This window comes from Vipera berus, assembly GCF_964194415.1.
Source record: "Vipera berus genome assembly, chromosome: 1".
Lineage (NCBI taxonomy): Eukaryota > Metazoa > Chordata > Lepidosauria > Squamata > Viperidae > Vipera > Vipera berus.
In genome coordinates this window covers 189,123,209-189,195,297 of record NC_138202.1, presented here as the reverse complement: position 1 = coordinate 189,195,297, position 72,089 = coordinate 189,123,209, and the positions used below count along the sequence as shown (strand labels likewise).

Below are 72,089 nucleotides of genomic sequence, written 5' to 3'. Positions count from 1 at the left end.
TTAGAAATCTATTAGTTTAAATATGTTGTATTAAATGTTAAGGGAAATAGAGAAGGATGCTTTGATTATATAACCTGAAATGTACTAAAAATTCTGTTACTGAATTTTTGATTACTCAGTCACCATGATGCTTTCTAAAGATACAGATCTTAAACTGGAAAACCAATAAAACTTGTTTTTGTGTTTTTTTTAAAAAAGAGATGAGATATTGAGAAGAGCAAGAGATGATCCTCTGTGTTATAAAGAAAAGGAAACTGTAGTCTTGAAGCAGATCCCAGGAGATTCACAAAGAGAATACCAATTCCTGACCAGAAAATTAATTGAAAAAAGAGTGAATTTCAGATGGCTGATTCCAAAAGGGATTTTAATTATTTGGGACATGAAAACATACAAATTGGACTCTCTACTCAAGGCAATGGAATTCTGTGAGAGTTACAGAGCTTTTTTAGAAGGGGAAAGTTCAGAATTTCATGCAGAAAGAGAAGCAAAAAAACAGGAAGAGATAGCAATAGAAGGAGCAGCCAAACCAAGGGAAGAAGAAGAAACAGAAAACACAAACATAGAAAAAAGGCAAAAGCAAGAGAACAGAAACAGATAAGAACAACTAGAATAAAACCTAAACATAACTGAAGGAGATAGAGAAGGAAAATGGGATTCTCTCAATGAATATAAATGGATTGAACTCCCCTGCAAAAAGAAAAAAAAAATTTTACACGACTACAAAAATTAAAAATGGATATAATTTGTCTCCAAGAAACACATATTAAGGGACAACACTATAAACTGTTGGAACAACCAAAAATTGGAAACTCCACTTCACAATAGCACAACAAAAGAAAAGAGGAATAGCTTTATATATTAAAGAGATATTGAACCCCAAACAAATCTATGCAGATGAAGAGGGGAGAATATTAATGGTGAAAATAATGATAAATCAAAAACAGATACTGATGGTAGCAATATATGCACCTAATAACAAACAAGAAGAGTTCTATCAAAAATTAGATTAAAAACAGTGGAATTGGAATATCAAAATATTTGCTTAATAGGAGACTTTAATGCAATTGTAGATGGGAAACTGTATTACAGAAGTAGTAAAATAAGGGGGAAAGGAAGGAATATACTAAGACTTTCTTTTAAATGGCAGAAGAAATCTGTATACAGGATATATGGACAAAAAAGAACCACAATATACATTTTACTCAAACAGGCACAAATTGATGTAATATGGATAACCCCTGAATTAAGCATGATTATACAAGAGATCGAGATAGAAACCAATATATGGGCAAATCTGATAAAGATGACTTGGAAAGGAGCTAAGAAAAAACTAAGATGATCTCTGAATCAATCTTTGCTGAAGGAGAAAGAATTTATACAAATAGCAATAAAAGAAATGGATTTTTTCTTTAAAATAAACAAAAAAGAAGAGACATCGCCACAAAATGTGTGGGATACAGTTAAAGCATACTTTAGAGGTTTGGCTATAACTTACATGGTGAAAAAGAATAAAGAAAAAAAGCAACAGCAAACTAAGTTAAAGGAGGAATTTATAAAATTGGAATCAGAACTATAAAGAGATCCGTAAAAGAAATCTCTTAAAAAGCAAATGGAAATAATAAAACATAAATTAAATTTAGCAAAGGCTGAAAAAATGGCCCGACAAATTAAAAGGGCAAAACAAAACTTTTTTGAAAATGCTAATAAACTGGATAAGTAGTTAGCATACAAATTGAAAAAAAGAGAGAGAATAAAATGATAAATAAATTACAAGATTCAAAAGGCAATTTACAATTTCAAAATGACATAATTTAAAAAATAATCAAAGACTCAAGGAATCTCAAGGAAAAATAAAGCAATACATAAAAAGCTGACTTACCAAAAACTTCAGAGAATATCCAAAACATGAAAAAACATCCATGATGGAGGTAACAGAGGCTATAAAAAGTCAAAAAAATGATAAGACCCCGGGTCCAGATGGGCTACCTGCAGAGTTTTATAAATGCCTACAAGATACATTAAGCCCATTAATGAAAGAACTGTGTAATGAGGTACTTCTAGAGGCTAAAATGCCAAATACCTGGATAGAAGCCAACATTACTCTAATACCCAAAGAAGATTCAGGCTTGACACAGATAGAGAATTATAGACCAATATCTCTATTAAACATGGACTATAAAATTTTCACTTCAATAATAGCAAAAAGATTAAAGAGACTTTTGATTGAATTTATACATACAGACCAAAATGGATTTTTACCTAAGAAACAAATAAAAAAATAATTTAAGAATTATTTTAGATACTTTGGAATATTATGAAATGTACCCAGGGAAGCAGATGGCGCTAATATTTCTAGATGCACAGAATGCTTTTGATAACGTAAATTGGCAATTTATGATTCAACAACTAAACGAAATGGACTTTGGAGAAAACTTTATAAATATAATTAAAACAATTTATCATAGACAAATAGCTAAAGTAATTGTAAATGGAGATTTTACAGAAAATTTTAATATTAAGAAGTGAAAATGTCAATGAATAGGAATAATTTGTTCAACTAAGTTAGAAATAAAATGGCAGACTTATTTTCCTATACAATAGCTGTAAACTGACTCTTTAGAGCTAATAATAGAACAGAGAACATATGCAGAGGCATTTATTTATTTATTTATTTATTTATTTATTTTTGGGACTTATATGCTGCCCTATCTCCCGAAGGACTCAGGGCGGCTAACAACAATAAAAACAATACAAAAGTTAAAAGAAATTAAATAAACAGCCCCAATAAATAAGTTAAACTAAACAATTAAAAATTAAAAAACATTTTAAAAAACCCTGTCATCAGTCCAGGTCAGCCTGATGAAAAAGGAATGTTTTAAGGTGAAAGGACCGGAGATCTGGGGCCATCCAGAGCTCAAGGGGGAGTTGGTTCCACAGGGCTGGAGCTCCAACAGAGAAGGCCCTCCCCCTGGGGGTCGCCAGCCGACATTGTCTAGCCGATGGCACCCTGAGGAGGCCCTCTCTGTGTGAGCGCACTGGGCGATGGGAAGTCGTTCCCGGCAGCAGACGGTCCTGCAAATATCCCGGGCCTAGGCCAATACATCAATTTGCTGAATTGATGTATTTGGGGTTCATTATTTCTATTTTTCTACCAAAATTGCTAACCACATTGTTTCTACTGCTACTGCAGCTTTGTAATAGTGCAAAGTATGTGCAGAATTCTTTTTTTATTGATACATTGGATTTTCTGTTTTATGTCACTGCCTATTGCAAACATCAACTGCTAAAAGACTCCTTATATTCCACAGAACATGAATTACCAAAAGTTTTACATATTGTGCACAGATTAATTTCAGACCTTGCATCATAAATCTTCTCTGTGTTTATTTGTTCTAATAACATCTGCAGACACTGGATGGTATCCAAAGTCTTAAATCAGATTTGAATGAGTATAAAAAATTACTTTTTGAGCCATTTTAATACATGGGGCCAAGTCTACTAGTGAGAGAGAACTCAGAGAGAACTTGCTGAGGAAAAAAATTACAAGTATTTTCTATCACTGTTTTCTTTAAAAACAACAAGTTTATCAAGAACCTTATTTATACGCGGTGGCTCAGTGGGTTAAAATGCTGAGCTTGTCGATCAGAAGATAGGCAGTTTGGTTGGTTGAATCCCGAGTGCCACGTAGCAGAGTGAGCGCCTGTTACTCGTCCCAGCTTCTGCCAACCTAGCAGTTCAAAAGCACATAAAAATGCAAGTAGAAAAATAGGGACCACTACGGTGGGAAGGTAACAGCGTTCTGTGCGCCTTTGGCGTCTAGTCATGCCGGCCACATGACCACGGAGACGTCCTTGGACAAGCGCTGGCTCTTCGGCTTTGAAACGGAGATGAGCACCGGCCCCTATAATTGGAAACGCATGTGCGAGGGGAACCTTTACCATTTTACCCACAGAAAACAAATAGGTGAGAGGGGTGAACTCCTGCTTTAGAAGATAGGCTCAAGATCCAGAAAGATTTTGACAGACTTGAACACTGAGCCTTATCCAACAATATAAATTCTCTGGTGAGAAAAGTAAGGTTTTACACTTAGGCAAGAAAAACCAAATACATGGGCATAGAATACTTGGTACCTGGCTCTACAGCAGTAACTGTGAGAGGGATTTAGGAGTCCTAGTGGACAACCAGTTAAGTATGACCCAGCAGTATGCTGCAACCACCAAAAAAGCCAATGCAATGCTAGACTGCATCAACAAAGGAATTGTGTCAAGACCACGTGAAGTGATAGTACTGCTTTATACTGCTTTATACTGCTTTAGTAGGACCACTTGGAATACTGCATCCAATTTTGGTCTCCACAATACAAAAAAATATGTTGAAGCTCTAGAGGAGAGGTGGCGAACCTATGGCATGCGTGCCAGAGGTGGCACTCAGAGCCCTCTTTGTGGGCACACGTGCCATGCCCCGGAGATGGCAGCCATCCCTCTTCAACCAGTCGTGTGAGGTCCCATGTGGCCAGATGCATCCCTGCATGGCTGGTTTCCCTCCCCCCGCCCCATCCCTCCCGGCCTCGCATGCTGTCCTTTTCCCATGCATGACCCACTGCATCACCTCCTCAGCTGTTGGCCAGCTGTCCAGCTCAGAGGTGGCTTGTCATAACTGCTGGTGGTGGGCTACAGAGCCCCAGAGTGTGCCCGTCAAGGAGCCAGCAGGGTGTGGCTGCTGAAGGACACCAGTGGCCCCCATATGCTCGCTGGCCTCTGTGTGTGGGGGCCGATGGTGTCAGGCAACAGCTGCCCCTGCCTCGCCTTGCCCCATGACAATAGCACCCCCACCCTGCCTCGCTTTGCCTCACCCTGCAGGACAAGCCTCCTGCCCACCGTCCCTCCTGCCAGAGACTTCCTGGATCTCCCCCAATCTTGCCCGGCCCCCAACAGGCATCACTCCCCATGAGCAGCATCGAGGTGACCACGCCCACCTTGGCCACACCCACCCAGTCTGCCATGACCACCACAGCCACGCCCACATGGCACCCAGCAATAAATAAGTGGGTTTTGAGTTGCAGTTTGGGCACTCGGTCTCTAAAAGTTTCACCATCACTGCTCTAGAGTGCAGACAAGAGCAACTAAAATGATTAGGGGGTTGGGGGCTAAAACACACAGTGAACTGTTGCAGGAACAGAGTATGTCTAGTCTAAAGAAGAGAAAAGCTAGAGGTGACATGATAGTCTTCCAGCATTTCAGGGGCTTTCACAGAGAAGAGGGGGTCAACCTCATCTCTAAAGCAAGTGAGGGCAGGACAAGAAATAATTGATGGAAACTTATCAAGAAAAGATCCAACCTAGACCTAAGAATAAATTTCCTGACAGTGACAGCAGTTAATCAGTGGGACAACGTACCTCCAGAAATTGTGAGTGCTCCACCAATGGAGGTTTTAAAGAAAAGATTGGACAGCCATTTTTCTGGAATGGTATAGGGTCTCTTCCTTTACCACAGGGTGGACCAGAAGACCTCTAAGGTCACTTCCAACTTTGTTGTTCTGTTATTTTGTCATTTACTCTATTATCTGATCCAACTTTTCTACCTTGTCACTCAACATGAGACCTCATGCATATATAAGGTGACTTTTATTACTTCTCTGCTTTTATTACTGCACTTTCTTGCAGCTGGTAAGTAGATCTTAGCAGTTGGGCCTGCTGCTGGTGTACCTTTCGCCTAGTCGCGCAGCAGCAGCCATGCCTGAGCTTCTCAATATCCTCTCGGGGCTGGTGATTGAGTTCCCCAAACTTATGGTTTTGGGTGACTTCAATCTACCATCCCTGGGAGGAGCATCTGAGTTAGCTCGGGAGTTCATGGCTTCCATGACGGCCATGGACCTGACACAAGTAATTCATGGACCGACTCATGTGGGAGGTCACACCCTGGATTTGGTTTTCCTATCTAGACGGTGGTTAGATGATCTTGGTGGGGGCTCTCCAATTGTTATGCCCCTGTCATGGACCGATCATCATCTCCTGCGGCTGGTCTTCCCTTTTGCCACTCCCCACCATGGGGGTGCTGAGCCAACTATATGGTTCCGCCCCAAGTGCTTAATGGACCCTGAGAGGTTCCAGGCAGCACTGGGGTCCCCACCTGCCTCCTCTGCTCACAGCTCGGCAGATGCCTTAGTGGAAGCCTGGGAAAGGATGGCCACGGAGGCACTTGACCGAGTTGTACCCTTGCGGCCCCTGACCCAGCGCAGATCCCAGTGGGCTCCATGGTTCTCCGCGGAGCTCCGGGAGATGAAGCGTCGGAGACGGGGCCTAGAGAGCGGTTGGAGGTCCAGCCGATCTGAATCCGACCGATTGCGACTAAGAACCCATATTAGGTCTTATCTCGCAGCGATGAGGGTGGCGAGGTCTAATTACTTCGCTACCCTCATCGCGTCCGCAGATAATCGCCCGGCCGCCCTGTTTAGGGTGACCCGCTCCCTCCTTAATCAGGAGGTGAGTGAGGAACCCTTGCAGGGGCGTGCCGAGGAGTTTAGTCAACATCTGTCGGACAAAATCGCTCGGATTCGGACCGGTTTGGACTCCGACTGGGCAGAGTCGGACGATCAGGACACGGGTGGTCTTGTCAATGTTATCTGGGAGGAGTTCGATCCTGTAACTCCGGAGGAAGTGGACAGGATTATGGGGAGGCTGAGCTCCACCACATGTTTATTGGACCCGTGCCCTTCCTGGCTGGTTTATGCAGCCCGGGAGGGGACACGAGGCTGGTTCCAGGCGGTTATATCTGCCTCTTTGAGTGAGGGTAGTTTCCCTACCGCCTTGAAAGAGGCGGTGGTGAGACCTCTCCTCAAGAAGCCTGCCTTGGACCCAGCTGTGTTAAATAACTTTTGTCCGGTCTCCAACCTTCGCTTTCTTGCAAAGGTTGTTGAGAGTGTGGTGGCGCATCAGCTCCCTCTGGTCCTGGATGAAGCGGATTATCTAGACCCGTACCAATCGGGCTTCAGGCCCGGGTACAGCACGGAGATGACATTGGTCACGCTGGTGAATGATCTCTGGAGGGCTCAGGACAGGGGATATTCCTCTGTCCTAGTCCTATTAGACCTCTCAGCGGCTTTCGATACCATCGACCATGGTATCCTGCTGCGGCGCCTCAGGGGATTGGGAGTGGGAGGCACGGTCCTTCAGTGGTTCTCCTCCTATCTCCTGGGACGCTCGCAATCGGTGTTGGCAGGGGGGCAGAGGTCGACTGCGAGGCCGACTGGTGGCCCCCAGGGGGAGGGCGTTCTCTGTGGGCATGCCGGATTTATGGAACCATCTTCCGGTCGAGCTCCGGATAGCGCCTGATCTCCGCTCCTTCCGGCGCGATCTTAAAACCTACCTTTTTGAACAAGCTGGCCTGGCCTGATGGGATGGGGTTGGGTTTTATAAATCGGTCTTAACTTTTAATCTGTACTAATTTATTACGGGCATTGCTGTTTAATTACTTTTTAATAATTTTTAATTTTTGTATCTTGTTTTTATTATGTATTGCCCTGTTCACCGCCCTGAGTCCTTCGGGAGAAGGGCGGTATACAAATTAAATTAATAAATAATAATAAATAATAAAATAAATAATAAAATATTGTTTTCCTTCAATCCTACTGGTACATTTTCTTTCTTGCATTATTTTTCAATGTGATCAACAGACTCAGTGGGAACTAACTTATCTAAGTAAGTTGTACAAGGGCTGTATCTTTTTTTATATTTTGGCAAATGCAAAATGTTCTTCAAATTCCCCATGTCTTCACCAATAACCTTCATCTGTCAAATTTACTTTTGTTAATAGATCCCATAATAACAGTTTAGTAGGTGAGGCTTATAAAGATTCCCTTTAAGTGAGTCATTTGATTGTATATTTGGCAAGAGATTATAGCAATTTCTCCAGCCTGCTGCAATTTCTAATAAATATAACGTAAGCAATATTTCTACTGGGGTAACAGAGTACAAGATGTAAGATCTTCTTTCTCCTGCATTCCCTTATCCCTACACTTTATACAGAGAAAAATATGGAAAAGCTGTGGTGTTTCTAGACATAGTTGAACTGTTTCCATTAATGGCATTCTGACAATTTCTTTGCAATCAAATCAACAGACCAATCAACTTTTTAGCTTTCTAAATTTGTTTTTAGATGGCTTTATTATAACAGAAGAGACAGGAATTATCAAATACTAAGAAAGGGTCCTTCTTAGGCACAATTCTATTGAAGTGCTCAAAGTAAGCAGATTAAAAAAAGAAATCATTACTAGGGAAAATTTAAGCAAAGGCTTCAGAAATTCCTTGGCTGCTTTGGCTGCTGGAGAATAATACAACAGAGAACAACAGTGACATCTACTGAGCATCAGGTGATTTTACGCTTTCTTCACTAAATTGGGCAATTTATCTTACTACTTTCTTTAAGGGAATTAAGAGAATCTAAATTTAAAACTAAAAAAAAATCATCTTGTGCTGTATCCAGCCTAGGGTCATTTTTATCTCACTCTTTCTCACAGTGGCCATCAAGATAAGATACATACAGAGGTGAGAACAGAATATGAGCAAAAAGCCTTAATCTGTAGGGACAGAGTAAGAAAGGCTAAGCTCAGAATGAACTAAGGCTTGCAATAAATGCCAATTTTTTTAAAAAAAAGTTTATTTTGATGTAAGAAACAAGAAGAAAGTCAAGGAAATGATCAGTTGACTAATGACCAGTCAAGATGATGGCAAGAAAGTGACAGGAAACAGGAACAAAGCAGAACTGCTTAATTCCTTCTTTGCATCCGTCCTTCTGCAAAAGGAAAGAATAGCCCAAACTATAAAAAGCAGCAGTATGAGAGATAGAACAGGTATGCAGATCAAAATAGGTAAGAAATTGGTAAGAGAACATTTATCCACTTTGGATGAGTTCAAAGCACCAGAACCAGATGATTTACCTCTCAGGGAAGTGAAGAAACTGTCAGACATGATCAAAATGACTGAATGAAATTTTTCAGAGCTCCTAGAGCACTGGGGAATTGCCATAGGATGATGAAAAGGTAGAGAAAGAGACCTGAAGGAAAGAGAGAGAAGGAGATAGAAGAGAAGAGCCCTCTGTGGGGCAAGTCTGAGGGAGAGAAGGGAATAGAAAAAGAGAGGCTTGTGTGGGGCAAGCCTGAGGGGGAGGGAGGGAGGGGAAGAGAGAGAGAGAGAGAGAGAGAGAGAGAGAGAGAGAGAGAGAGAGAGAGAGAGAGAGAGAGAGAGAGAGAGAGAGAGAGAGAGAGAGAGAGAGAGAGAGAGAGAGGAGGAGGAGGACTGACTAGCCACCTGAATACCTTTCCTGCATGTGACCTGCCTGCTCAGAGAGACTGATCACCACTCCACCATGTGACCCAGGCAAGCATAGTGAGGAACCACTCTGGACTGGCACTACACTGGAAAAGAGTTGATGTGCTTCTAATCTTCAAAAAGGGGGAAAGTGTGGATCCAGGAAATTACAAACATCAACTTGACAACAATACCTGGGAAAATCCTGGAAAAGATCATCAAGCTGCAGATTTGTGATCACCTAGAAATGAACAAGTCAGCATGGGTTTTTAAAAGCAGGTCATGCCAAACAAAATTTCTTGTCTTTTTTAATAAAGTGACTAAATTAGTGGATCAAGAAAATACTGCACATATAGTATACTTAGACTTCAGTAAGATATTTTATAAAGTAGACCATAGTCTACCTCTTGGAAAGATAGAACAATATGGGATAGATAGTACCACCGCCAGATGGATTTGCAGTTGGCTGACCAAGTCTTTGATGGAGCTATATTTATATGAAGGGAAACATGTAGTATGGTACCTGACTTAGGCCCAGTACTCTTCAACATCTTCATAAATAACCTAGATGAGGGGCTTGAAAGAGCATTCATCAAATTTGCAGATGACACCAAGAAGAATTCCTAACAATCTGGAAGATAGACTCAAGATTCAGAAGGATCTTGACAGACTTGACCACTAGCCACTAGCCAACATAAAGCAGCTGAGTAGTGAAAACAGAAGTGCATTTAGACAGGAAAAACTAAATACATAGGTATGCCAAAACTGTGCCTGGCTCAACAGTAGTACCTGTGTACAGTAGGTGACCTGGTGGACCATCACTTCAGCAGTGTGCTATAGCTGCCAAAAAACCTAAGCAGTTCTAAGATGCATCAAGAGAGGGATAGCATCAAGAACACCAGCTGTGATAATACCTCTTTATACTACATCAGTAAGGACACACCTGAAATATTGCATCCACTTTTAACTAGTACAATACAAAAGATATACTGAGGCTTAGAAAGAGTGCAGTGAAGACCAACAAGGATAAGACATCTAGAGGCTAAACCGTACAATGAATGGCTAAGAAAACTAGGTTTGTTTAGCCTACCTAAGAGGTGACATAATACCATCTTTCAATACTTGAAGGACTATCATGAGGAAGAGGGAATAATTTATTCTCCAAGGCACCTGGGGGCAGGACAAGAAGCAATGGGTGGAAGCTTGTCAAAGAGAGATCCATCCTGGAATTAAGGAGAAATTTCCTGACAGTGAGAACAATTAATCAATGGAACAACTTGGCTTCTGGAATTGTGGGTGCTCCATCACTGGAGGTTTTCTAGAAAAGATTAGACAGCCATTTGTTTGGAATGATATAGGTCTCCTGTCTTGGTCTAGGGGTTGGATTAGAAGACCTCCAAGTTCCCTACCAGCCCTATGAATCTATGAATTATATCACTGTATTTCTGAAAATGATAACATTTCACTGCATCATTTCTCTGGAACTCTGGAATTGACTAATTTTAGGGTTGTGCCAAAAAAATATATATATACATTGCACTTTACATTGATTTATGGGGCAGCCAGAGGATTTGTGGTAATACTGTTTATTCATGCTACAATCACATCTACAGTCTCACTTGTAATGGGATGTGTGAGCTGTTGGCAGCTGCAAGCACATCTGGGATATAATGTTTTTTATAGGAAGGTTTCTTCTCTTCGTATTCATTGAGAATCTTTTCCTTTATTTCTTTCTTAATTTTATTTATCATTTTTTATCTCTCAAATTAGCTGTAGGGTACGGAGCCCCGCAATCCCTTGGCTGCTCGCTACTGTGCAAAACTGGAAGCCTGTGGCTTTCTTTAAGGCATCAGCTTTCTTTAAGGCATCTCTGTCTGGAGGAAGAGAAAGGAAGGGTCTTTCTGTTGTTATTCCTTCCTTCTTTTCTGAAGCAACAGAGCAATTAGGAGTGTTACTTCTGTAACAGAATGAATGTACCGCATACAATGTATAACAAGAGAATCTAGTCATGAAAGCTGGGCATGAAATAGAGAATGGGGAGAGGTAAAAAGTAATTAGGGTTCCTACCAGGAGCAAACCACCCTTTTTCTTGGAAAATTACCAGGGAGATTTCAGTATCCCATAGGCTAATTTGTCTAAAGCTGCTTATTCTTTTTCTAAAAGAAATATATTCTAATATGTTTAGATCTCAATTACAAAGCAGCATTCCTTTTTTCCTCACTTTAGGATGTTAGTTGTCTGGTTTAGATTTAAGAAAATCCCTCATTGCATGAAAAAATACAATTGCTTGAGGACCTGTTCCTTCCTGAATACAGTATTTACATCTGCATTTCTGTAGAGCTGGTTTCTGCTTGGGGGAGGGAGACTTGGGCTATTAAGAAAACTGGGCATGCTTTTCTGCCTCTTTAAGATCCTTTGGGGAAATATATTTTTCTGCCCTTTTAATATTTCCTTCTCTGGGGGGGCTGACTTCCCACAAATCCCCCCTTTGTGCCATAAGTGTTTGAATGACACACTTACTGGCACAAGATGAAAACTGATCTGGTCAGGGAGACTTGGTAAACAAGCTTTAAACTGTTAAGCCAAAAAAGGGGAAAGGCACTAATGGAGGCAGCAGAAAAAGATCCCTGCAGTGGCGCCCAAATGGAGAGCTTCCAACCAATAAAGTTCTAAAAGTCAGGCAAAATTTTGTTAGGTGGAAATTTATAGTGTCATTTTCAAATGTTGGTTATCACTTTGAGCTTCCAGTCAGGTTTGCACATTCCTTGCAAAATTCTTCACAGCCATGGTCTTTATCAGTACATAACCACTGGCTGCCCATTTTCAAGGGTTGTTTCCTGCCTTAGCTCTTAGTTCAGTTCATCCAGGTTAGTGATGTCCAATTGAGGTTAGCCAGTATGCAAGCCAGGCTATTAAATTTTCTTAAATTGCACATAGTGAGCCCTAGGACTCCCAATCTCAGTCCACCAGTGCAAGATATTCAGGGCTTAGGTTTGGAGATCTCTTTTCTGCTACTTCCCTAGTCAGGGCATATGAATTGCAAATCACCTGAGGGGGCCTGGTTCCCTCCCCTTTGGAATTTGCTGCAAATTGTTCCTACAAAGTTTTAATGACACAGGGCAAGAATCAGGCTGGAACTTTACCGAAGGTAGGTGAAAGAGATAGACAGTGTGATTATGAATGGTGTGTGTGTGTGTGCAGCTACTAATACAAAAAGGCAATACAACCATCCTGGATAAATTTTCCTCCCACCAGATAGAAATCCAAGGTGTTCAGGACATGCTGTGCCAACTATTCCCCAATGCCATCTCTCCATAAATCCATTCAACTGGCTTATTACAATACAAATGGGGCAAGAAAGAAAACTTTACAATGAGTTTCCACCCTCCCCCCCATAGTCTTCCTAATTTTCTTCTGAGGCTTCATGCGGGGACCAATGGCTCCATGACTCCTTTCTTCCTTTGCAGCTTTCACAGGCATCTGGGGGAATGGTAGGACTTGGGAAGATCTGTTCCACTCATGTTGCATGGTGGCTTTTTAGTGGATGCCTGGATTCAAAACCCAATTCCATGGTTCAAATGAGTGGAGGCAACATCTGGTCAGTGTGCTCTGCTTCCAAAGGTTGGGGGGGTCATCTGTGTAGGAATGAAAGACATGAGAGCAAGATCTCCTCCCCCCTTTCTGGGTGGACTCTCCCAGGAGAAACAGACAAAGGCATAGTGAACAGAGGAAAAGAAAAAGTGAAGTAGATGGGGGAGGGTAGCTTGCAGGCAGAGTTTTAAAAGGCATTAATACTGTAGGAATTTATTCATACTGACCAAAACGGCTTCTTGCCTAAAAGACAAATTAGACATAACGTCAGGATCATACTAGACATCTTAGAATACTATGAATTTCATAGCGAAAAACAAATGGCATTAATTTTTGTCGATGCTCAGAAAGCCTTTGATAATGTTAAATGGAATTTTATGTTGACTCAACTCAGATGGAATTCGGGGGAAAATTTATATATATATTTAAAGCAATCTATTCCAAGCAAGAGGCAAAAGTAATCATAAATGGAGAATTAACAAATAGCATTCAAATACAAAAAGGTACGAGACAAGGCTGTCCATTATCTCCTTTATTATTCATTCTTTCTTTAGAAGTACTCACAAGAATAATCCGAAAAGATAAGATGATTAAAGGATTAGAAATTAGGAAAGAGACATTTAAATTACAGGGTTATGCAGATGATCTAGTTTTCATCCTGGAAGACCCTTTAGAATCTGGAACAAGATTATTACAGGTGCTGGAAAATTATGGAGATGTTGCGGGATTACAAATTAACAAAGAAAAAACTAAAATGCTCGTTAAAAATATGTCCAACTTACAAGAGACTGTTAGTAGAAAAAATTGACATCCAGATATCTAAAAGAGTAAAGTATTTGGGGATCCAACTATCAGCAAGATGTACTACACTTAAAAGAGAAAATTATGATAAGTTAATGGACCAAATTATAGTAGACCTAGATAGATGAAAAAAACTTGCAGGTCTCTTTTATGGGAAGAATAGCGACGATCAAGATGAATATACTGCCCAAATTACTCTTTTTATTCCAATACGTACCAATTAAATTAGGTAAGGATTTTTTTGGAAATTTAAATAGAGTTACATCTAAATTTATCTGGCAAGGTAAAAAAACGAGAATCAAGTTAAAATTATTACAGGATGCAAAGGAAAGAGGAGGACTCGGCCTCCCAGATTGGGAAAAATATTATCAAGCAGCAATAGCAGTATGGATAAAGGATTGGATACATTTAAGGAATAGAAGACTACTAGCCTTAGAAGGTCATGTCATGCAAATTGGGTGGCATGCTATAATGTGGGATGGAAAATATAGGGCTCATCAGTATTTTCAGAATCATCATATTAGACAGGCATTATTAGATGTGTGGATAAAAATTAAAAAAAATAATTATATAGAAATTCCCAATTGGCTATCTATATTAGAGATTTTTATGTACCCCAAATTTATAAATCTAGGAAGTGTAATTACATATAAAGGTTCTGCTAGGTTCTGCCAACCTAGCAGTTCGTAAGCACGTAAAATGCAAGTAGAAAAATAGGGACCACTACGGTGGGAAGGTAACAGTGTTCCGTGCGCCTTTGGCGTCTAGTCATGCTGGCCACATGACCACGGAGATGTCCTCGGACAAGCACTGGCTCTTCGGCTTTGAAACGGAGATGAGCACCGGCCCCTAGAGTTGGAAACGACTAGTACGCATGTGCGGGGGAACCTTTACCTGTACCTTTATTAGAGATTTTTATGCACACCAAATTTATAAATCTAGGAAGTATAATTACATATAAAGATCTTTTAGATGAAAATGGAGACCTGAAAACAAGAAAAAGATTATAAGAAGATGGTGTAGAGTTGGAATGGTGGGCATACTTACAAATACAGTCACGATACAAAAAAGATAAAAAAGAACCAGGGATAAAATTAGAGCATACACAATTAGATAAAATTCTTCTAGGAACAGAAGATCGATTGATAAAAAAGATATACCAATATTTATTAGAACAGGAAGAACAGGTAAAAGAAACAATGTTAACCTGGAGTAAAAATTTTGGTTATAATATTGACTTAGATAATTGGCAACTACTATGGGATAGAAATAGGAGGTTAACGCTAGCCACCTCCTATAAAGAGAATTTGTACAAGATGTTTTATAGATGGCATCTTCCCCCTACAAGGTTAGCAAAAATAGATAAAAAAAATCTCACCAATCTGCTGGAAATGCAGAAGGCTTCCAGGGACTTATTATCATATGTGGTGGGAATGTTCAGAAGCAAAAACTTTTTGGCAGCAGATTAAAAATTGGTTGGAAGAAATATTACGACAAAAAATTGATTTAAAACCAGAATTTTTTTATTAGGGATTATTAACGATAATTTAGTAAAGCATCTCTCTACTTATTAGTACATATCTTAACAGCAGCAAGACTGGCATATGCCCAAAAATGGAAAAGAAAGGAAACAACCACTGAAGAAGAAATAATAGATAAAATTTTATCCTGCGCTGAGATGGACAGGTTAACCCTAGAGCTCAAAAATAAGAACGAAATGGAGTATTATGAAATTTGGCAAAATTTGTACAGTCGGTTAGAGTTAAGGAGGATTGCTGAGATGAACATTGTTTGATTGGTTGATAATGTAAGGACTTTTTATTAGCATCTATATAATGGACATAACTGAAAGATACGTAAATATAATGCTGAGGACTGAATGACAGTTTACTAAAAAAAAATGACCGATCTTATATGTACTTTTTTTTATACTTTGTCCTTTTATAGATTGTATTTTAGGTTTTTGTTATTTTTTTCTGTAACATAAGATAATACTAATAGCAGTGTTGTAGCTAGGGAAGTTGAATCATGTCCACTTTTGTTTTTAAATGTATATTTAATAAAATTTTCAAAAAAAAAAGAAGTCAGGAAACCAAAGGCTCAGAATAAACAAAGACTCGCAACAGAAATCAAGGAAAATAAAAAAAAGTTTCTTCCAACATATTAATAACGAAAAAAATCAAGGAAACTGTAGGTCCACTAAAGAGAGATGTCAAGGAAATTACAGGCAACAGGCAGAAAGCAGAGCTGCTTAACTCATACTTTGTGTCAGTCTTCACACAAAAAGGAACTATAGCCCAACATACCAAAAAACAAAAACAAAACCACTACAAAATACATACTAGAAACAAAAAACTAAATAAGCAAGAAAATGGTAAGAGAACTCCTATCTGACCTTGATGAGTATAAATCACTGGGACCAAACAGATTACATCCCAGAGTTTTGAAGGAGCTGGCAGATGTTATCTCAGAACCATTGCACCACATCTTTCATAAATCGTGGAGCACCAGAGAAGTACCTGAGGATTGGAAAAGGGCTGACGTGGTTTCCATCTTCAAGAAAGGAAAAAAACGGACCCAAGAAACTACAAACCAATCAGTTTAATATCAATATCTTTTAGAATGGGAAAAATAAAAGCGAAAATTTATATCAAGATACCTGGATGGCTTTCAACAATGGAAGCTTTTGCTTACCCAAATTTAATTAATTACAACAAAGTTGTGACCTATAAAGATATCTTGGACAATGAAGGAAAACTGAAAGAAAGAGAAGATTTACAAGAACAAGATATTGATCTGTCATAGTGGCCATATTTGCAAATCCAAACAAGATATGAAAAAGATGTTAAAACAGTGAGATTTTATAAAGAACAGACAGAATTTGACCAGATACTTTTAAAAACAGATGAAAAGTTGATTAAGAAACTCTATAAATATCTGTTAAAGATGGAGGAAGAACAAGTAAAAGAAACAATGATAACATGGCAAAGAACTTTGGATATAATATAGAATTAGAAAACTGGCAAAAGTTATGGGCAAGAAATGCTAAATTAACAAAAACAGTGGCATATAAAGAAAACTTATATAAAATGTTTTACAGATGGCATATGACACCAGTGAGATTAGCAAAAATGTTTAAAAATACTTCATACAAGTGTTTGAAATGCAAACAATGACCAGATACTTATTACCATATCTGGTGGACATGCCCTAAAGCAGGGGTGTCAAACTCAATTTCATTGAGGGCCACATCAGCATTGCGGTTACCCTCAGGGGGCCGGGTGGGTATGGCCAGGGTGGGCGTGGCCTACTGGGTGGGCATGGCTAAAGTGCATATGGCCTACTGGGTGGGCATGGCCAGCTCTACATCGTTCGCATCAAGGGTGCCTATGGGGGCCTGGGCAGGAGTGGGACAGATCTGAGGGTCTCTGGCAGAAGGAGGGTCTCTGGGCCAGGGCCAAGGCAGTGGGGGCCGTTCCCTCACTGTTTCCAGGATGGCTTCGCGGGCCGCATGAAACCACTTCGCAGGCCGGATCTGGCCCCCAGGCCTTGTGTTTGACATGTGTGCCCTAAAGCAAAAAGATTTTGGTTAAAAATACATTTAGGGATAGAGAAAATGACTAAAAAACAAATAGACTTTAAGCCAGAATTATTTCTGTTAGGAATAATAGTAGCAAATTATGACAAAGACTGTATATATTTAATTCTACTAACTACAGCAAGAATTGTATGTGTCCAACATTGGAAAAATGAAAATTTACCAACTGAAGAACAATTAAGAAAATTTTACAGTGTGCAGAAATGGATAGATTGACTTTAAAGATAAAAGAGAAAGAAGACTCAGTGTATTTTAGAACATAGGATAATTTTTATCAATGGCTAGAAAAACAAGTTAGAGAGAAAGGAATGTGATATGCAACTTTGAATATATATTAGCAAGAAGAAAACCATCGAGTGATTAATTAACATATTGTTTATGATAATTAACTACTACTCATTGTTTTTTTAAATACATGAATCCAGATATTATGCTGTTTGCTAAATATTGAGAATGGTATTTAAAAAAAACCCTAATCCCAATCCTAATCCTCTTTTGCAGTCCCCTTCTCTTTCCTCCATTCTTTTTTTTTCTGTCCCTTCCCTGCCAAAACCTCCTTTTATAGCCTCTCCTCTCCCCCACAACCTTTCTCTTCTGTGTGCACCAGAAGCGCCAATCCTGCCCAGCTCACTCGCTTGTGCTTCACCGGAAAACATACTGTTTGCTAACTTAACAGAAGCTCCAGGATCAGCGCAGGGCTCCAGCTGCTCTGTGTTTCTGGGCACCTCAGCAGAAGCGCAGATCAGCTGTAACTGCACTCCTGGGCTCCTGCCCAGCTCACTCGCTCGCTAAGTCAAACTTCGCCTGAAAACACGTGTGTCATGGTTCTGATAGATGAAACCAGTTAAAAGAACTTCAAGGCAAGAAAATCTTCCTTAAAGAACATTTTATTAGGAAACAAAATATCAGCACTTGCATAGTTGAACCCAAAACTGAAAGTTCCCTCTCCTGATACAAAGTTACAAGTTGCAATTCCCACCCCAAACCAAGCTGTCATGCATCACATTCTCCAATTACGAATAAGTGTGGGCTTTTCTCCCCCATCATGTTGCCGCCAAAATTCTTAACTCACATTGACCTTGAGTATAACTGCAGCTGCAATTGTATGACTTAAGCATACTCATTTTTCTCCCTCCCCCCCTTCGTCTGTCTATGGGAAAATTCCCAACTATAGAGTGGAAAGTTACAATGAAATACAAAGTAAAATGGCTACAATTTCTTCCATTGTCACAACGCTTACATTGTGCTTGCTAAACACACCACTTGCTAACTCAACCTTCACCTGAAAACACGTGCTTGCTAAACACATTGCTTGCTCACCCTTCCCCAAAAATCACACCACTTGCTCATGCACCCTTCTTCCAAAAACAGGCTGCTCACTAGCTGTTCCTCCAAAAACAGGCTGCTCACTCTGTCTCTCCTCACTGCTTCGGTAAGAAAAGCCTCTTCTCTTCTCGGTCTGCCCCTTTTATACCTTTTTTTCTCTCCACCCTCCTCCTCCTGTTCTCTTCTGGGTGCTCCGGAAGCTCCAATTACCATGTCGCCACATGCGCAGATCCTGGGGATTCTGCCAAGCTCTGCAGCTCCAGCTGATCTCCTCCAAGTCTGTACAGCTCCGCTTTAACTGGTTCCCTCCCCCACTACTATTAGCTAGGGCTTGCGTACCACCAGCCAGGTGCTAAAGTACTACTGGTGGTACACGTACCACCAGTTGAAAAGCCCTGGACTAGAAGACCTCCATGGTCCCTTCAGAGTCTATTCTATTCTATTCTATTCTATTCTATTCTATTCTATTCTATTCTATTCTATTCTATTCTATTCTATTCTATTGTCATGTCATATGTCAATACCTAAATCCTTCTTAAAGAGCATGAATTTTATATTGTGCAAATGCAAAAACAGATACTTGACCTTTTCATCCTTTATATGTCTTCTCTTCTGGTACTGCAGTTCATTTGTCTCCTTGCAAATCCATTTAATCCAAGACCTCTGTTATATGTCTATACTTGGGCAATACTAGATAAAAAAGAGGATAATAGCTCCCAATAATCTTATGACAAGGGGCTGCCAGTTCAAACTAGGCATAATTTGTCAGATAAAGTCAGTGTAAGTTGAACAAACAGGAGGGGCAGACATGGACTTAGCTGTTTATAATTTTTCTTGGTGTTCCAGCCAAAGTGAATGTAACTGGATTTTTCATAGAAGGATTCTGTCTGAAGAGAAAAAGCAGTTCACAGAGTCCATAGAACTGTAGCTCCTGTTGCCCTCTTCTGACACCTGGGAGCAATTTGAGAGTTCACCATTTAAGGCCACATTCCAAGATACATTAAAAATATTTTGTATTAATTTGGCATAAATACTGGTACTCTTGCCAGTTTTGCTATAATATCTTAATTATCTTTACAAGAGTTCTGCATAGATGTCCACAATAATTTCTATCTATTGACTAAGCCTGAAGAATTGGAAAATCTACAATATTCAAGTTTTTGTTGTATAAACATTTAACTCAAACATCAACATTCAGTTCAGCAGGCAAAAGCCAGTTTACTTTTTTCTTTTGGTTTTTATTGACTAGATTGTTAAATAATACAATTGTAGCTATAGATTTCAATGTGAATTAAAACCATTTGAAAACATAGAAACCAAATTTTGAAGTTGTTAAAGTAAATAAACATTTTAATGTGAATAACAATGTGAAACACATCTTAAACTCAGAGTATTATATTTTTCATATAATTATATGGGTGAAATTTGAACAACTTCATACAAATGTACTTGATACAGTATAAATCCAGAAGTAAGGGATTTCACATTTTATTCTGCTGCATCCATTTTTTATCTTATTTTAATGCAATTTCCTAAAATACTGTAAAACGCATTAGAAAAATCTACATTTCTGTTCTTTCCTAGTGCAGCATTCTGTGTACAACTCTCCATAAAATATATATTTAAAATTTCAACCAGCGTAATACACATTTTTGGCGTACAACTTTCTCAGATATACCCTTTAGATAATGACATTATCAATTTATTAATTTATTTAATTAAATTTATATACTATCCATCTCACTATTTGGGGCAACTTTAAATTCATCATTATTTTTCTATGTTGAGATGGGATGTATTTTCACATTTCTATTTCATATGTGGGAAACCCATGGTAGACCCTGTTTTTTACATTGCAGCACAAATATGAAGCAGTGCCAGAAAGCCTCTCTTTCCATAGTCTGTTTATGTACAAGCATTCAGCTTATGTGTTCACTTATTGTAGCAATGGCTATAGGGTAGAGAATAGAAAGTACAGAATTACAGAGTTGGAAGGGATCTTGGAGGTCTTCTAGTCCAACCTCCTGCTTAAGAAGGAGATGTATACCATTCTGGACAAATGACTGTCCAAACTGTTCTTAAACACATCCAGTGATGAAGCACCCACAACTTTTAGAGGCAAGCCATTCCACTGGTTGATTATTCTCACTGTCAGGAAATTTCTTCTTAATTCTAGGTTGGATCTCTCTTTGATAAGCTTCCATCCATTACCTCTTGTCCTGCAATGAACTGTGAGCCATGCACATCTTTGCATATATTTTCAATATGATGTTTAAAAATGGCTAAATATCAAGTGTCCCATTTGGCACATTCAACAAAAGAAACTCCTGGTTCTTTAGGATGACCAAGAGTGTAGCTTTATTGAAAGATCCATCTAGGCACAGCAGAAGCAAAGTCAGTTCTGGGATTTTCCCAAGAAAACCCACATAGGTAAAAACCCCTTTTCTCCTTCAGGCCACCAATTGAGTTCAGTTCTTTTGTTTTGGGAAAAACTGTCTGTGCCGCTCAAACATTCTTCATAATTTGACCTTGGTGAATATTGTCTTGCTGGCAGCATTCCATAGCCTCCCCCCCCCCCACCTTAGGAGCTCACCACCCTGCTCCCATCACTGTTTGGCAAACTGCGAGCAAAAGCAGGTGCAGGCAACTATGGAGTCAAGTTTGACATGCCAACCCTCCAGGAGAATGATAGCACTGGAAAATAAAACACAACAGCGCATGCAACATTAGACATTACTGTCCACTTCCAAGACCACTCTCACTTGGGCCGACCTGGATGCTCAGCATGAAATCTGTGCACTAACCTAGCTGCCTTCACATCTGTTGCTGCCACCCATTCTGCATCAGCTAGCTCTCCATAATTCTAAATATTGCAGCTTCCCCATATAGTACCAGGAGTTAAGAATTTCCTTAATTTCATAGTGTTCCTCTCCTTTGACAAGAATAGAAGCACTTCCACAGCAGATCTTACTCCCGAACTGCAGAAAGGTTTCAGCAGGCTGCAGAGAAATACTAGGTGGACTTGCTAAGGCTTTTTGGCAGCTGCAATTCTACAGTAACTGGATTTATGATCCAGAGAATTTGGAAAGGTCCTATATACTTGGAACCCAGCTTTTTACAAGGTTGAGAAATTTTTGTAGACAGATACACTTTATCTCCCACCTTGAATCCCCCCTTTTTTGTCTACTTGCTTCTTTTGTGTTTCCATAGCTTTCTGTAATGCTCTGCATACTACCACCACCACCACATTTCCTTTAAAGTTTCCATCCTCTCTGCCAATGACATCGAGGACTGTCATCCCTGAGGGATCTCTGTCATCAGCACAAATTCCAACCCACTAACTAACGTGAAAGGGATAAATCCTGTGCTATTATGCGCAGAGTTATTATATGACACTTCTTCAAAAGGCAGAACTGGTCTGTTGGTAATTGACATAATACCTCAGGTACTGCTCTAATATTGAATAGGCTCGTTCACAGGCTCCATTGGTACTGGGATGGTAGGCGGAGCTAAGGCTGCACGAGGAGCCAATCAGCATAACGAATTCCCAACAAAATTTTATGTGAACTGCACCCCACAGTCTGAGATGATGCACTTTGGGACTCCACGCAGTTGGTAGATATGTTGGATGAACATCTTTGCCAGGGACTGAGGTGAGGGAATCTTCGGGCATGCCATGAAATGTGCCTGCTTGGACAATAAGTCCATAATGGTCCAAATTACAGTGTTCCCCGTGGAACACTGGCAGGAATAGCTAACACCCCAGAAGACAAGCTCAGGATCCAAAAATATCTAAACAAACTTGAACAATGGGCCCTATCCAACAAAATGAGTTTTAATGTGGAGATAAAAGCAAAGTTTTACATTTAGGCAAGAAAAATCAAAGTGTTAAGTACAGATTAGGCAAGACCTGCCCCCAAAAGTCCTAGTGGACTATCACTTGACTATGAGCCAACAGTGTGCAGCAGCAGCCAAAAAAGCTAATACAATCCTGGGTTGTATAAACAGAGGCATAGAATCAAGATCACGTAAAGTATTAGTACTTTTTATAAATTAGTATTTATAAAACCCTAGTAAAACCACAGCTGGAATACTGCAACCAGGTTTGGTCACCATACTGCAAAAAAGATGTTGAGACCTTGGAAAAAAATCAAAGAGCAACGAAGATGATCAAAGGTATGGAGTCTAAAAGATATGAAGACCGGCTGCAGGACTTGGGTTTGGCCAGTCTAAAGAAAAGAAGAAATAGGGGTGACGTGATAGCAGCATTCCAGTATTTGAGGAGCTGCCACAAAGAAGAGGGGGTCAAGTTATTCTCCAAAGCACCAGAGGGCAAAACAAGAAACAATGAACAAAGAGAGAAGCAACCTGGAATTAAGGAAAAACTTCCTAACAGTGAGGACAATTAAGCAGTGGAACAGGTTGCCTTCAGAAATCATGTGCGCTCCATCACTGAAGATTTTTAAGAAGACACTGGACAGTCATTTGTCTGAGAAGGTATAGGTTCTCCTGCTTGGGGGGGGGGCTGGACTAGAATACCTCCTAGGTCCCTTCAGGCTCTATTCTATTCTATTCTATTTCTGTTTTGAAAAACTAAATAAACCCCCCTGACTTTTTCGCTTATATATTTAGGAATAGCTTTGGATGTTACTATTTTGCAAGAGAAACAAATGCATGATCACCGTCATTGATATTTGTCCGCGGAATTTTGATGGAATGCTTCAAGACGCTTTCTCATTTTCCTTATCAAAGGGAGTGGGGAAGAATGCATTGAAACCGGAAGTTCAGTCAATGTATCACTCTAACTTCCATATCTGCGTATATCTATTCGTTTTTACAAACGCAGGTTCGACATGCCCACCGAGGGCAGAATCCGGCGAAGACGCGCCTGATGTTTATTTTCGGGGCCGGAAGTGGAAATAGAAGAGGTGAATGCTTGCCCGCCTCCAGGAAGTTTCCATTTCCCCGCTTGTTAGGCCAGTGTCTGCCAAGAGTTATTTCGAAGCGGGCGCGAGGCGCCAAGATGCCAGTGGCGGTGATGACGGCGACGAGCGGCGCCTTCAGTTACCGAAAGTTACTGGAGCAGTGTGAGACTCAGGAACTGGAGGTAAAGAAGGGGGAGGGGCCGGGGGCGGCGTCCAGGTAAACGCGGGGTGAAGGTGGGGGAGCAGGGACGCTGGGCCTGCGCGCGAGCTACCAGGCACGTGCTCTTCCCGCCAGTCTCAACCACTTCAACGAAAGTGGCTGCAGAGGAGGCAGGTCTGGGAAGCCCAACTAACCTGGTTGGTTAGTTGATGTCTTGGCTGCAATTCTTCTCCGTACAATATAGCAAACGGAAACGCTCTGGGACATTGAAAATGTCGAAGAGAAAAGTTCAGTTTTGTAATTGTCATTTCACACTTAGAGAGCCTTGTAAATTTTCTGCTAAATTTGGAGAGTAGCAATAGATTTTTCAGAAACAGGTAGTCCTCAAGTTATAACCATTTGTTTAAAATTAAAACAAGGCGCTTGATCTGAAAAGTTGTGGCTGTCACAGCATCCCTGTGATTGTATCACCATTTGCAAATTTCTTTGCCAGCTTCCCCTAAGTAAAGTCATTGGGGACGCCTCCAGGGAAATTTACAAGTCAGTCCTGCAAATCACTTCTGCCACTTTTTCTCCCAAGAAGCCCCACTACAGAGTTTGAGATCCCAGGGACCCCCATTCTCCATGGCAGCTCACTTTCATAGCAAGTGCCATCCATACCACTCCCCTGCCCATCCAGGGCACCTGCACTTCCAAGTGTAGCTCTGGCTGGATGGCTCACATTTCCCAGGACCCACCCTTGGTCCCTCGCATCTGCCTCTTCCTGCTTGTAAGGTGCCTCTTCCTGCTTAATAACCCACACAGTTCTGGGGTTACAACAGCAACATCACTAAGTGATGTGATACATGATGTCATATATTATGACTGGTAATCCTGGTCCCAATTGCCATCGTAAAATGTGATCTACCTGTATGAACTGCATTAAAGAGAAGGACAAATTCATAGTTATTACAAATACTACAAATAGAAACTACACAGTTACTACAACCAAAATAGTTACTACAAATTTTGATTTCAATACTAGGCCTGGTCAAAATAAGTCAGCTTAAATCTGTTGGAATGTTATATGGAATAGGGATTCCAAACAATACTATTTGTGTTGTAATTGTCCACTGGTGAAAATTGTAATCTATCTATTAATGCCTCAGTAATTTTAAGACTATTTTATTAGCTACTTAAAACCTTTGCCTTTCATTAGCTGAGGCAAATGTAGTGAATAACCACTTTCTCATAAATGTACATGCCTTATTCTCCTTTGCCAGATTGAAGTCTGTATATTTCAACACATTAATGTTCTTTTAATTTTTTTATCAACCTTTGTTAATCAAAATAATTAGACAATTATAAATGCTTGTAAAAGGCATGAGTAGGTCCTAAAGCAAATTGGTTGTCCTTCAAACTGAGTTTGAGAGTAAGATGAAGGAATGTCATATCTGAATGAAATAAAGACTTGTTTAGTGATGTATTTTGACCAGAGTTTTGAAGATATTGAAATGTGTTTTCTTACTGCACAGAGATGAGGATGGGCTTTTGGAAAGCAGCTGACTGCCCAAAACTTCTTTTCAGGGGAAAAGAATTGGTTTTTACCAGTGTTCTTTGTCCTCAGCTATATACTGCTTTGTATAGGACACAATATAATCTTATGTTGATTTGTTTAAGGCCCCTGGAGGAATAACCACCTCACCTGTTTATGCTCAACTCCTGGCTTTGTATCTTCTGCATAATGATATGTAAGTAATATGTTTTAATAATAGGTCTGGACCTATTAGACATATATAGGCATATTGACACAATTCAGGTAATGTTTTTAGAATTAGAGGAATTTATGTTAATTGGTAAAAAGGATACTTAGCATTCCAAATCAACACGTTGTAAAAGCAAGAACGTGATGTAGCTATATGTGAAGTATGCTGTACTTTTATTGATTTTTAATAAACCAAATCTTTGCTAGTTAGCACAAGTAGGATGTTGAATTTGCTCATACTGTTTTTAGGTATCATTGAAAAGCAAATTACTTGTTTTATTTATTTGTGTCAGAAGCATCACAATTCAAATAAGCAAATTACTTCATAGATTGGAATGTATTTCTCTAAAGGGAGTATCTTTCCCTTTATTTGAACATGTTTCCACAAATTTACAAGTAAATAATTACTTGCCTAACTCAAATCAGTTATTCTCAGCAACTATTTGGGAAGCTTTTTTTTTCTTTTTTCTATTTTGGAGTTCTTGAATGACAGTGTTACAATGCCACATATAAGACAGAATACAAGAATTTTTAACATGAACATCAAAGCAATAAGAATGTAAGGCACAAGATAAATACTTAAACTTTTGTGTTGTAAAATGGAAATATGTAGCTTAAACCCTAGGGTTAATAGAATAACAGAAGTTATAAATTATGGTTGTGGAACATCCTGCTTGTTGAAGTACTGGGTGCTCTATCGCTGGAGATTTTCAAGATTGAACAATGTTTTTTCTGGGATGGTCTGAAGATTCTAGCACTTGGCAGAGGGTTGGATTAGAAGACTTCCAAAATCCCTTCCCACTCTTATGTTCTATATGAGTGGCTGCCAACCTTTTCTATACCCTGCACCCCTAGAACACTTCTGATATATACTCGCACCCTTTACAAAAGTTCGAAATAATGGCAGTGAAATATGCATATACACTATAATTTTGAAAACCCAAGTTTTTGCACCCCCTTTGGGAACCTCTGTTCTACATGATAGATAAAAACAAACAGTATGAAATCTGTTTTCTTTTGCCTTAAAAATGTATGTGCAGTATATATTGATGTGCTTTCAGAATGATGTAACTGGAAACTTCTAGTAAATAAGCATTATTAAATAGATGTAATTTTTTTAAATGTCCATATCACTGGCTTTTTTTAATTAGGAATAATGCCCGTTATCTCTGGAAGAGAATTCCTACTGGTATTAAGTCTGTAAGTATTTTTCAATGCTATCAAAAGAAAAAACACTTAATATCTGGGAACACTATTGTTTTTCCATTTTTATTCAAATGTTTATAATATGTTTTTAACAATTATAGTTCAGCTGTGTTAATAGTTTTGAATATTGAGCTGTACTTTCTAAAAATGGAGGGAAGGTTGTTGAGAAGGTGGTGGGTCTCCAACTGATAAGAACCATGGAAAAAGAGCATTATCTTGACTAGTGTTTCTCAGTCTTGGCAAATTTAAGATGTGTGGACTTCCAAATCCCAGAATTCCCCAGTTATGTTCAGTTCTGGAAGTTGAAATTTTACAGTTGCTAAGGTTGAGAAACAGTGTTCTAGACATATTCCAGTCTGTTTTCAGGCCACTGCTGAGACAGTTTTGGTTGCACTTGATAGAATTGGGGTGGAGGTGGTGCATCCATCTTTGTGTTCCTTAATCTCTGTCTTTTGATACTGTCAACCGAGGTACCATTTTAAGCCAATTCTGTGAGTCAGAGGTGGAGCACAGTTTTACAGTGATTGCCTTTTTTTTCTTCAGGGCTGGTTCTAATCATTGTTGGTGGAAAGTTATTGCTCCCAAATCCTGCTTTATGGGCACTGCAGGATTCTATTCTCTCTCTTCCTTTTCAACTTCTACATGAAACCATTGGGTGAGGTCATCTGCTGGTTTAGGGTTCAGCATACTGATGATACTTAACTATATATTTTGACTATAGATAGGGCCAAGTGCCTGGAGGCTATATGGGTTTGAATGGGGAGCAACTGTCTAAGTCAGTACTACCAAGACCAAATGGCTGTGGATGTTTGGCATGCTAAGATCTGGGAATATTCCATCTCTGACCTTTGATGGAGTTACATTTACTGACTCCAGGGTTTTGTGCAATCTAGGTCTTCCTGGACTGTGAGTATCAGCTATGGCCAAGAAGGCACACAGGCGCATCAATTGTGCTGTTTCCTAGATGAGAGGACTTCAGACAGTGACTCATGCTCTGGTCATCTCATGGCTTGCCTACTGTGCCACATTCTTTGTGGAACTGTCCTTGAAGTCCACCCAGAAGCTTCAGCTGGTCTAGAATATAGTAGCACAGGCAGTGATGGACATACTTTAGTAACATGTAACACCTCTGTTTTGCAAACTGACTTGTTCTTAGTTTGCTTCCAGATACAACTCAAGGTTTTGGTCATTACGTATAAAGCCCGACACAGCATGGAGCCCGATTACTTAAGGGACCATAGGATCCCACAGTATCCACTGGTCAATTTAATCCTTTGGGTTTCTTCAATTAAACAATACCATGTATCAGGATCCCAGAAATGTCCCTCTGAAATGAGATTCCTCCTGAGATCTGTACAGTTCTGACTTGGCTGATGTTTGGAAGGGCTTTGAAAACCTAGCTCTTTGCCCAGATGGTGTACGTTTGTTCCTTTTTATACCCATCCGGGGTTTTTTTGTCATTCTTGCCTTTCTTATTCTTCATGTCTTCATGTTTTTAACATTTTTATTGTAACTGTCAAGACTTATTGTCCAGTCAGGGAGCCTGTATGTTTAACATTAATAATAATAATAATAATGAGGTTTAAAAGTGATTTAGTGGACAACAGCAATCAAAATATTGCAGAATATGCAGATTGAGTTTTTTGCATTATAATCTTAGATCAAAATGACATTAAAATCAGATCAAAGTACTGTAAAAGAAAGGGGAAACAGTTAAAATAAAGCCCTTCATACACTGGCATGTATGTCAGGATCTACTTTTGTCATGGATCATATTCATGAATAATGATTGCAGTAGCACAACACTCTGTATTTTGCCTTGATATTTCACTAGACTGCAAAATAAATTCTCTAGGGGGCCTGCCCAAACATCAGCTAATGAGAAAAATTAGCTCTGCTTTAAAAAAAAAACTGGCAGCAAAGCAGCAGCAGGTTTAGCCCTCTTTAGCAGCTCAAGTTAGTTTTTAATATATTTTACTCTTTAATTTTTCTTTACTTAGTTATTCGTTATTTTTAGTTACCCATTTTTTTTTAGATTTAGCCAGCTGCAATATAATCTTAGGATATCCTGCCAACTACCTTGATGAGGACAGAGGGAATAGCTGCAGAATATGACAATGAATGTTATGAATGACATAACAGAGGTTATTCTTAATTTAAAAAACAAGATTTGTTGATATCTCTATTCAATAGGCTGTGCCAATTGTGATTAGTAGAACTTAATCTTACGATAGTATGATTGCCTCACTTGCGAATCCTGAACTTCCATGTTTGCTATTAAATATTGGTTTCTCAACTTTATGATATTATTATCATAAGATGCCAAGGAGTATATTAGGTGTGTGCAGAATAATATAATATAATATTTATAACAGTTGGGCATGCCTATACTGATGGGAATTGTAGTTCAGAACACTGAAATATATCAGGTTGGTTATCTTTTCTCTAATATGCCTTAAACATCTTCCTCAAATTAAAACTGAATTTAAATCCTAGATATAGCAGCAGGCCTAGAGAGAAGGTGCCAAAATATTCTGTATAACTAAAGGCATATTTGTTTTGTTTTGTCAAGCATCTACATCTTTATTCTCAATTCTTTCTCTGTAGACAAATCTTGAACTTGGTGCAATTTGGGCAGTAGGGCAACGAATCTGGCAAAGAGATTTCCCTGGAATATATACAACAATTGATGCACATCAGTGGTCTGAATCCATTCAGCCAATTATGGAAGCACTTAAAGGTATAAATATCCTAGTTAAAATTGTGCATATTATTAACCATGAAAGGAAATAGAAACAATGGCTTGGGTGGCCCCATGCTTCCTTTCCTATTACATTTTAAGAGCCTTGCCTTCAGGAATTAGCCAAGCCAGCCCACTGAAAAGAGCTGGTTGATGTAGGAAATGTGTTATAGAAAGGATAGGAAAGGGGTGGGGTGGAGTGGAGTGGAGTGAAGAAAGAAGAGTTGCATGCACAGTTTAAGAAGGGGTAATTGTTAATAGCTAGGTTATGGTTTCGATATATGCTTCTGGGTGGATGTATACCAGGGGTAGGCAACCTTGGCTCTTTTATGACTCGTGGACTTCAACTCACCAGAATTCCTGAGCCGGCTGGCTCAGGAATTCTGGGAGTTGAAGTCCACGAGTCATAAAAGAGCCAAGGTTGCCTACCCCTGATGTATACTGTAATAGAGTAGCCTTTGGCGAGATGGGCAGCATATAAATTTAATTTAAAATAGTAGCAGTAATAATAGGTTTTCCTCCAAAGTTGTTATATTGGTAGTTTGGGGGTGGGAAGATTTCTTGGGAAGAGTATCAATAGGAAGATGGTTATAGTCAGATTAAGGATTGAAATTTGGAAAAAGTACACCCAAAGATGCTTCAAGAACAATTATTGTTTCTGAATTACTTTTTCTACATGCCTTCTATTCTGCCAAACTCTTTAACAGAGAGTTTCCACTCATATGTTAACGATATAAGTTCAGTTTTGTGCAGAAACTTCAACTTGTACTTTGGCAAAGGAAATGTATGTAGCATTAGATTGAACATTTGTTAGAGAATTTACATTTGAGCTATACTTTATATGTTTCCAGCAAGCCAATAGAAACTGTTGTCTGCCATGAATACCATGATATCATTATTCTATTGAGATTTGGAGCCATGCTTAACAGATTTTCATCTTCATTGATAAATATATCTTGACAGGCTCTTCCATTTCAAAACCCTGGTTCCAGTTCCCAGGAGAAATGTCATCATTTTTTCAGCTTTGATCGCTGAAATATTGATAGATTGATATTTTCGATCAATCGAAATTAAGCTGCCACTGCTACTTAATTTGAGATAATATATGACATAGGAAATAATGTGGGGTTTGGTTAAGATTGACATGCTCTATAAATTGGAATTCAGTATTTAATTTTTTACGTTTTGATTATAGTTCATTAAAAACAAGTGTTGAAGTAAATACATTTTTCATATATTTTGATAGGATACTGTTTCTATATAAAGGGTCATTGCTTGTTTACATGATCTTACCAATCATCTCCCATATAAATGTGGACATTTCCGATTATTCTCAAGAGAAACTTACTTAAGAACACAAAGTGTTTTCCTACCCTTGATAGGCTAGCTTTGCATTAATTACCTCTCTTAATAGATGCAACAAGGCGGCGTGCGTTTGGACTAGTCTCTCGGGCATATCCTTCCATAAGCGCAGATGATTTTGCAGCCTTTGTTGGACTTCCTGTAGAAGAAGCAGTAAAAGGTACTGAAAATATTTGAGAAACATCCAATTCTCTCACTGCTCTATATGATTTGATAGTGGGGGAAGCTGATTTCTATGTTATCGTAACTTTCCTCCACAGTTTATGACCTCTTTAGATTATCTTGCAGCCTAGATTGAAAAATCCCTTGTCTAATAATAGTCATGCCTTTTCCTTAATATTATGCATCATCTGTTACGTATCTTTGAAGTTAAGTGTTAAATTGTAAATCAATACAATCTTGTTTAGCAACCACAGTTGAGATCAGCTAAGCTAAGGTCGTTAAGCAAAGCAGTCACTAAGTGAAACTGTGCTTGCGATCTCCAGCTTTCCTTTGCTTTACAGATTTGTGAAGGTCATTGGAAGATTGGTCAGAGTTACTTTTTTATCACTGTTGCAAAAGTGAACAGTATCTGAGGCAGTTGCCAAACAAGGATTTTATTAGAATTGTATTACAAAACTCTCAGTTGTTACAACTGTATTTTGTAAACAAAAATGAATTATAGCTTTTCTAAATCTATGCATATTTTTAGAATTGCTTACATTTTTGTTTTGTTGATTTTTTTGGAAGATTATCAACTTACAGGATATGTGGTGATGTAGAAATATTTTACTGGATTGTTTCATTCCTTTGATAAAGACTACAAAATTGCCCAGTATGAGATAATTTTAAAAGCAAAAGTGAGTTTTCTAAAATTTGTGCTTAGTATACCGATATTACTGTTAAAGGATAACAGGCTGAATAAAAATAAAACTAACTTTAATACGGTAGTTCACTTTATAGGAAATGGAAATATAGCAAGGAATAAAAAACAAGAAATAAAAACAAATCAGGAAATTAATCCCATCCAATATTTTTCATATTCAAGCATATATGACACTAATTATAGCTAAAGAACTTTATTATGGTTTTAGGAGTTCTTGATGAGGGATGGCAAGCAGATTCGTCAACTCGAATGGTTATGCCTAAAAAGCCAGGTAGGTGGAGCTCTAGTTCCATGAGGATTTGTGGAAGTGGGAGGGAAAGGGAAGGGAGGTGGCACTTCAGGATAACTTACATTGCTTACCTGCCTTGGCTGCACGCAATTAAAAAATGTAATTAGTATTTACATGCCAACATTTCTTTCAAATGTTTAAAATAGTGGGAGATGCTCCTAAGGTGTCAAATAAATGAACTAGTGACCTATTTGAATGGGTGCAATGTGTTTTAATTAAATGGATATTTTAGAATGTATAACTTGAATGGAAATAAACAGGAAATGCCTCAGCTTCCTTTCTCTGTCTGGTTCTTGGCAATAGAGACTCAGTTAAACATATTTTTCAGTGTCCTTAACTGATGCACCTTTATTGAGTGAAATATAATTACAGTTAAATGTGGTTACAATTTTGAATACCATTTAAGTTGTCAAATTAAGTTATTTTTGCTAGTTTAAATTTATATTTTATATAATTAATAGAGGGATAGAATCAAGATCACATGAAGTGTTAATACCACTTTATAATGCCTTGGTAAGACCACACTTGGAATACTGCATCCAGTTTTGGTCACCATGATGTAAAAAAGATATTGAGACGTCTAGAAAGAGTACAGAGAAGAGCAACAAAGATGATCAGGGGACTGGAGGCTAAAACTTACAAGGAACAGTTGCTGGAATTGGGTATGTCTAGTTTAATGAAGAGAAGGGTGAGGAGTGACATGATAGCAGTGTTCCAATATCTCAGGGGCTGCCACAAAGAAGAGGGAGTCAAGCTATTCTCCAAAGCGCCCGAAGGCAGGACAAGAAGCAATGGATGGAAACTAACCAAAGAGAGAAACTTCCTGACAGACAGAACAATTAATCAGTGGAACAACCTGCCTCCAGAAGCTATGAATACTCCAACAGTGAAAGTTTTTAAGAAGAGACTGGACAGCCATTTGTCTGAAATGATATAGGGTTTCCTTCCTGAGTAGGGGGTTAGACTAGATGACCTCCAAGATCCCTTCCAACATCATGATGATGATGTCTGTAATGTGGTTTACTTCTTTGCTGAAAAATTTTCTTCAAACTGTCTAAAATGACGGCTGTTTGTTATGACCATCGTTCTGCATTTTCTTACTTTGAATTACATTTGCTTCTAGCAAAACATTTTTTTATACTAGTAAAATCTTAGTATTTTTTATTTTATTACTTTCACTACTTCGTTGTACATCCAGAGAGTTTATAAATAAATTTAAAAGTACTGCTACCAGGATAGACTGGAACATACAATAAGGTCCAACCTGCAAATTTTCATAAGTTATAAGTTTATTATTTCTACTTTATTATTTATATTTTTTCTTCCTGTACTTGTTAACAATCCAAGACTCACTTTTTTTTATCCCATGCTCGTAGAGTTTGCTTAACGGCTTTTGGGGAGGAGTTAAGTGACTTTTCACAAACAGGTTAATGAGAGACTTAACAGACTTTTCTTACGAAAGTTGGTGTTTGTTGGAGGATTGGAGTGGAGTAGTCTCCCCCTGATTGGGTAGCATTGCTGAGAAAAATAGTAAAATTACTCAAGGCAAATTACCAAGAGTTTTCTCTGGTTTGATGGACAATTTAGGGTTGGTTGATATATGAAGACAGAAGAATGGCAATTCCAGCAAGTACACTTATTTTTCAGAAAGACACAAATCCTTCTCAAGAATAGACATGATTTAGATTTCAAGATATTTGGCTACTAAAATTTACAAGGTAGAGATATTAGATCTTTTTCAAAGAAAATACAAAATAGAACAGAATACAGCTGGAAGGGACCTTGGAGGTTTCCTAGTCAAACCCCCTGCTCGAGCAGGAGAACCTATACCATTTTTAGACAAGTGACTGTCTAGTCTCTTCTTAAAAATCTCCAGTGATGGAGTACCCACGATTTCCAAAGGGAAGCTGTTGCACTGGTTAATTGTCCTCGCTGTCAGAAAGTTTTTCCTTAATTCCAGGTTGCTTCTCTCTTTGATCAGTTTCCAACCATTGTTTCTTGTCCTGCCCTCTGGTGCTTTGGAGAATAATTTGACCCCTTGTTCTTTGTGGTAGCCCCTCAAACACTGGAATACTGCTATCATGTCGCCCCTTTTTGGATGAGATAAAAAGAAGAGATTTAAAGAAATCCACAGCACGTAGAAATATTTCTGAACAAATTAAGATTAACAATTAACAAATTAAGCAACAAGTATCCCTGTTAACAATGAAAGAAATGGAAATAAAATGGAAGTATATGAAAGAAATAAATTTTGAATTTGAGAATAAACCAGGAAAGTGATTGGCTGATAAACTATAAAGAGAAAGAAAATGATATTAAAATTATAAGAGGGAGATATTGTATTAGTGGTTAATGTGGCTATGCAAAAAATATTTTGTCAATATTCTAATTTGTGTAGAGAACATATTTCAGTGGAGAAAAGATATATTTCAGAAAGCAAAATGACTGAGCATTACAGAAGAATGAATTATGAATGGGCTTATAATGAGAAATTTCAGAAGCTATTAAAAAGTCAACTAGGAAAGGTACCTCACTAGTTGGGTTATTGAGTCTGTATTAGAGTGTTTTGAGGATTGAATATGTACAACCTCTTCAAAATATAATGAACTCTATTTTACAAGGAGGAAAGATGCCACATACTTGGGAAGACTCTTGCCATAATATTAATACTCAAAGAGACACAAGATTTGCAAGAAACCACAGACCGATATCATTATTAGATAATAATAATTGTTTACAATTTTAATTGAAAAGCTGAAAATAATTCTGAAAGAATTAATTCATGGAGATCAAATAAATCAATGGAATAGTTTGCCTCCCGGAGCTGTGGGTCTTCCATCATTGGGGTTTTTAAAGAATAGACTGGATAACCAGTTGCCCAGGAGGGAATAGGGTCTTTTGACTTCAGCAGGGGGTTGGATAAGAGACCTCAAGAGTTCCCTTTCAGCCTATGATTCTATGTTCTATTCTAGGTTTTTACTTAAAAGACAGCTATGGACAGTGTTAGAACTGTGTTGGATACTCTGGAATATTTGGCACAATATAAATATACATGTAAGCACGTAAAAATTCAAGTAGAAAAATAGGGACCACTACGGTGGGAAGGTAACAGCATTCCGTGCGCCTTTGGAGTCTAGTCATGCCGGCCACATGACCATGGAGACGTCCTCGGACAAGCGCTGGCTCTTTGGCTTTGAAACGGAGATGAGCACCGGCCCCTAGAGTCGGAAACGACTAGCACGCATGTGTGGGGGAACCTTTACCTTTACCGAATGGAAAACAAGCTGCATTGATCTTTTTAGATGCAGAAAAGGCTTTTAACAGTTTGAACTGGATTTTCTTTAGTTTTTTTAATAAATTTTATTAGTTTTTATAGGGTTAGGGATAAAATAGGGTTAGTATTAGGATTGGGGCTTGGGTTAGGGTTGGGATTGGGAATAGGGTTTCCCCAGGTAACATTTTCAATATTTAGCAAACAGCATATTGTTTGGGTACATGTATTTAACTAACAGTAATAGATACAGTTAATTATCATAATGTTAATTAATCACTCAGTCGCCTTCTTACTAATATATATTCAAAATTCCACATCACATTCCTTTCTCTCTGACTCGTTTTTCTAGCCATTGGTAAAAGTTATCCCATGTTCTAAAGTACACTGAGTCTTCTTTCTCTTTAATCTCTAAAGTCAATCTATCAATTTCTGCGCACTCTAGAATTTTCTTAATTAGTACTTCTTCAGTTGGTAAGTTTTCATTTTTCCAATATTGGGCAAATACAATTCTTGCTGCTGTTAATACATGTAGCATTAGATATCTACAATCTTTCTCCTACTTGGCTCCTATTATTCCTAACAGAAACAATTCTGGTTTGAAGTCTATTAGTTTTTTAGTCATCTTCTCCAACCATAGATATATTTTAGCCCAAACCCTTTTTGCTTTAGGGTATGTCCACCAGATGTGGTAATAATTGCCTGGCCTTTGTTTGCATTTCCAACAATTGTTTGAAATATTTTTAAACATTTTCGCTAGTCTCACTGGTGTTGTATGCCATCTGTAAAACATTTTGTATAAGTTTTATTTATGTGTCACTGCTTTAGTTAATTTAATATTTCTTTCCCATAATTTTTGCCACTTCTAATTCTATATTATATCCAAAATTCTTTGCCCATATTATCATTGTTTCTTTTACTTGTTCTTCCTCCATCTTTAAATTTAACAGAAATCTATAGTTTCTTGATCAACTTTTCCTCTGTTTTTAACAGTATCTTATCAAATTCTGTCTGTTCTTTATAAAATTCCATTATTTTTGCATCATTTTAATATCTCGTTTGAATTTGAAAATATGGCCACCATACTTTGTTCTTGTAAGTCTTGTCTGTCTTTCAATTTTCCTTCATTATCCAAAATATCTTTGTAAGTCACAACTTTATCGTAGTTAATTAAATTTGGGTAAGCAAAAGCTTCCATTGTTGAAAACCATTCAGGTATTTTAATATAATTTTTTTCTTTTATTTTTTCCCATTCTGAAAGAAGTGCATTCCTTATAAAATGGTTTTGAAAGTACCTATGTATTTTATTCTTTCCGTACCACAGAAAAGCATGCCAACCAATTTGTAGATCATGCCTCTCTAGGTACAATAGTCTTTTATCTCTAAGCATTATCCATTCTTTAAGCCATGTTATTAAAATAGTTGCTTGGTAGTATAACCTCCAGTCCGGGAGTCCAAATCCTCCACTGTCTAGCTTCTTGTAGCATTTTCACTTTAATTCTTGATTTTTTCCCTTGCCAGATAAATTTCAATATTATTATATTCAGTTCATCAAAGAAGGCTTTTCCCAGCCTTACAGGAATCATTTGAAATAAAAAGAGTATTTTTGGTAAGATATTCATTTTCACTGTTGCTATTCTCCCCAACATTGACAGTTTTTTCATTTTTCCAAATCCAATTTTATTTGTTTTAGCAGTCTTACATAGTTATCTTCTTTTACTGTTACTCATCTTGCTATTTTTTTGTTAGTTGATTTTTTTTGTTTTTCTGTTAAGTTCTTTGTCAGCACTTTAGTCTTTTCTCTGTTTATTGTCAGGCCTGCCACTTCTCCAAATTTTTCTATTTTCTCCAGAAGTTTAGTGCTTGTTTCCAATGGATCTTCCAGTATAAAAACCAAATCATTTGCAAATGCTTGTAATTTGTATTTTTGATCTTTTATCTCCAGTCCTTTAATTTCTGTATCCTGTCTAATGTTTCTGTTCAATACTTCCAGTGTTCATATAAATAGTAATGGAGATAATGGACACCCCTGTCTTGTGCCCTTTTTAATATTGAAGTTTTCAGTATAGCCTCCACTTACAATTATTTTGGCAGTCTGCTTACAATAAATTATTTGGATTGCATTTATAAAGTTTTTCCCAAAGTCTATTTCTGCAAGCTGCTGAAACATAAATTGCCAGTTTACGTTGTCAAACGCTTTTTGTGCATCAAGGAATATTAAAGCCATCTGTTTCCCCGAATGAATTTCATAATGCTCTAACACATCAAGAATCATTCTTAGATTATTTTTATCTGTCTTTTAGGTAAGAAACCATTTTGATCTGTATGTATAAATTCAATCAAAAATTTCTTTAGTCTTTCTGCCATTATTGAAGCAAAGATTTTGTAGTCTACATTTAATAATGAAATTGGTCTATAATTTTTTTATTGGTATCAAATCAGAGTCTTCTTTAGGTATTAAAATAATATTAGCTTCAGTCCATGTATTTAGTATTTTAGTCCATTAATGTTCATTGACAAAATCCCACTCTCTTCCATCTCTTTCAGTTATATCTAGGTCTTAATCTTCTAGTCGATCTTATCTGTCTCTGGTCTCTTGGTCTTGCTCCTTCTGCATGTATATTTTCAATTTCTTCCTCCTCTCTTTGTTTGGCCACTCCTTCTACTGCCATTTCTTCTTGTTTCTTTGGTTCAGGATCATCTCTTTCCAGAAATGCTCTGTAGTTATCGAAGAATTCCATTGCTTTAAGTGTTGTGTCCAGTCTATATCTTTTCATATCCCAATAAATTAAGATCCTTTCTGGAATCAGCCATCTGAAATTCACTCCTTTTTCAGTTAATTTCCTAGTTAGGAACTGATATTCTCTTCGAGACTCTCTTATTCTCCTAGGAATTTGTTTGAGGACTACAATTCCTTTTTGTTTGTATTTCAACGGTTTATCTCTTACTTTTCTCAAAATCTCATCTCTTGTAGATCTTTTAAGAAATCTAACATGCACTTCCCTGGTTACTTTATTTTTTCTACCATAGTTTGAGTTGACTTGATAGATTTGGTCTAGTTCTCCTTACATTTGCAATTTCCCAGTTCTTAATGCGTCTGCATTAGTTCGGTTATCAAGCGTAAATCTCTTCGTTATCTTCTACTATATTTTGAAATCTTAAAAAGTATGAGACTTTTCCATTTGTATGATGGCTATCAAATCTTCTAATTCTCCATTTATTTGCATCAATTTCTGGTTTTCATCTTTTAAAACTTCTAATTTCTGGTCAACCTCAGTTGAGTTATCATCTATTTTTTGAATTCTTTGTTGGTTGTCTATGATCATCTGTTTAAAATTTTCAATTTGAGAATCTATATTGTTAATTTTTTGGTTCATTTTATCAGATGTCCTTTTCAACTCCTCATAGTTTTTCGATGTGACTGCCATATGAGTAGCAATTGCCTCTTGAATTGCTTGCAGAGTTGTTTGCATATCTTTCTGGAAGGTGTCCGTCTTCTCTTGTTGAAGCATTGTAGCAATTGATCTCTGATAGACTGGACTTGCAGAAGCCGAAGAGGGAGCAGAAGATCCTTTTTTTCTAACTTTAGAGAGGGGGTCATCTTTATCTTTAAATCATGTGTTGTAATCCACCAAGTAAGTCAAATTTTATAATCCAATAAGCTCCTAATAATTAGGAGAGGTAAACCATAAAAATAGTAAATGGTAAAAAAAAAATCAGCAGGGCAAGGAGGAGGAGTAGAACAAAATAAAGGAGCAAAAAAAGAAAAAAGGAAAAACATGCCAAAATTTATAATCCACAGAGTTCTGTTCAAAGGGGTTTCTTGGTATTTACTCCTTCAGAGACCGTTTATAACAATTCCAGATCAACTTGTATTTGTAATCCAGGGGAGTCTGATGACTCCAAACACAGTTTTTAATTATAATTATAATCCATCCTGTGAGACAGGGCAAACCAAAAAGAGTCTTTCCCAACCAGAAACTTCAAGACTCAAAATTCTAAGGACACTAAGATAAGCGGTGTGTGGGCATACAACCAAATTTTCCTCCAATTGGGAAACTGCATATAATTCTCAGTTTCACCATTAGATGTCTGTTCCCACCATATTTTAAGAAAGTTAAAAAGTAAAAGTTCTGATGACTTTCCAACAAAAACTTGATGAAGAGGATCTATAGAACCAAAAGCTTCCCAAATTATCCTTCTTTTATGCCTCAGACAGCTTCGCTTGGTTTGGTAAGTCAATTTTAGTTTGCCAGAAGCTTAAACTGCTGCTTATAGTTCAGGAGGGAGGGGTAAAAAAGGAGATCCCTCCATCCCTGGAGCTAAGGGCTTTGTTCTGTGAAGCTGTTGAAATGTTAAAATGCTATTTCACAAAACTGGCATTTCCACTTACAGAGAGATAGGGGAAGTAGTCTCACCCAGATTAGCTGTTTGCTTTTGCTTTGCAGTTCTTTGTCTCCGATGATCAGCTGATAAGGCAGACTGCATGGGTGCCATCAGCCTTTCTTCCTGCTGGTCCTGAGGGCTCCTTTGGATCTAGCAGGCCAGCTACTGCTGGCCTGCAATCTGCAAAGTTTCACCCTTTGGCCAGTCACCTCTACGGGGTGACTTTCAGTCCTGTTGGACTCCCCAGCTGTTAGAAATCGGACTTGGGGAGAGGAGAATCATTCTCCAGAGCCCATGTTGCAGCGTTGTCACCAAAAATCCTAAACTGGATTTTGTTGTTTAAGTTCTAGAAGATACGAATTTTGGAGAGAATTTTATAAAAATGGATGAAATTGATTTATACTTCACAGATAGCACAAATAATTGTTTATGGAGATTTAACCAAACCATCTCGAGAAATAGAAACAAGACAACATTGCCCACTGTCTATTTTGTTTATTTTAGTTCTTTCATTTCAGAGACAGAAGAATAAGAGAAAAAAAGCATGGTAAAATGAGCTAAAAAATTTGGATACAATATACAAATGAATCAGTGGGAAAATACATGGTTGAAAGGATTGAAATGTACATTATGTTCTAATCCTGAAGATCATTTTGATAAAATGATGCATCATTGCTTTTTGTGACCAAATAAAATTGTGTAGAATGAATAGGAGTACTTAGAATCTTTGCTATAATTGTGAACAAAATGAAGAGACTTTCTATTATGAATGATGGACATGCAAACAAACAATAAAAATGGAATACAAATTAATAACTGAGTTTAGATTTTAAAGACTAATGTATAATTGAAAACTTGTGGGATTGACAGACAGTTTGACTGATTGGAAATTCCTTATAGACTTGTATGAAACAAAAAACTGCACTTATGACTTTTTTTGATGTTTAGAAAAATACTGGATAATAGAAAAAAGTGAACTTTTTTGTAATCATAGGATAAGAGATAATTTTGTAATCATGCTTATATTTGCTATTTCTTTTGTCTTTATCTGTTTTTTTTATTCTGCATCAGTTTGTGTTACTTTTTATGTTTTCTTTCAAACTAAAGGAGCCTTGGGATGGAGGGGGAGTTCTGTATTTTAAATTTCTAAAACCTCTAACAATGTGTGTGTTTGATAGATAGGTTTTGCTGTTATATATTTCAGGTCCTCGGGAGTCTACATTTAATAGATTTCAGCCACTATCAGGTATGTATATATCAGGTTTGTCTCTGTAGATGCCCCAGTCCTTTGGAACAGTCTCCCCGTTTGAAAATCCAGAGGGCCTATATCATCTTAGACTTATAGTCATCAAGACCTGGCTTTTCCCACAAGCACAGGGCTAAGAATGAAATCAGTCCAGCAATTCATGGAGTTGATGAGATGTTGTGGCACTGTGGGGTATGATTTTTTTTTAAAAAATAGGTTTGTGAATATTGTTTATTGCCTGCTGTGAACCACCTAGAATTATCTTGTCCATAGGATAAATGGCTGTATATGTTTTATAAATAAATGTATTAATATTTTATATCCTTGCCATCTAAAAATGTTCTAGCATTGTATTATTGTCTGTTTAAATAAACTAACATGGCACATGCTTATATGTAGGAATTTGAAACCTACTCGGTTTTTCCTTTATGCAGAAGTGGAAGCTTCTGAAGCTGAAATAATTATTTCCTTTGTGCTACCGAACACATAGCCAGTTGGTGTTTTTTCTTTTCAATAGCAACACTCACATTCCTTTATTGGCATCTTAGTATCTTGATGCTGTTCAGGATGTTGCATTAAAAATTATAAAATATCTAAGAGTGAGCATTAAATTCTTAGTATATGTAGACTTTCTAATGATGTGGATGAGGGCTTTGAAGGATTTGTGAATTACCCATTTACTGTGGCCCATGAACAAAATTTTGATCTATCTAGGATCATTCAGAAACAACAGAAGGAGGCAAAGGATACACCTGCAGCCTCCAGAAGTACAGCTTATTTTTGTAGGATGGAAATAATAATGTAGTTCTCATCATGTTTTCTGCTTTCTTTGTAGAATCTGCTCCAGTTCCACCAATTCCTAATGAACAGCAGTTGGCCCGATTAACTGACTATGTAGCTTTCCTTGAAAATTGAAAACTGATTACTCATTCATGACATGCTATCTACTTTGAGATTCATTTGCATTTTGTTTATTTTGTTCAGTGTTGCAGTGTATGCACTACAATGGAACATAATTTTACATTTTACCATATTGATTTTATTGGAGCAAGTCTTTCAAATTAACTCTCATAATTAATTGGCTGAGTATGTAGACTTAAATAACTCATTGTGGAAGAAGTAGCTCCTCCCCATTTGTAATCTGTCATAAATTGGAGGAAGAGTTAGCCACTACCATGGCTTAGCTGAAAACCAAACATTGAAAAGGACAAGGAAGACCAAAATGCAGTCAAGTAATGCTCTTAAAACTAGGTCTATCAGAAAATATTGCAGTTTCTTTGATTATATATTGCTGTGCATTTACAATGTGTTTCTGCTTTGGCTTGTTACACATTGGAATATCTAAAGGCAGATTTTGAAGGCTATTATTTTGATATACTTAAAAGATCTGTTCTTGAATATAAGCACACATTAAATTTGGGAGATACCAAAATATGTATTTGGTAGAATATATGCATGGCTAATAGTTCTTGTATAACAGTCCTGTTAGCATTCTGGTTTGAGACTTTAAAAAGCATCAGCTGATTTCTCAGATAGCTTGCTTGCATTTAAACCAGAAGGTTTAGATTGCCTTCTGGATGTTGCTTGTGCTCACAAGAAACAACATCTGATTGCTGAAGCCAGTAGATGAAATGATTCTTGAACTTCATTAGAACTTTTCTCTGTTGTAATTTTGCTTATGTGGGAAGAAATGGCACATTTTGCTTTGTCATTCAATTTTTGTATAGTATGCTTCTAGAGTTGTGGGTTTTTCTTTCTCCCTTGTTCTGTCAGTAGACATCATCATTTAATGATTCTGTTCAGAAATTAATGATATCTATCCTTTGTAGTGGCACTTCTCTCATAGTGCATTATTACTGTGTTCTTAACTGTTTTGGATGTGTTTCAGTGCAAAAGGGTCCTAGTTTCTGCACAGTTACTTTAAAAGTATCTAAAGGAGTGTAACCATTGATTTTGCTATTTATTTGAAAACCTCAGAGTAGATGGGAAGCTTAATTTTGGTATTATTAAAATATATTTACATCATTCTGGCCTATTTTAAGGTTAATTTTTCTTCAAAAGATGTATTTAGGTTTTACATTACTTTAGCACTCAGATTAACTCTATGAGTTTTTGTGTGCGAGTTTGCATGTGTGAAATTTATGTACATTAAAGGTGATATTTTAATGGTCAGATCATAACCATGTTAAATATAAATTTGTCTAACTAAAATGTAAGTATGGAGTAATGAAAAAGTAAGTTACAGAAGATAGACAACATTTGTTCCCTGAGAATAAAAAGATATTTAAGTGATTTAAGTTAAATAGAATGTAGGGATCTGTGCTAATCACATGAAGCACAATAGGAACAAAAAAAACAGTAGGCAAAACTATAAATAGTAAGAACTTGAATTTAACTCAAATATACTGTTATTTTTACATAATAACTTCAGGCAGGAAATGGTTATAAAAACTATTATTGGTTAGGTGTGGAAGGGGATGATCATGTTTATTTTATATTGTACAGTACAAGGAGGATATTCATATATTGATTGGATAAAAGTGATACAAAGTGATACAAAAGTGATACAAAAAAAGCTGTATGTAGTGATTTCTACAGAAATCACTTACAATCAACTTACAATCACAACTGAGCCCAAACTTTCTGTTGATAAGCAACACAGTTGCTAAATGAGTTTTGCCCAATTTTATTACCTTTGTTAACACAGTTGTTAAATGAATTACTTCAGTTGTTAAGTTAATAACACGGTTGTTAAGTGAAACTGTCTTCCCCATTGATTTTATTAGAAGGTTGCAAAAGATGATCACATGGCCCCAGGACACTGCAACCTTCATAAATATGAGTCAGCTGCCAAGAATTTTGTCCACATGACCACTTTTTTCAGTGTTGTTTTAATTTTGAAAACTCATTAAATGAAATGTAAGTCAAGGACTACCTATATATGGAAATGGAAAGTGTTATGTATATGGATACAATATTGTGTTATGAAATGTCTTCATTTGAATATTTATATTTATTTATATTTATATTTATTAAATTTTTATACCGCCCTTCTTCCGAAGGACTCAGGGCGGTGTACAGGGCAATAAATATTAAAAACAAAGTACAAAAGTTAAAAAACAAATATGCCCGATATAAACAGTAATTAAAACCATGTTAAAAACCCAACCCTTAACCCATCAAACCAGGCCGGATTGCTCAAATAAATAAGTTTTTAGATCCTGCCGGAAGGAGCGAAGGTCGGGGGCCATCCGGAGCTCGACTGGCAAGCGGTTCCACAGGTCTGGCGCGCCCATAGAGAACGCCCTCCCCCTAGGGGCCACCAATCGACATTCTTTGATCGGAGGCACCCTGAGGAGGCCCTCTCTGTGGGAGCGCACTGGACGGAGGGAGGTTGACGCCAGCCGCAGGTGTTGCCGTAGGTAATCCGGACCCATGCCATGTAGGGCTTTGTAAGTCATTACCAACACCTTGAATCTCACCCGGAGGACAACCGGCAGCCAATGCAGCTTGCGGAGCAAAGGTGTAACATGGGAGTATCGGGAGACTCCCAACACAACTCACGCGGCTGCATTCTGCACCAGTTGGAGCCTCCGAGTGGTCTTCAAGGGCAGCCCCATGTAGAGAGCATTACAGTAGTCCAGACGAGAGGTCACGAGCGCATGAGTGACTGTACGCAAGGCATCCCGGTCCAGATAGGGCCGCAACTGGTGCACCAGGCGAACCTGGGCAAAGGCCCCCCTAGTCACAGCTCCAATATGCTCTTCTAAAGAGAGCTGTGAGTCTAGGAGGACCCCCAAGTTGCGCGCCCTATCTACGGGGGGTAATAGCTCACCCCCCATGACAAGAGATGGAGTAATCTGAATTTCCCGGGATGCCGGCACGAACAGCCACTCAGTCTTGTCAGGGTTGAGCCGAAGCCTGTTCCTCCCCATCCAGACCCGGACCGCCTCCAGGCAATGGGACATCACGTCGAGGGCATCACTGAGTAAGCTCATGCTTACTACATAAATGCAGAATCTTGTGGCATTGTATCATGGATGCTTAAGAAAACTACTTTAAACTCTGATGCAAATTCCAAACATATACTGTACTATAGGAATTAGAATCTTACATAAAACACAATTAAAATGCAGCAGGTTTCAGTGGGGAGAAACGAAAGTTCAGAATTAACTCAGGCTTGTGAGATACCAAAGACAACAAAAAGGGGTTCTTTGAATATATTAGAAATAAAAAGAAAGACAAAGTTTAAGTCTGGTAAAAGGTGGTGAAGTGACCATAGATAATAATAATAAGAAGAAGTTGGAAGGGACCTTGGAGGTCATCTAGTCCAACCCCCTGCTCAGGAAGGAAACCCTATACCATTTCAGACAAGTGGCTGTCCAGTTTCTTCTTAAAAACCTCCAGTGTTGGAGCATTCACCACTTCTGGAGGCAGGTTGTTCCACTGGTTAATTGTTCTAACTGTCAGGAAGTTTCTCCTTAGTTCTAGGTTGCTTCTCCTTGACTAGTTTCCATCCGTTGCTTCTTGTCCTGCTTTCAGGTGCTTTGGAGAATAGCTTGACTCCCTCTTCTTTGTAGCAGCCCCTAAGATATTGGAACACTGCTTTTTTTTATTGAAAAGTTTTACAGTACATTTTTGAATACAAAACCCCTCCCCTCCCCCTCCCCGACTTCCCAGAGCTAAATACAGGGTATAAAAATACAAACATAATCTAAAAAATGCAAACAACAATAAGATATTAAATTCTATTGCACTTTAACTCTTAATAAAATAACTACAAGCTAATTATACATCATATAAATCCGCTACTTATTCAAATGCTAAGTGAAACTTTTTAGTCCCATATTTATTCTGAATATAATCTATCCATCTCTTCCACTCCACAGTATATCTCTGTTGCGATTGATCTTTCAAATACACTGAAATCTTTGCCATCTCCGCCAAGTTAGAAACTTTTAAAGTCCATTCTTCTATAGTCGGCAGTTCTTCCTTCTTCCAATATTGCGCTACTAAAAGTCTCGCTGCCGTAATTAAATTCAACATCAATTTAATATCTACAATGGTGGTATCTGTGATAATACCCAATAAAAACAATTGCGGAGAAAACTTTATCCTTTTCTTGAATATCTTTTGCATATTCCACCAAATTTTAATCCAGAAAGCTTTAACCTTTTTACAAGTCCACCATATATGAAAATACGTTGCATCCTCACAACCACACCTCCAACATTTGGACTGGCAGTTCGGATACATACTTGCTAATTTTTTAGGATCTAAATGCCACCTATAAAACATTTTGTAAAAGTTCTCTTAAATTTTGGGCCTGTGTAAATTTTACATTTCTCACCCAAATCTTTTCCCAAGTATCCATTGTAATAACTTCTTGAAAATTCTGAGCCCACTTTATCATACAATCTTTAACAAGTTCCATCTCTGAATCAATTTCTATCAATGCAAGATATATCCTTTTTATGTGTGCTTGACCTTGATCTCTGATTTGCTTTACCAAGTTTTCATCAGTCATCAAAAAAAACAGTTTTCTGGTCCTCTTTCCACCTAGCCTGTAATTGCCCATACTGAAACCAAGTTTGTACTATCTTTTCTTCTTTTAAAATGTTATATGACTTTAATTGTCATACATTCCTTTCCAAACTTAAAATTTCCTTATATGTAGTCACATCATGTTTGAATCCCACATTTATATTTTCTATTGCGTGTTTAGGTATTGCCCAAATAGGTATCTTATAATTTAACTTGTGTCTGTACTTTTTCCAAACTCGCAACAGAGCAAACCTTAAAATATGTATCTTAAACACATTATCCACCTTCTTATCATACAATAAATATGCATGCCATCCAAATAACAAATCATGGCCCTCAAGATTTAATAATCTCGCTTGTGTTAAATTAAACCAGTCACTTATCGCTGACAAAGCAGCAGCTTCATAATATAATTTGAAATTAGGCATTTTAAGACCACCTCTTTCAAGCGTGTCTTGCATTATCTTAAATTTAACTCATGGCTTTTTCCCTGCCCAGACAAATTTATTAATTCCTTTTTGCCATTCCTCCAAATTTAAATCCTTTTTAAGCATAGGTATCATTTGAAATAAAAATAAAAATTTTGGCAAAACATTCATTTTCACTGCTGCAATTCTTCCCAATAAGGATAATTGTAATTTTTTCCAACTATCTAATTCTTTTTGTACTTTTCCCCATAACTTTTCATAATTATTTTTATATAATTTCACATTTGAGGGTGACAAATATATCCCCAAATATTTAACCCTTTTAACTATTTCAAATCCCGTTAGCTCTTCTAAAACAGCCTTTTGTGATACTGTCATATTTTTAGGCAACGTTTTAGTTTTTTGTATGTTGACCTTAAATCCAGAAACGTTCCCATATTGCGTTATTATCTCCATCAATTCTATAACTGAATAATCAGGCTGAGTCACTGTAACAACCACTGCTATCATGTCACCCCTCACTCTTCTCTTCGTTAAACTACACATACCCAATTCCAGCAACCGAATGATTTTGTATCTATCCTCAGAAGGAGAATCAAGTCTTAGCTGGGCATAGTATTCTTATAGCATAGAAGAATGAGGAAGCTGCTGTTTAGGGAAGAAGAGGTGATAAGAGAAAATTCAACTAACTCTATTAAATTCAAGTTTCTCTGACCAATTGGATTATATTCCACAGTACTGAAGTAATTAGCAGAGATTATTGCAGAACTGAAGTAATTAGCAGAGATTATTGTAGTAATCCTTGAAAACTGGGGATGTCCCATGGTACTGGGGGAGATCAGATGCCATGTTCATCTACAGAAAAAGGGAAGGAAGAAGACCACAGCAATTACATACCTGCTAGCTTGCTCTTTTTATGGGCAAGGTCCTCAAACAGACAGGCTGCAATTAACAGGAGCCAGTGTCAGCTTGTCATAAACAAATCATGCCAAACTAACTGAGTCCTCCACTGATAAAGTTACTGATTGCTTACTAGATCTAAGAAATGCTATGGGCATCAGCATGCTGATGAAGTGTCTCCTGATAGTCAATAAGTTTGAACTTGATCCAAACCTGGTAAGTGTGACTGAAAAAGAACATGAAATTTTTTTTATGCAAGCTTGAGCAGTGGGCTGAAATGAACAGGATGGAATTTACTAGAAAACTCGGCTGCATTTCCTGTATGGTACTCAGTTGTGAGTTCCATAATTTGAAAAGATAGTGAAAACATTAAATGAGTCCGGAATACTGCTACAATAAAGAAGGGTCTTGAAAGACGAGGACTGAAAGAACAAGAATGGTAGAATGCCACCCTTTCTAAATGTGGCCAATATAAAAAGATTGATTGGGATTGCCCAGTTATTGAAAGAAGAGATGGTAGAAATAATTTTAAAAAAGTAAAATTGGGAATAATTTAGGAAACCAGGAAAAAAATGCTGGAAAAAATTAAGAAAAGGTGCGTGTGGAAGTTAAATTTTTATGGTCCAACTAGTAGAAATTGAAATTACTACAATGGTGTATTCTAATCTGCTGGTTTAGGTGTGGATGAAAGAAACTTCAGCCTGGCCCTTAAAGGATGAGAAATAACGTTGACGGTGTCAGAAAAAGGGGAGATTAGTGGGAACTCAGCTTCGCATGCCTTTGGCATCATGAACCTCCATAGCTCCTTTCCTGTCTGGCATTGACTTCTCACCACCATGACTCCATCTCATGTTGCCAGTGACTCCCTTGGGTGGGTCACCATTGCTTCAGCTCCGAAGTCCACTTGACCTGTAGCTTCACCATCTTTCACCAGACCCGTTCTGGCTATCTTACCCCAAGTCTTCACAGTCTTCTGCAGGCTACTGGACAGGCTACAGGAGCTTGGGACTCGAGAAAATCCTTCTTAAGAAGAAATAATTGTTGCACCAGCAAAGCGAGCTTCAAGCTTGATAGTCAAGACTTTGGGAAAAAATGCAAAGAAGAGCAACTAAGATGAATAAGGGCCTGGAAATAAAAACATAAGGGTAGCAGGAATTGGGTATGGATAGTCTAAAGCAGGGCTTTTCAACATTTTCAAAGATTGTGCCACTTTTAGGACATGGTAATATTCGAGTACCACCAGTCGCCTAGTAAGGTGTCAAAAACTTGACCCAAAAAAAGAGGAAAATACAGGTAGTCCTCGACTTACAACAGTTCACTTAGTGACTGTTCAAAGTTACAACGGCACTGAAAAAAGTGACATAACCATTTTTCACACGTATGACCGTTGCAGCATCCCCAGGGTCAATCTACATTTGGATGCTTGGCAACTGATTCATATTTATGATGGTCACAGTGTCCTAGGATCATGTGATCCCCTTTTACAACCTTCTGAAAGCAAAGTCAATAGAGAAACCAAATCCACGCTTCCTTTTATATCATCTCTTCTCTCATCCCTCTCTTTTCTCCTTTTATGTCCTCTCTTCCCTCCCCCCTTTTATATCCTCTTTCCCCCCCTTTTATTCCTTTCCTCTCCTTTTATATCCTCTTTTCCCTTTTATAGCCTCTCCTCTCCCCCCTCCTTTTCTCTTCTGTGTACCTCCAGCTGATTCCTCTCAAGGTTGCACTTCTCTCTTTTGAGGTCCCCTTGTCTTTCCCCCATTATCTTTTTTTTTTCTCTCCTGCCAAAACCTCCTTTTATAGCCTCTCCTCTCTCCCTCCCCTTTGTGCACTGGAAACACTGATCCTGAGGCTTCTGTCTCAACCCTGCAGCAGTGCGCACCGATCCTGGGCTTTGCTCAGCCCCCATAGCCCTGCAGAAGCACCCGTCATCTGTATCTGCTCACAACAATCCTGGACTTTGCCCAGCCCCCTTAGCCCTGCAGAAGCACTGATCAGCTGTAACCACTTGCAGCAATCCTGGGCTTTGCCAGCCCCAACAGCCCTCCTTCAAACAGGCATTTCCAACCAAGTTGCCTTTCCAACCAAGTTCCCTCCCTCTCGCCTTCCCTCCCTCCTTTGCTGACTCCTGTTGTGATTCAGGGTCAGCCTGTGGGTTCGGCAGTTGGGTCGGACGACTCAGAGGAGGAGGGGTGGTGTTGAAGAGCTTGCTGATGATGGCCTTGAGGCTCCGCAGAGCCCTCAGCTGGGCCCCTCCCACCTGGTCACGACGGAGACCCAGCTGTGTGAGCCTGACAGTGTGGATGAAGATGACCCACAGCTGGCCCTGTTCAAGGACACCCGATGCAGGGGGCAGTCAATCAGGAGTAAACAGGAAGGCAATGGGGCACCTCGGAAGGAGGCAGAGAGAAGCCACGCCCTGAACTGTATAAAAGGGGAATGCGTGGGAGGGCTGGTTTGCTGAAGGCAACCGCTTGAAAAGCTCCTGTTTCTTCGTTCGTGTCTTGTTTTGTTTGTTTTTGTATTCATAAATTTGGCAAGCTGAATTCCAGCCTCTTGCCTTCTTGTAAAAGGAGTTGTCCCTGCCTTTTCTGCAGGGCCGGTAGCAGGCTGGTACAGAACAACTCCTTCCTTCCTCCCTCCCTCCCTCCCCTGGCTTTTTGTAAAAAAAACCAGGCAGAGGTGGCAACAGGCAGGCAGTGGTGGGCAGAGGCTCCCCCCCATCATTGCCTCTGCGTGGCTCAGCTCACCTCTCCCAGACCCACACATGTGTTTCTGTACGTATGTGTGTGTCTGTGTGTGTGTGTGTGTGTGTGAGCGCGCACACAGGGTGTGTGTGTTTCTCACCCCTTGCAGCCGCGCGCCCTCAACAGAGACCTGTGATGGCAGGCTGCAAACTAACAAAAGCTGGTTTTTTGTAGTACTTGTTTATTTTTCTCAACGTGCCGCCCATCGCATCGTGCCCTGCCCCCATTCTTCTCCCTCTCCTAGCCCCATGGAAGGCTGCAAGAAGCTCCCATCATAGCTTCTCTTACCCCTCCCGTTCTTTTCCTCCTCAATGTTACAGTGGGGGCTGCAAGAGGTAAGACCCCCCCCCAAACACACACAAATACATGTGCGGGTCTGGAAAAGGTGAGCTGAGAGCCATGCAGAGACCCTTCAGGCAGAGGCAACGACGGGGGGGGGAAGAGTCAAAATGGGAAGCCTCCTGCCCAGAGCCTCTGGCAGCTTAAAACGAACATGCAAAGCGCTCAGAAGGCGGTCCCTTTCTCAGCTTGCTCCTTCCTTCCTTCCTTCCTTCCTTCCTTCCTTCCTTCCTTCCTTCCTTCCTTCCTTCCTTCCCTGCTTCTCTTTCCTTCCTCCATGCTCAGGAAGGGATGACGGGAGGGGGAGAGATTGCCAGCGCTCCCAGTGGCCATGCTGCCACCGGCCATAGCTATCCCACCCAGGCAGGGGTAGTCCTGGTGAAAGGGAAGCCTGCTGTCTGTGAGGCTAGGTCAGCAAGTGGGCATGGCACTGATCTACTAGTGGGGACCATCAAACCTGGAACGCGCTCAGCCTTAGATCCATGGGGCAGCCCTGGAGCCAGCAAAGCCCCCCCCCCTCGGCTGTCTCTGTTCAGCTTCCTGGGAGGTGCATGGAGAAGGCAGTGAGCGCACAAGCACTGGCATCCTGGGGGAAAGGGAAGCACTTCAATTACCTTTTTTCTTCCTCAATGGTCAGCAGGGATGCCAGGTGCTCGCCTCCTTCACATGGCCAGGGGGGCGGGGCAGTCTCTCGCTGGCCCTTTCCAACCAAAATCTCCTTTTATACCCTCTTCTCTTGCCCCCCCCTCCTCCTTTTCTCTTCAGTGCACCTCCAGCTCCTGGAAGCGCTGATTAGCTGGAGCCTGGTGCTGATCCTGCGACTACTGCCAAGCCCCGATAGCCCTGCAGTTCCAGCTCTCTCTCCCTCAGTCTTGTGCGGTGCTGCTGCTGCCATTTCAGCTCATTCCTCTCCCCCTCCACTACAACTTCTCTAGGACAGTTGTGTACCACCTGCCAGGTGCCAAAGTACCACTGATGGTACGTGTACCACCAGTTGAAAAAACCTGATCTAGGAGGTATAAATTAAGTCTGTCTGCTCCAAACTATGAAGTGACCAAATTCCTCAAGCATTTTCATTTGGAATTAAAAATGATGGAGAAGCCTTTTTATGTAAGATTCTGAACATCTCCTACCATTTCTTCAAACTAGAAAATGTTGGGGCTGATATGGAATATGGTATTTTTCATATATTCTTAGAAGATTATCTAGCAACTCCATATATGATATGATAACATCTATGAGGACCCAGATTGTTGGGGGCAATAAGCTGACTTTGTAATAATGCCGCTTGGGGGGGGGACAGCCCTAATAAGTAGGCATATACATAGAATGAAGGCTATTGCTAAGCACATTGGTTTGTGCTTAAATTGTAAGCCGCCCTGAGTCTTCGGAGAAGGGCGGGATATAAATGGGATTAAAATAAAAAATAAAAAATCTATCTCTATAAAATATGTTATTCAGTTTTCTCAAAATTTTCTTCATGAACTATTTTAAAATGTTGCCTGGATTTGATTGAAAGGTACAACTTGCCAGTCCATTTCCAAGGCAATTGTAAATACTGGTACTTTCCATTAAATATCTCTGCACTCTGGAACTTGGACATCGGAAAACTCCTATTTCCATAGTAGTCTTTCTACATTAAGATCATCTAATCATGATTTTTTTTAAAAAAACTAATTTTGTTCATGAATTAATTTTATAATTAATTTCAAAATGAATATCAGGAATTACTCTGGGCTGGACAATTGCTAATCATTATTTTATTTTTACCTGGGCCTGATGCACCAAAGTTGTAAACTTCATATATATTTCTACATCCCAGTCACTGGGAGGTCATCAACTCATTTATCAACTCTTTTTATAAGAAGATTGCAAAATCATGTTTCCAACGTGATGTTTCCTGGAGACCGACAATTAGGACATGCAGGGAACAAGTTTCTTCATTGACTTTTAAAAAGTAAATTTCCCCTTAATTTGGGAATTAAGAGGTGACGGAAAGGCAAAAGGGTTACTAGAATACTTAGGAATTTTAAAAGTTATAATAACCATAACTAAGAATTCAGCAACTTCTGGATCATGAAAGATGCCACAAAATCATAGAAAATGGGGATGTAATTAACAAACAGAATCTAAGGCTTCCTTCATAAAAAGGGGAAGGGCGGAGAGAAAGTCTAAATGAAAAGAAAAAGAATCAGAATTTGGGCAAAAAACAGGCAAACAAAGCAATTAGAAAATAAATGAAAGATAAAAATAAATTTAAATATGATCAAAATATAAAGTAGCCAAAAAGTATCGATAAAAGCAATAGGGAATTAACCTCAGTTGTTGCTTCTTCTTAAAAGAAAGAGATATATAATTTCACCTTAAATAAATGCAGTAGCAAAATTCTAGACAAAAGACAATGATTTAATTAAATTCTGAAAACAACAACAACAATAATAATTTGTTTCATGTTCCATCTGTTTTATTAAATGGAGTTTTATCTTTCATTAAATATTAAATTTATTTTAAATATATATTATTACATCTATATTCAAGGATCTCTTGAGAGCCGTACTGAAAGTTTTCTTAAATAAATGAAGAGGAAAGGGCTTAATATACTGAAGCTTTAATATATGAAATATTGACTATGCTCATGCTCAGTTGAGGCACTTTTGTAATTGTTAAGGAATTTGTTGTGCAGAGGTCTCCTTGTGCTACCAAAGAGTTGCACAGACAAGGAAGGGTACTGAGAGCAGTAAGAGTCACACACAGGAGTACACTGAGTTGTAAAAGCAAAAAGTATTTTACTTTAAGGTGGTGTAAAAACAAAAATGCACAGTCAAAAATAAACAGTCCAAGTCATAAACAATAGCAACAGTCCAAGGAGTAGTCCAAAATACAAAGTCTTCTTACCAGTCCAGAGGTCAATACACAGTTCAGGTTTACAACAGTAGTAAACCAACAGCAGAGCAAAAACAGTAATAGTAGAGATCAGTGAATTCAGAGAGAGAGAGAGAGAGAAGCTACGTTACTAGCTCCCTCTTATGGCCATGAGAACACTTACACACCCATTGGCCAATTAACTTCTTAAAGACATAGCATTATGGTTAATATATTTTCAACCCAACATTGTAGCCTAACACCATATGCCTAACATTCTCCCCTTTGGGTAGAATAATATATAACCCTTACAATCTTATGCACATTTTTTCACAATATCTAACCCCAAATAGTGGCTTATTTTCCCAAGATTCCTAATTGTGAATTTATTTGCAATCTTGAAATGATAGTTTGTGCTTCTAACTCAGTTTTTGTTATGATTGCAATATCATCTGTGAATAATAAAAGAAAAGATAATGCTCCGTTGTGATCTCTTTTAAACAAACAAGGATCAGCATTACTGGCTACAAAACCTAATGCACTTAACTCATTAACTAAACATTTATTCCACTCATAGCCTGATTGTTTCAATCCATAGAGGCTTTTCTTTAATTCCCAACAATCATGGTCTCTATCATTGGTCAATCCTGGTGGTATTCTTAAATAAATAGTATGTTGCAATGGAGCATGTAAATATGCAGTTTCAACATCTACATGGTTAACCATATATTGATTTTTAGCCGCCCATACTAAAGCTGCTCTTAAAGTAGTTGCCCTCAGACTGGGTGCAAACACCTCGTCATAATCCTCAGTAGTTTGGGCAAAACCTTATGCAACCAAACGTGCCTTATGGGTTACAGTCCCATCTACACCCTTCTTTATTTTATATATCCATTTGCAACCTATAGCTTGCTCACCAGGTGGCAGTTTTGCTTTCTCATAGACCTTAAGATCCTGCAAAGACTTCAACTCCCTGTTCATTGCAGCTTTCCATGATGCCTGTTCTTTTTCAGGATACATCCTGATCTCATCATAGTTAGAAGGTACTGAACTAACTTGACATACTATACTAGCTTCATAGCGATCAAGTGGACCTCTAATGCGCGTTGAACGCCAAGGAATTACAGGGCTTTGGGTTTCTGACTCCTTTCCTTCCTCTGATTCATCTATTATCTCCCCTATCTCCTCTTCATCTTTTATATTTACAGGAGATGTATTATCATTACTAGTTACGTTATCAGAGGAGTCCTCAAACACTAGAGGATCAGTATTAACGGTTTCTTGCTCTAACCTATCCCAACCAACATGCTCAAGGAATTTTGCACTTGCACTGTTATATACATTAGTTGTACCTTGTTCCCAGAAACGATAGGATCTGTGATTAGCTTCGTAACCTACGAAGTATAATTGCCTAGCCCTATGTTGGCCTTTACTCCTGAGTTGTGCAGGAATGTGGACCCAAGCTGGGGTGCCAAACGTGTGCAGGTAATCAAGGTTTGGTCTTCTACCATGCCATATTGTATATGGTATTTTACCAGTAGAAGTATTAACAACTAAATTCAGAACATGGTTTGCACATTTTGCTGCCTCCCCCCACAGTCTATCTGTTAAGCCAGAATCTTTTAACATGGTTCTCATCATGGCTTGTAACGTTTGCCCACGTCTCTCAACAAATGCATTATGTTGAGGCCTATAAGGGGCTGAACGTTTATGCTCAATGCCAGCTGATTCTAGCATATCAACAAAACGCTTCTTTGTAAATTCAGTGCCATTATCAGTGATTATGCACTGAACCTTTCTCTTTGTTTTTCACTCCACGAACTTCAGCCAGTTTGCAAATTGTTGGAAAGTGTCTGCCTTTGACTTAAGCAGATAACAAAATCCATATCGAGAGTAATGGTCCAGTATACTTAAAACATAACATGACCCTCCTAAACCTGGTTTCATGGGTCCAATTAAATCAGCAAACACAACTTCCAAAGGAACAGTTGTTTTGAAACCGTTTAACCTGTTTGCAGGAGTTGCCTTACTCTTTTCCCGATTACAGGCATTGCAATTCAAATACATACTACATGGCTTCAGTTTAATTCCTTCTACTAACTCAACTGTTTTACGTAGTGAGTTAAAGTTTACATGCCCTAACCGCCTATTCAATAAATGTATACATTCATCATGTGGCTTCTTGTTCTCACATATCGAGTTAGCTTTAACTGTGTTGTTGTTGTTGTTAGTTGCGAAGTCGTGTCCGACCCATCGCGACCCTATGGACAACGTTCCTCCAGGCCTTCCTGTCATCCACCATCCTCCGGAGTCCATTCAAGCTCACACCCACTGCTTCAGTGACTCCATCCAGCCACCTCATTCTCTGTCGTCCCCTTCTTCTATTGCCCTCAATCTTTCCCAGCATTAGGCTCTTCTCCAGTGAGTCCTTCCTTCTCATTAGATGGCCAAAGTATTTGAGTTTTAGCTTCAGGATCTGGCCTTCTAAAGAGCAGTCAGGGTTGATCTCCTCTAGGACTGACCGGTTTGATCGCCTTGCAGTCCAAGGGACTCGCAGGAGTCTTCTCCAGCACCAGAGTTCAAAGGCTTCAATTCTTTGGCGTTCAGCCTTTCTTATGGTCCAGCTTTCACTGCCATACATTGCAACTGGGAAGACCATAGCCTTGACTATACGCACTTTTGTTGACAGGGTGATGTCTCTGCTTTTTAGTGTGCTGTCTAGATTTTCCATGGCTTTCCTCCCCAGGAGCAAGCGTCTTTTAATTTCTTGGCTACAGTCCCCATCTGCAGTGATCTTGGAGCCCAGGAAAATAAAATCTGTCACTACCTCCATTTCTTCCCCATCTATTTGCCAGGAATTGAGAGGGCCAGATGCCATGATCTTGGTTTTCTTAATGTTTAGTTTCAACCCAAGTTTTGCACTCTCCTTCTTCACTCGCAACAAGAGGCTCTTTAGTTCCTCTTCACTTTCTGCCATTAGAGTGGTGTCATCTGCATATCTTAGGTTGTTGATGTTTCTTCCGGCAATCTTAATTCCAACTTTTGATTCATCTAGCCCTGCCTTTCTCATGATGTGCTCTGCATATAAATTAAATAGGCAAGGCGACAGTATACAGCCTTGCCGGACTCCTTTCCCAATTTTGAACCAATCAGTGGTTCCGTGTCCAGTTCTCACTGTTGCTTCTTGGCCCGCATATAGGTTTCTCAAAAGACAAATAAGATGGTCTGGTATGCCCATCTCTTTAAGGACTTGCCACAGTTTGTTATGATCCACACAATCAAAGGCTTTAGCATAGTCAATGAAGCAGAAGTAGATGTTTTTCTGGAACTCTCTAGCTTTCTCCATGATCCAGCGTATGTTAGCAATTTGATCTCTAGTTCCTCTGCCTCTTCGAAATCCTGCCTGTACTTCTGGTAGTTCTCGATCCACATGCTGCTGGAGTCTAGCTTGTAGAATTTTAAGCATAACTTTACTAGCATGAGAAATGAGTGCAATGGTGCGATAGTTTGAACATTCTTTGGCACTGCCTTTCTTTGGAATTGGAATGTAAACTGATCTTTTCCAATCCTGTGGCCACTGTTGAGTTTTCCAAATTTGCTGGCAAATTGAGTGTAGCACTTTTACTGCATCGTCTTTTAAGATTTTGAATAGCTCAGCTGGAATACTGTCACCTCCACTAGCTTTGTTGTTGCTCAGCTTTTCTAAGGCCCACTTCACTTCACATTCTAAGATGTCTGGCTCGAGGTCAGTGACCACCTCATTGTGATTGTCAGGGATGTTAAGCTCATTCCTGTATAGTTCTTCTGTGTAATTTTGCCACCTCTTCTTAATCTCTTCTGCCTCTGTTAGGTCCCTGCCATTTTGGTCCTTTATCATGCCCATTTTTGCATGAAACGTTCCTTTCATCTCTCCAATTTTCTTGAAAAGATCTCTGGTCCTCCCTATTCTATTGTTTTCTTCTATTTCTTTGCATTGTTCATTTAAGAAGGCATTCTTATCTCTTCTAGCTATTCTTTGGAATTCTGCATTTAATTGGGCATATCTTTCTTTTTCTCCCTTGCCTTTCGCTTCCCTCCTTTCCTCAGCTATTTGCAAAGCTTCCTCAGACAGCCATTTTGCTTTCTTCCATTTCTTTTTCTTTGGGATGGTTTTGGTTGCTACCTGTTGTACAATGTTGCGAACCTCTGTCCATAGTTCTTCAGGCACTCTGTCTATCAGATCTAATTCCTTAAATCTATTTGTCACCTCTACTGTATATTGAACAGGGATATGATTTAATTCATACCTGACTGGCCTAGCACTTTTCCCTACTTTCTTTAATTTAAGCCTAAACTTTGCAACAAGAAGCTCATGGTCTGAGCCACAGTCAGCTCCTGGTCTTGTTTTTACTGACTGTATAGAGCTTCTCCATCTTTGGCTGCAGAGCATATAGTCAATCTGATTTCTGTGTTGACCGTCTGGTGATGTCCATGTGTAAAGCCGTCTCTTGGGTTGTTGGAAAAGAGTGTTTGCTATGACCATCGTATTCTCTTGACAAAATTCTATCAGCCTGTGCCCTGCTTCATTTTGTACTCCAAGGCCAAACTTGCCTGTTATTCCAGTTATCTTTTGGCTTCCTACTTTAGCATTCCAATCCCCCATGACGATAAGGACATCATTTTTGGGTGTTAGTTCTATAAGGTGCTGTAGGGCTTCATAGAACCGGTCAATTTCATCCTCTTCAGCACCGGTGGTTGGGGCATAGACTTGGACTACTGTGATATTGAATGGTTTGCCTTGGATTCGAACTGAGATCATTCTGTCATTTTGAGGATTGTATCCCAGTATTGCTTTTCCTATTTTTTTATTGACTATGAAGGCTACTCCATTTCTTCTGAGGGATTCTTGCCCGCAGTAGTATACCTGATGGTCATCTGAATTAAATTCACCCATTCCTGTCCATTTTAGTTCGCTGATACCTAAGATGTCGATGTTTAGTCTTGCCATCTCTTGTTTGACCACGTCCAGCTTTCCTTGATTCATGGATCTTACATTCCAGGTTCCTATGGAGAAAAAATCTTTACAGCATCGGACTTTCCTTTCACCACCAGACATATCCACAGCTGAGCGTCCTTTCGGCTTTGGCCCAGTCGCTTCATTCTTTCTGGCGCTACTAGTACTAGCCCTCTGCTCTTCCCCAGTAGCATATTGGACGCCTTCCGACCTGAGGGGCTCATCTTCCAGCGTCATATCGTTTTGCCTTTTGGTACTGTCCATAGGGTTTTCATGGCAAAGATACTGGAGTGGTTTGCCATTTCCTTCTCCAGTGGATCACGTTTTGTCAGAACTCTCTGCTATGACCTTTCCGTCTTGGGTGGCCCTGCATGGCATAGCTCATAGCTTCATTGAATTACGCAAGCCCCTTCGCCACGACAAGGCAGTAATCCATGAAGGGGGCTTTAACTGTACTAACCTGGTTACTTATGAGAACAAATAAACCATCTTTCAAATTAGCAGTTACACAGGTTCCATTCCTCTCAATAGTGCATTGCTCCCCTCTGAATGTTACCACAAACCCAACTTTAACCAATTCCCTTACAGATAACAGGTTGAATCTTAGTTTAGGTATATATAACATAGGTAACTGTTCATCAATGCATGGACAATAGGAATTACCTTCACCAGAGGCCTTCATCCTCCAACCGTTGGCTAGTGAAACATATTGGTTGCTGTTTTTCATATTAATAAACATCTTTTTCTCTTTAGTAATGCATTGGGAAGCCCCACTATCAACAACCCACAATTCATTATCTCTGGATGTTGGTTCACCAGAAATAGCCAAACCAATGCTCTTCTTAGCCTTCCCACTGCTATTTACATTCTGTTTTTTACCCTTTCTACAGAATTTGGCTATATGCCCTCTAGCCCCACAAGAATAACATTTCTTGACATTGTAAGCAGTGGTGAATGGCTGCTCCTCTTGTGGCTGTGTCTCTCTCAGCTGGTCTCTGTCACACCTTCTTCTGGACTCTTCCAGCAGTCTCCCAGTAATGTTAGTCAAAGTCAGTTCCTCTCTGGTCAGGACTTCCAAAGAAGAAACATACTCATCATAACTCTCATCCAAAGATGACAGAATAATGTAGACCTGATGCAACTCTGAAAAAATCAGCTCCTTTTCATGAAGCTCTTGAAAAGTTGCCTTCATGTAGTTTAAATGGGTCAGCATATCTCCATTCTTCTGCAGACGAGCCCTAAACAGCTTATGTGTAAGGTGTATATGTGCACCCACACTGTCTCGAACATAAAGTCTTTGCAAAATGCCCCAACACCTAGCAGCAGACTCCTCACCATGAATATGGACAAGCTGCTGGTCATTCAGTGTTAGCCCAATAATGCAAAGAGCTTTCTCATTGTTTTGTTTAAAGTCGTCTATCTTCTTTGCATCCTCTTCATTATTTGCATCCCAAGCAGTAGTATCTGGTGGGTTATTTACAACAGTCCATAGTCCTTCCTTGCACAAAAGCAAGCAGCATTTCGTGGACCAGGAAACATAGTTTGTCCCATCCAACCGGGTTATCCAGGAGATGCCTGACAACAGTTCTTGTGCCATTTTACACCAAATAGCTAACACAAACTCAGCTAGGAATACTGTGTGTACTAACTCTCAGTACAGGCCTGGGCCCATAACCAGTGTTGAAGAATTTGTTGTGCAGAGGTCTCCTTGTGCTACCAAAGAGTTGCACAGACAAGGAAGGGTACTGAGAGCAGTAAGAGTCACACACAGGAGTACACTGAGTTGTAAAAGCAAAAAGTATTTTACTTTAAGGTGGTGTAAAAACAAAAATGCACAGTCAAAAATAAACAGTCCAAGTCATAAACAATAGCAACAGTCCAAGGAGTAATCCAAAATACAAAGTCTTCTTACCAGTCCAGAGGTCAATACACAGTTCAGGTTTACAACAGTAGTAAACCAACAGCAGAGCAAAAACAGTAATAGTAGAGATCAGTGAATTCAGAGAGAGAGAGAGAAGCTACGTTACTAGCTCCCTCTTATGGCCATGAGAACACTTACACACCCATTGGCCAATTAACTTCTTAAAGACATAGCATTATGGTTAATATATTTTCAACCCAACATTGTAGGCTAACACCATATGCCTAACAGTAATCATTTCTGAAGCTTGCCAAATCCTATTAAATACTCACTAAATTATATTCATATTAGGAACATTTCAGCTTACAAAGGAAATTGCCATTCAACATTATTAATATTGATAATATCAAATAATAATAAAAGGCATTCTTTTGTTGTCCTTTGGATCATACAAGTGACAATACTGAAATTCCATGCTGTTCCAAAATTGAGAAAAGTAGACCAAATAAGTTGATAAAAATACAATCTGACACCATGACTGAGATTCAGACATAATGCAGAATATATATAATAGATTAATCAACTAATCATGATGCTCATCCTTGTTATAGTACTGTTGCATGAGCTAGTGTGGAATGTGGGGTAAGAGAAGACTATGGAACTAAAATGAAACCTTTGGTATTTTTTTTTAAAAACAATCATGAGAAAGAGAAGAAAACTACAATTCATGATATATCTCTATCTCTATCTATCATATCTGTATCTATCTATATCTATATTTTTACACACACACACACACACACACACACACACACACACAAATGTTTCATTAGAAACTAGGGATAGCAGACAGAACAAACATAGTGGCAATGCTCTTCCAAAAGACATTCATCTTGAACCTAAGTAGACATCTTAACATCTTATTATGAAATGAAATGAGTGCAATTTGACAATGTCAGACCAAAGACATACAGAAACCTGATTAAAAATGAACAATATTTTAGCTAGATAAAACTTATTTCTATGCTGCTGTGATTCTTTAGCATAATCTGGGGAAAATTTAATAGAAGACTTCTCTTCCCATTCAATCATTTTATGAATTGGAACTTCTTTAAAAGACTTATTTAAAATTTCATTCCTATTTGCATTTCTCAGGAATGCCACAATAAATGTCTGAAACTAATTGCCTACACAAAAAGGAGAAGCAGATAGCTTTTCTTAATATTTAGCTGATAATTTTCTAGCAAAACCAATATTTCATATATTGAAGCTTTCATAAGGAGAACTGCCTGTTTTTTCTCTGCTTCTTCTGGAACTGTAATCATAACTTGGCTGAAGATTCCAAGGAAGTTATTTTATGTTGAAGAATTATATCAGCCTTTAATAATCACAGACTTAGCATAATCTTCAATTTATCCTTATAATATCAACAGTGTCTTAATTAACTTTTATTTCCACTCTCATCTCCATAAGAACACCAAACAAAACAGCTACCAACACAGTTGTTTTAATGGGGAAAGCAAGAAATAGACAGTTAAAATAATACAAATACAAAATAATCACCTGTTTCTGGTTTGATTCTAGCAGTTAAAGTGACTATTGAACTATACAATGATGCACAGGCATGCACAAGTGATGCCGCACAGGATGGGAAGGCTGTGCCAGAGGCGCTGTGCAAGTTAGTGAGGATGCATGAAGTTGTGGGGGAAAGGGTCTATTGTTTTTATAGAAACTACAGAAGACAGTGCTAGCCTGTGAAGAATATACATTGTATAGATATTTTAATCTCATGAGTCTAGCTGAAGCTTGTGAATTGTATCTAGGAAGGTCTCTGCTACGCTGAAAACTGGTCTTAACCAGAATTTACTGATATGATAGCAACTCTAGAGCAGGGCTTTTCAACCAGTGGTACGGGTACCACCTGTGGGACATTGGCACCTGGCAGGTGGTACACAACCTTCCTAGAAAAGTAGTAGTGGGGGAGGGGAATAAGCTGAACTGGTGGCAGCACCGCACAAGCCTGAGCGAGAGATGGCTGGAGCTGCAGGGCTGTCAGGGCTCAGCAGAAGTGCCAGGATCAGCGCCAGGCTCCAGCTGGAGCTCGGCGCTGATCCCAGTGCTTCTGCTGATATGAAAGCTGACAGGCTCATTAGTAAATTCTATGAAAAGCACCCTAATAAACCAAGGGGCAACCCCTATGATTTTGTTTGAATTGCAGGATTTATCCTTTTTGTAAGGAGGACTGGATGTCAATGCTGTAAACATTGGATGTTCCCGCTCTGACAACTGATTGAAAATTGCAGCCATTTTCTCTTTGCTTTTAACATGCTTTTTCTGGTATTTATAAATCAGGTACAGAAGGGGTGGGGGTTGGGATGAAAGCTTGAGCTCACGTAGCCATAATAATAACGTTGCTTTGTGGGAACCCAAGGACGAGCTGATAACGTTTTGACGGGCTGAGGAGCTGGGGAGAAAGCCCATGTTTTAGGTTAATTGAAGAATGTGATTTATGGCAGCTTATTGGGGGTGGGAATTGCAGTTTGTTACTTTGTATCCAGGGGAAAGGAATTTAGTTTTTGGATTCAACTATGTAGTGCCAATGCTTTGATTCCTGAATAAAATGTTCTTTGAGGAAGAATTTTGCCTTGAAGTTCTTTTGATGGGTTTCATCTATCGGAAGCAAGACAATAGTCCTGAACAAATGGGACCAGAAATCCAGAGGTAAATCATTGCAATTGTAACTTGCCCTCATTGCCAGAAGTGTGTTTTTCTTACAATTTTTGGTCATTAAGTGAACACATGGCTGCTTTTTGCTGAAAACTGGCAAATAGACATGTGACTAGGATACATCAGTCGTACAGATGATGGTTGCCAAGCACATGACATGTGGTCATGCAATCACCAGGATAGTGCTTGTGTGACCATTTACAATGGTAGGGGAGTCCTTTAGAGACTGTAAAGCTCCTGTTCTGTAGCTGTTGTAAATGTGAATGGTTGTTAATTAAATGGTCAAAAGTCAAGGACTACCTGTAAAGTAAATATTTAAGTTACAGGAACTAAGTTACAGTTTGTCTGTGTGTAGGTGACATGTTCATCAAGCTGCTTTTTCACCTATTAACTAAAAGTATGAGATGCCTCTTTCTTCTACCCGCTTTCTTCCCACAAGTGGAAAAAATGTTGAATCCTAGTGTGAAGGGGCACTGAGGCTGTTCAGTCCAGTTGATGGTATTTGCAGGCGAGGGTTGAATCAGGCAATCATAGCATTACTATACAAACCCCACCACTTTTGTACATCTGTGGACATTGCAGACACGCACAAAGGGGTAAGACTTCAAGCACAATGCTGTAATTAAAATGTTGCTTATTTTCATGCCCTCTCCCCAGGTACTGCTGAATCCCTCCACTTCCTCAGTGAAGGGGTGCAAATTAAAACTATCTAGCTTTTTCTTGAACATATCATGTAAAAGGGATCCCACCTGTAATCGGCAAAATTGGTTTTTGTTGTTAGGAAGCCTTTTCTATAAACCTGGTTTCCTGTAACTTAAAATACTTGGTTGTGAGTTTTGAGCTGAGAAGCAATCAGTGGTGTAAAGAGTCTCTGCAGAGTTTGTGAAGACAAACTGCTAAATGTGCAGCTTGATCATCAAATGTATGGATTTTTTCTTAAAAAGTAAAACTGCTTGTTCTCACAGATCTTGGAGGAGGAACTTAGTCAGCATCAGTACAATGCTAAAAATTATTTTTGGGATGGGTGGAGTGCATGAAGTATTTTTTAATACTTCTATAAATCTTTTGTTTCATGCAAGAATGCAGAATACTTCAAAATACAAACATAAGTAGGGAAAACAAAAGTGAATTCAATCTATCAATATCAAGCAATCACCCCTGTTATGTATCCAGGTGCAGGTCACCTGCATAACAGTGGCCACTAGGGGGCGTTGGCCTGGATGGTTTGGCGGGAAAACCTAGCTTCGGCGGGAAACCTAGGGCAACCCCATGGGCTAGCCACCTACCTGGCCGGTATATAAGGAGGCCAGGTAGCCCTTTTTCGTCAGTACGCAACCCCCCCCCAATAAAGAGCTGAAACCGTACTCCGGCTGGCGTCGCTTCCTTATGTTGGACCCACTACATGACAGTGGCGATGAAGGTGGGATTCTGCCGACAGAAGAGCTGAAGTCACTAGGGGGATGCACCACGTGCTGGAGGAAAGAGGCATCCTTCCTCCCCCCCTCAACGCGACCGCCAGCACCACGACCCGGCCACCACAAGTGACCTGCGACCGGCTCCGGCCACCGCAACCGCGATTCGAGACCGCAGTGGCCAGCAGGGATCGATGGCAAGAACAGGACAACCCCGTGAATTCGACACCCATCACCCAGAAAGATGGGCCCGATAGCTGTTGCACGCCGAACTGTACATGAGATTTAATCAGATCTCGGAGGACAGCTCAAAGGTGGCGGCCTGGCTCTGTATTGGTGGCCCTGCACTACTTGAGGTCGCCACAAACCTATTCTCCCCGGAGCCCATCGAAGCCATCTCCTACCGGGACCGCATCGCCAAGCTGAATGCAAACTTCTGGCCCCGCATGTCTGCGCTGGCCTGGAGGTCGCAGTTTGAGAAGAGGGACCAGCGAACCAACAGGTCTGGGGCTGACTACATCGCCGTCCTGCGGGAAGCTGCCGTTCCCTGCAAATTCTCGAATCTGGAGGAACGGCTACGCGACAGGCTGGTTTGCGGCCTACGGGACACGAGGCTGCAGGAGCGCCTGTTCGCGAAGGCTGAGGTCTCGCTCCAAGAAGCCTAGGACGCCATCCTGGCCCACAAAGCGGCCTGCGGGGCTGTCCAGGCTGTCCAGGAAGCCAGAACTGGCAGCCAGACGGGCAGCATTCACCAGCAGGTCACCATGGTCAAGGACGAGTAGGACGAACAAAGCATCGACCTCCTCCGGCGGAAGGCGACCCCTGACCAACGAGACAGACACCCGGACAAGCCCAAGCTGACCAACAGCTCACAGAAGTGCGCAGGTTGCAGCGGAAACCACGTGCGCACCCTCTGCAAGTTCTGGTTGGCCACGTGTTGGGCCTGCAAGAAGACAGGCCACATAGCCGCAGTCTGTCGTAGCCGCCACCCCCGAGAAGAGATCCACAAGCTGCGCCCGGAAGAATTGCTGTTGAGAGGTACTGGGGCCCCGACCCAATTACGAATTGGATATTTTGAGAGCCGGCTAGGGATCCACCACACTGGTAGCCGCCAGCTGCTCAAACCAAAAATTAAATTGACAATCCGCTTGCAGGGCATCCCCTGCAACATGGAGCTTGACTCCGGCTCGGCGGTCTCCGTCATTTCTGATGAGACCCTTAAATACATTAACAGCTGGAGCAAGCAGCGGATTCAATTACGGCCCTCAAATTTAGCCCTGACCGACTTCCAAAACATGCTGGTCAAGGTAAGGCCACCCTTTCCGTGGGGTTTAAGAGTCGCGAGGAGCACCTGGAGGTAGTAGTGGTAGAGGGCCGGAGGGCCAGTCTAGTCGGCCTAGACTGGTTTGAGGCCCTGGGAATCGCAGTCACAGGGATCCACCAGATCCAGGGAGAATCCATCGAGGCCGTCTGCAAGGAATGTGCAGATGTCTTCGATGGGAAGCTGGGCAAGTACACAGGGGCCCCCATTTCATTTAAGTTGAACCCGAGCATCCCCCCATTAGAGTCAGGCCGCGGCGAGTCCTGTTTGAGCTCAATCACAAAATCAAGAGCGAGCTGGACAAGCTGGTAGGCCAGGGAATCTTAGAGCCCGTAGATGAGGGGAGTAAGGTAAAGGTAAAGGTTCCCCCGCACGTGCGTGCTAGTCGTTTCCGACTCTAGGGGCCGGTGCTCATCTCCATTTCAAAGCGGAAGAGCCAGCGCTTGTCCGAGGACGTCTCCATGGTCATGTGGCTGGCATGACTAGACGCCAAAGGTGCATGGAACGCTGTTACCTTCCCACCGGAGTGGTCCCTATTTTTCTACTTGCATTTTTACGTGCTTTCGAACTGCTAGGTTGGCAGAAGCTGGGACAAGTAACAGGCGCTCACTCTGTTACGCGGCACTCGGGATTTGACCCGCCAAACAGCCGACCATCTGATCGACAAGCTCAGTGTCCTAACCCACTGAGCCACCGCATCCCTTTTATGGGGGGAGTGGGAGACCCCAATAGTCACCCCACTTAAATCCAATGGTGAGGTGAGGATCTGCACCGACTACAAGTGCTCGGTGAACCGCGCCCTTAACCTGCACGCTTACCCGGTCCCCACAGTCAGCCATGTTCTCGCTTCCCTCCAAGGCAGCGCCATCTTTGCAAAGCTGGATCTCGCACAGGCGTACCAGCAGCTCACGGTTACCAGGGCAACAGCTGACACTCAGACTATAGTAACACACAGGGGAGCCTTCAGGGTTAACAGGCTGCAGTTTGGAATCAGCGTAGCTCCTGGCATTTTCCAGGAAATCATGGAAAAAACCCTCAAGGGCATTCCAGGAGTTTGCCCTTATTTTGATGACGTCCTGATTGCAGGAGCATCAGCTGAGGAACTGGCAGGTAGGCTAAGGGAGGTTCTAGCCAGGCTGCGTGTTGCTGGCCTCAAGCTGAAGAGGGAAAAGTGCAGCATTGGAGTTCCTTCCACAGAATTCCTGGGGTTCAGGATAGATGCCAAGGGAATCCACCCCACAGAGGCAAAGGTAAGGGCTATCAAAGTGGCACCCACACCAAGAAACAAGGCAGAGCTGCAGGCATTCCTGGGCCTGCTCAATTTCTACCACACCTTCCTTCCCCACGAGGCAACAATCGCAGAACCACTACACAGGCTATTGGACAAGAAGGCAGCATGGGCCTGGACTCCTGTCCACGACCAAAGCTTCAGAGCCTTAAAGGCACTACTGTCTGACAAGTCCACAGTGACACACTTTATAGAATCAAAGCCCATATGCCTTGCGTGCGATGCATCCCCTTATAGTGTGGGTGCTGTACTAAGTCACCTTGAGCCTAATGGGGCCCAAATCCCAATCACTTACTACTCAAGAATGCTGTCTGGAGCAGAGAGGAACTACGCCCAAATTGATAAAGAAGCCCTGGCAATAGTGCCAGGGGTAAAAAAGTTCCATGATTATCTATACGGCAGGGAGTTCACAATTTACACATACCAAAAACCACTGCTCGGCCTGTTCACAATGGACAAGCAGACCCCCCAAATACTATCTCACCCAGAATGCTCCGGTGGTCCATCTTCCTTGCAGCTTACAATTGCAAGCTGGTGCACAAGCCAGGAAAGGAGATGGGCCATGCAGACGGCCTAAGTAGGCTACCCATAGACACCGCAGAACCAGAACCAGCCCCAGCAACACAGGTCCTAGCTCTGCAGGAACAACCAGAATGCCCAGTACATGCCAGGGACATTGCAGCCAAAACAGCCTCTGACAACATCCTAAGTAGGGTACATTCGTGGGTTTGCACAGGCTGGCAGGATAAGTCCCCAGGACCCGAATTCCAGGCATACTTCACCAGGCGGCACGAACTCTCCACACACCGGGGTTGCCTCCTGTGGGGAAGCAGGGTCATCATTCCCACAGCGTTCCAGGGCAGAGTGTTGGAGTCCCTACACGAGGGACATCCGGGGGTGGTTAGGATGAAAGCCAGGAGTTACCTCTGGTGGCCAGGGCTGGACAAGGACATTGAGGAACGGGTCAAGGGTTGTTACACATGCCAGAGATTCAGGCCAGAGATGAAAAGGGTCAACTGTTCCTAGTAGTAGTAGACAGCCACTCTAAGTGGTTGGAGGTAGTCCCTGTCCCCAACATGACCTCAGCAAGGACAATCCAGGTGCTCAGAGCCCTCTTTGCCACACATGGCCTCCCCAACGTAATTGTGTCTGATAACAGGCCTCAGTTTACTGCTAATGATTTCCAGGCGTTTTTGAAGGTGAACTGGATTAGACATGCCACCTCCGCGCCCTTCCACCCGTCGACTAACGGGCAAGCTGAATGGATGGTAAGGATGACCAAGGATGTACTCCGGCGCATCATCAGCGGGGACTGGCATCACCAACTGGCAAAATTTTTGCTTGCCCAGCACACCACACCATGCATGGCCACAGGGAAGAGCCCAGCAGAACTACGATGGGGGTGGCGCCTCATCACCAAGCTTGACCGGCTGCACCCCGACCGAGTGGCGGCAGAGACCAAGAAGCCCTCGGCACCTAGGCTGCTCAACGTGGGGGACCTGGTTTGGGTAAGGAACTACGGGGCAGGACACCCATGGATTCCGGGGACAGTGGTTGAGAAAACTGGGCCTCTCTCCTACATCATGGGGGTGGAGGGGGATCGGCACACATCGACCAGCTCAGAGGAAGGGCCCCTGAGTGCACCACCCTCGCCCAACCTGATAACCACACCCCAGAAGAGACCAGACCAACTGGAAACCGCATGGACCCTGAACAAGTGGAGGATGGCCTCCTTCAGCCAGACCTGCGGCAGCATCAGGGCATCGTCGGTGGCGGGGATCTGGCAGCCAGACCCAACCCAGCTCAGGAGCACCGTGAGCCAGATGACCAGGCCCAAGGCGAAGCCCCACTCAGATGATCCACCAGGCCCCACAGGACACCAGCATACCTAGCGGACTATGTGTGCAAGTGACCCATCAACCTCGCTGTATATGTATATAGTTACACATTGTAGATAGTTGTGTTATGTTGCATAGTTATGAGGGAGGCTCTTCTCTAAGGGGGGAGGGGTGTTATGTATCCAGGTGCAGGTCACCTGCATAACAGCTGCCACTAGGGGGCATTGGCCTGGACAGTTTGGTGGGAAAACCTAGCTTTGGCAGGAATTCTAGGGCCAACCCCATTGGCTAGCCACCTACCTGGCCGGTATATAAGGAGGCCAGGTAGCCCTTGTTCACCAGTACACAACCCCCCCCCCCAATAAAGAGCTGAAACCGTACTCCGGCTGGCGTCTCTTCCTTACGTCGGACCCACTACATGACAACCCTTATGTACTGTATAAATATTTTCTGTTAATTTGCATTATTAAATGCTGCTGAAGATGTTACCTAGCCTAGTAATGAAATGTTTGGAAACCAACCCACAAGCTCGGAGAACAAACCTTCACCCTCAAGTTGCATTAATTATTGGAAGTACTGAATTTGTGTGCATTATTTATGGCTTAATTATTTTATTTAGTGAGAGATGGAGGTTTTCTTATTCATCTGGCATAATATTGCTATATGCATACAGTTATATTCAGTGGTGGGATTCAAATATGTGAACAACTGGTTCTCTATGTGGATGACACTTCTGGAAATCCATTCTGGGCCTGGGCAACAAAAATTAGCTACCAGTTCTGCCAAAGTGATGTGAACTGGCTGAATCCCACCACTGGTTATATTGTAGAGAGGATACATCATGCAGTAATTCATTTTAGGGGATCCAGCTTTCTTTCTTTTCTTTTTTTAAAACATAAATCACTTGATAATTGGTAACCCAGACAACCCAGTGCGTTGTCTGGGTTACATTTGTAAAACAATCATTAACAATTAATTTGTATAATCCATATTCCACATAATAATTTTAGTTGATTCCTCTTTCCCCAAAATATCCTCTTTTGCAAACATTGAGTTAATACAATTCTTATTGTTTTGATAAATAATGATTGAATATATATATATATATATATATATATATATATATATATATATATATATATATATATATATATATATATATATATATATATATATATATATATATATATTTCCCAATATTCCTAAAAATAATAATCATATCAGTATAATACTTCTTTTCTATTCAGTCATTCTGGTTGCCTTATCATAGATCCTGTTACAATCCTTATTTTAGTTTATTTCTCCCACCAAATTCTAGATATTCTTACTGGTGAAGATTTTCTCAAAAATTAATTTACATTTACATTTACAAATTTAACTCTATTTTTTTACATATAAGCCATCTCACACTTTTACATTTCTGAAGGAATAGATAAAACAATGGGGGAAAAAGGAGAACAAGAATAAAGAAATTTAAAAATTAACATACTACTTAAAATATATATCCCTCCTAGGCTAATATATATTTATTTCCTCAATTTCTTATTCTTTTTAACCATAATTAAGAATATACTTAATCTTTAATCTTTAAACATTCCATTCAATACATCTAGTCATCTAGTCCTTTAACTCTTATTCAAAACATTCTTTATCCATTATAATTTTCTTAAATTCAGTCACATTTAAGTATCTAAAACATTTCCTTTATTTAAGGAATTTTTTTCAACTTTCTTATATTTCTCATATCAAGAAAAAGAACACAAAAGAGAAAAAAGCATACTATATTATTTAGAGAATTCATTCCTCTTAGAATAGCATGTATATTCCAAAAATTTTCTATTTCTTTAACCATATTCAAACAAATGTTTCTTTTTAAAGTATTCTCTCTGATAAGTCCCATCATCCATTTTCTTGATTTCCACCTTAGTCTTTTTCCTTTGTCCAGTATCTTTCTTAATCAATGCATTTTGCTGAATCAAAAGGTTTTTCCAAATGTTCATAAATATTGGTGTAGATATAAAAAGGAAATCAGTATCTTTCTTAGGGGCATTTGCCCACTCATTTTTATTGGGAATCTTTTCCCTTTTTTTTCCTCTCTGTTTCTCTTGTCACTTTTTGTCTCTCCAGTTCCAGTGTTTTCCCTGGTATCTCTGTAGTACGTTTTATCCAGTCTTTTTTCTTGTCCTCAAGTTTGTTTTGTAGTGTTGAAATATAAGTTGTCTTTTCCAAATCTAGTATTTTTTGTAATTTTTCCCCACTTGGATTAAATCATACTCTTTTGTTTTGTAAAATTCCATCTTTAAGTCTCTATCCTCAAATTTATGTTCAGTCATCTGTTTTGTCTGTTCCTTCTGTTGTGTTTTCTTGAGGGGGTTTTTTTTTGGTATAAAATTGAATTGGAGATGAGTTGATTTATATTTTCAAAGTTATTCTGAATTTCTTTGTGATGTGAGATCATTGTTATTTGAATTAGTTGCAACATATCATATATCTCCTCTTGAAAAATATTCATTTTTTCTTGATAAGTATTTCCTATAAATCTCTGATTTTCCATGATGACCCAAAGTCCAGATTTCTGCCCACTCTGGAAATAGCTTTGGAGTCCACTAGGACACTTTTAGGAGTACTTGGCGTTTCTTTGCTAGGTGTCTGCATGTTTTCTTCGAGGGGGAGGTTGTGGTTCTGCGTATTTCCATCTAGGGGGAGAAATCGATTGCTCAGTTTTAATGGGGCTGCTTCTGGTTGGGTTAGATTGGGCAATAGGGGTTTGTTAGATTTATGCTGCTGCTTCCTTTGATTAATCCCCCAAGGGATTATCAGTAGGGTCAAATCATCTGGGAGTTATTTATTCGTTATTTGGTTCAGTTTGGGTGTAGCTTTCTTGTGTAGGTTGGAGCTTGGCTAAAGTTGCTTCTAAGTCCCTTACTTTTTCCTCTAGCAGTACACATAGTTTACATTTAATGCATGTATAATTTGAGTTTTCTTTGGGCATAAGCACATACATGGAACATGTAT

At 39.7% G+C, this 72,089-nt stretch overlaps 1 protein-coding gene across 1 annotated transcript; it reads left to right on the top strand.

Moving 5' to 3' along the window:
* Nucleotides 1–23,533: 23,533 nt before the first annotated feature.
* COPS8 (COP9 signalosome subunit 8) lies at nucleotides 23,534–43,808 on the top strand. Its single transcript, XM_081324275.1, has 8 exons — nucleotides 23,534–23,727; nucleotides 25,365–25,435; nucleotides 26,601–26,649; nucleotides 29,263–29,395; nucleotides 30,810–30,917; nucleotides 31,831–31,893; nucleotides 40,773–40,814; nucleotides 41,650–43,808. The coding sequence occupies exons 1-8, from the start codon at nucleotides 23,644–23,646 to the stop codon at nucleotides 41,727–41,729; spliced, it is 630 nt and encodes a 209-aa protein (XP_081180401.1). The 5' UTR covers nucleotides 23,534–23,643; the 3' UTR covers nucleotides 41,730–43,808.
* The last annotated feature ends 28,281 nt before the right edge of the window (nucleotides 43,809–72,089 follow it).

Coding starts and splice junctions, on each gene's coding strand:
- COPS8 (XM_081324275.1), top strand. CDS start 23,644: ATGCCAGTGGCGGTGATGACGGCGACGAGCGGCGCCTTCAGTTACCGA. Junction 29,396..30,809: donor AATTATGGAAGCACTTAAAG/GTATAAATATCC, acceptor CTCTCTTAATAG/ATGCAACAAGGCGGCGTGCG. Junction 31,894..40,772: donor GGTTATGCCTAAAAAGCCAG/GTAGGTGGAGCT, acceptor TATATATTTCAG/GTCCTCGGGAGTCTACATTT.